The sequence below is a fragment of the Dermacentor silvarum genome, chromosome 3, assembly GCF_013339745.2.
Source record: "Dermacentor silvarum isolate Dsil-2018 chromosome 3, BIME_Dsil_1.4, whole genome shotgun sequence".
NCBI classification, from domain to species: domain Eukaryota; kingdom Metazoa; phylum Arthropoda; class Arachnida; order Ixodida; family Ixodidae; genus Dermacentor; species Dermacentor silvarum.
The window spans coordinates 144,093,978-144,166,066 of NC_051156.1; the positions used below are offsets into that span (position 1 = coordinate 144,093,978).

Sequence of the window (72,089 nt, forward strand, 5' to 3'; positions counted from 1 at the left end):
GGCTTTTATTTCACCATCATAAAACCTTTCAACAAAGCCTTCAGAAAATGTTCTCCTTTGACATTTGTTTCGTACCGGTGGTAGAACACATTCACGTGGTTAAGGAATATTCACCTTCTGCAAGCGTGGGGGCAAGTTCACGAGATATTTCGTTGCTTTTAAACGCGTAAATAAATGTTACTGGATGTGCTTTATTGTGCCGTGGTATAGCGGCGCTTGAACGACCCGATTTTGTAGGTTCGTGTGCATTTACTAAAGTTACATTTGTTATTAATAAAGTGAAGTGAAACATTGTACACTCCTAACATTTGTGTGTTTTCATACTATCCCTGAGAGAAAATCTGATGTATAGCTTTTCCTACTACAGCGTGTTTTCTTGTGTTGTCTGTGTTCATGAACTTTCATTGACGGTATGCTTTAGCCTTTGTCGTAGCATGCTTTAGACGGCATTCTATACATCATATGAGTCTTGCAACAAGGCGCACCTCCCCAGCTACAATATAGAAGCTTTCAAACAGTGCGCCGTTATCGGCTTCATGTCGGCTAATATAACAGCGATGGGTACCTTCGGCGAAACGATCTTTTCACTCTTGCAAATTGGCTGATTGTATCTGTACTCGTTGAAGTCGGAATTGAAAAACGCCTGCACCTGCGCGTTTTAACGAGAAATGCGGCGGCTTCTTGCAGTTATGCTGTTGGCCTCGACCATCGGCTGACACGAATGACACGAGCGATCTCTCAAGCAAGCGCGTTGCGTCGGATGTCGCTACAGGGGGACTTGCTCGCTGGCAATGCTTCACGCTCCCCGAAGTCGGTGCCTGTCGACCACGAACGAAACTTTGTCATCAACATGTAGTGGGTGCCATGACATTTTTCGTGGCCACGATACACCCCACGTCGTAGCCGTGGCACTACACTGAAAGCCAGTATGTAGAAATCACAGCGCCCAAGCCCCGGGCTCGCAGATCATTTATATACGCCTAGAAATTCGAAAAGGTCAAACCCAACCTTCTCTAAGCCATGTATAGGTAAAATAACTGTAGAAATATACTGATGGCTCTTTGCAGCTGCTAGACCACTCGTAAAGAAATGGGCGAAAACGAAGCCCGTTTGTCTGAGAAACAGGAAGGAGACATCCGTATTTTACTGTTTGGTAACATCGCGCCAAAATGTATAGCGAATCTGTGCTTGTCACTGTCACAAGGTATGCGCCGAAGACATGCCGATGACAGTACCAAAAACCGACCTGCATATATATAAATTAAATAGGACTTCGTGGATTCAGAGAAGAGTGAGAGAAATTGGAAGATTTGAGAAAAGAATCCGAATGCTACAACCACTGAAGTGCTATGCTGCCAAGCGGTCACAAACATAAATAACACTCATGGAACTTAATGAAAATTTATCACGTGCCCAACCAGCTTATTTCAGCATAAAGTGCAGAAGATTTCCATCGATTCTTCTTGCAGTTTCAAGTATTTTACATAGGAATTGCTCAAGATACGTCCGATGTATCTTTTAAAGAATACTACAGGCACTTCAGAAAGATCTGCTATTTTTACGGAAATACCTACCGCATACATTGTTTCTGTGTGCAAGTTTATGTCGGATACGGGGGACGTACGCACTCTATGTCGTTAAGGTACGTCAGAAACATCACGCAATTTCCTGATTAAGCCCCACAAAAACGGCCTATTCATTTGTGGAATTATATATGTGACTCGTATTTGACTAATTTTTGCAGACACTTCAGAAAAAGAACGATCAGACATGCAAAAACAGTTATCGATTTCAATCGAACGAATTCTAAACGGAATAGCGGAGACTACCGGTATGATAATCGAATGATTTATTCTTGGCATCTTTTAAGCGTTATTACGCCATAAGGCGTCATAAGGATTCATTTCAGGTTCACCTTCTCCTATGTTGGTCCGTCAAGGGAATAAAAAAAAAAAAAGACCTGCGTTTAGCATTTGCCGCTTCTATGACCGCTGCTCTGACGATCATCGGCGCCTTTGGGCTGCCTTTTCGACAGCACGTGCACCTTGCCACCTATCATTGTTTCTGGGTGGGGCTTCATTATTTTTCGGCACGCGTATCACCTTCGCTCCGGTTCGAAGGTCCGGTATACAGCGCAATGGCAAGGAGGGGAGTGCCTCCTCGCCTGTAGCATTTCGCTTTCTCGCTGTGCATGATATTAGGGCACGAGAGACGGTCTATATAAGGAGCGCCGAGACTTACAAGCGTCAGCAGTTGGCTCAACGGCAGCTCTGAAGTCAAAATGGTAAGCTGCTACGAAAGCTATTGATTCTCAGTAAACTATCATGAGCACCTCATACGCTAAATGACATTTAGCTTCGCCACAACTTTCGTGATGCGTATGGCACCAGAGTATAAAGAGCAAAATCCCGATTGTCTAACAGGTCAAGGCGAGAGGATGACTAGATAGGTTTATATTGGCACCTTCCACTGTTCTGGTGAAATGACGGTAAGATAAATATATGATTTTAGGTAGCTTTAGGTAGCCTATGTTCAAACTTCACATGGATCTGGACTGCACAGGCTATCCATTTCGTAGGGGTCAGTCAAAGCTAACGCTCAAAACAACAAGCCAAGGCTACTTTACAAACGGCGGGCTTCTTTACAAAATGCAATGTTTGTTTTCACTCATTATATAAATGTGGGCACAATAAGGTTCGAGTGCTCTCGCGTACGGAAATAAACAAACGTTCGCGATATGACAAAATTGGGACAAGCCCGCCTTTTATGGCACCAGCATTTGTTAATTTGGTGCTCACTGAGACCTGAAAGCCAACCTTAAGCCTATTTATATAACTCATAAGTTTTCGCGAGCAAGCGTCCAAACTGATTTTGCATAAAACCTTGCACTTTGCCCTATGCTACTTTATTTTAACGTAGATCCGCGCCTGCATCGTCCTCGCCCTGGCCACCAGCGCCTTCGCTGGCTTCGTCGGCACCACCGGCTACAGCGTCGGCCTGGCTGCCGCCCCAGCCGTCGCTACCGTTGCCCACGCTGCTCCATTGGCCACCTATGCCGCTGCTCCAGTCGTTGCCGCTGCTCCAGCTGTCACCAGGGTTGCCACCGCTTACGCCGCTGCCCCAGCTTTCGCCACTGTGGCCCACGCCCCAGTCGCCACCGCTGTTGCTGCTCCAGCTGTCGCCTCCTACGCTGTTGCGCCAGCTCTGACCCGTGTCGCCACCGTTACCCACGCAGCCCCAGTCGCAACCTACGCCGCTGCCCCAGCTGTCGCTACTGTGGCCCACGCCCCAGTCGCCACCGCTGTTGCCGCCCCAGTCGCGACCTACGCCGCTGCCCCAGCTGTCGCTACTGTGGCCCACGCCCCAGTCGCCACCGCTGTTGCCGCCCCAGTCGCGACCTACGCCGCTGCCCCAGCCGTCGCTGCTGTCCACGCTGCCCCAGCTGTTGCCACCACCACCGTCCACCACGCCCCAGCTGTCGCCACCGTTGCCCAGGCTGCCCCAGTTGTCGCTGCCTACCACGCTGCTCCAGCCTACGGCTACGGCATCGGCACCCTCGGTTACGGCGTTGGTCACTACGGCTACGGCCACGGACTCCTCGGCTATGGCCTGAACTACGGCTACGGTCTTGGCTCTCCCTTCGACTACACCACCCTCCTCCGCAGGAAGAAGTGTGAGTTCTGTAATCTCTTTGAACCGGTAAACTATTTCTTGTGCACAGTCACACTCGTATTTTTAAACTTCATATGTCCACTAGTAAAGGGTACAGTATAAAAATTGATAATCAGAGTAATAAGTTCTACACATTTGTCTCAAAAATTCAGATTCAGTGGTATAGCAATAAAAAAAACACCAAATTAGGAATAACTTTATTCTAGAAGGTTTGAAAGTATGTGTGAGTTTTGCAGTTTGCGACTGTTAACACTGCAGTCATTGCAGATCTCTCTTTCTTCAAGCAAGTTAATTGCGTTGTACTTTTGTATGATGATACTAACTTTTCATCACTGATTTCTTGGACTCTCGTTTTGGTGTTCGCGGGAACGACATAATGCACCATGCACATTTCCGTGACTTCATACAGCGTTTATTTCTTTCTCTTTCAGAAATCTCTGGCGTACCCGAAACTACTACGGTTGCTTTCACCGACAAAACTATGTCTACACATCACTTCCACAGCGTGGTTGGAAGATTCTTTTGGCTGAAATAAAATTAAATTATTGTCTTATTTTATTGACAGTGGTGTTTTAACTTACAATATGTTCGTCTTACAGAACGACATACTAAATGATCTCTCGGAGAACCCCCTGAAAAGCTAGACCCGCGAAGAGAATACTGTGGAAGACGTGAGCAGGGGGTGGCCTGTCTGTCTGAGGCATTTTATCGCGGTTTATACAACTCTTAACCAACAGTGTGTTTCCATCTCTCTGCCCCAATCTTGGCTTTGGATTTACACACAAAATGGCTTGTTTGCCACTAGCTTTCTTCGTTTTTTGGCGCTGTTTCCTTCATAGGCCTTGATTTACCTATTAAAGTTCCGATTCAGCATTTGGAGAAGCTGGATGCTCTTGGTTATGATAGGTCGCTCTAGGTGGTGTTATAGACTTGCTTGTGTGGTGATATGGCGTGCCACTTCAAGAGAAACAGTCGCGACTTTCTTGTATGACCTATGTGTGATATTTGTTTCGCTGGATGTCTGACATCCGCGACGTAGCCTACGTGCTTCTGAAATAGCACCCAAGTTTATTATGTCGCTTGGGTGTTTTCTCAACTAACGACAGCTTAAAAAAACGCTTTTGAATGTGTGGATTTTTCTTTCATAAGTTGCCGAGAGATGTGCGGTCAAGTTTATTTAGTCAGCTATACCATTTCAAAAGCCTAAGTTTAAACAAGTCTGGACACCGAATTTGGAAGCTAAATTACATATCGCATAAGGTATGCATGCTAACGAGGAACGCTTTCACGAGGGATGACTGACAGCCGGCGGTAAAGGTGCTTTATTTCAATTTTGATTTCCATAAATGAAACGTGGCTTCTTTCTGCGTACTCGTCGCGATAGCCATCATGAGATGGTCGTGGTGGAAAACTTTTATTGAGAAGGCCCGATGTAAAGAAAATTAAAAAGCAGCGTTGTGGGCGGCCTTCAGGCTGCCGGGTGTGGCGTCCAGGCCGTGCCTAGTCGCGACGTCCTCGGCCCAGGTCACCAGCCGGAGTTGGAGATCCGGCTCGGTGCTGGACAAAGCAGCCTCCCACTGCTGCGGACTGGTTAGGTGGTGCCAAGAGGCAGAGGGCAAGTGCGCCGGGCAGGAGAATAAGGTGTGAGCGTAATTGGCGCGGGAGCTGTCACATATGCGGCAGGCCGGCGAGTACGTCCCGGGGTGGAAGAGGGCAAGACGTGCAGGAGTAAGAAAGGTGTGGGCCTGAAGGTGTCGCCACAAGTGTTGGTGGTGTTGGGAAAGGGGTTTGTGCTGTAGGGGGAAGGTGAGACGAGATAGGCGGTAGTGCAAGGTGATATCGTGGTACGTGAGGAGCTCGTCGCGCGTATCCATTCCCGGTGGGCTTGGGCTTGCTCGGTCAGTCGAATCGCGAGCGATGGAATTGGCCGCCTCGTTACCAGTATGGGCCGCATGAGCGGGCACCCAGATGATTTGAGATCGTCATTGTTGAGAGAGAAATAGGTTGACGTTAAAGACGCTGATGGCTCACGCATTTCGAGTGCGGCTGCACGTACGTTTGGCGAAACACGGCCGTGGAGACGTAAATGCGCGTTTCCGTTTTCGACGAATGTGGACGCACGTGTGAAATTGAGCAAATGACTACTGAGTTTGTAGTTATCAGCGCTTTGGTGGCTCACGTGAACACCATGACGTTGCGTATACTCACGATTTACGTCACACAAAGGTTATCCACCCACACTGGCGAGATTTTGGAAGCGGAAGTATGCGATAAAATGGTTTTATATTGAAATAAAATTCGGCAGAGATACGTGTGTGAAGGCGAAAGCATAATACCATTTGTTGACCTCGGAACCTCATGAACCGCTCATTTCATACACTCATGACGTGGCGCCACCTCCTGCTCATTGGCTGCACCGTCACGCGGCCAATGACGCACGCACCAGACCGCACCTTTTGTCAGCCATAAGGCTGCGACGTGACGTACACAGTGACGCACGCACTAGGCACACTTTTATTCAGCCGTAACCGTGAAAACACCAGGGCGTCGGGGAAGCGTGCTCGTCTCGCACCCCGGAAGCCCGGGTTCTATTCCCACTCAGACCGAAATGTAGCAAATTTTCTTTTCAAAGCCATTAATTTGCTTGGTTTACGGGAACCTTTCTGAGCAATTCGACGTCAGTGCGATAATTTTACAGCGAAGCTGTTAAAGGCTCGGCTCCAGGAGATCATGTCCGCGTATAGAAAAGCAACGTGTCCTAGCAGGAGAGGAGAAGAAAGTAGTAGTAGTAGTAGTAGAGGTTCGAGGTGGGAAAAGATGCATATTTCTGCAGCCCTTATAGGGAGCACGGCTCAGCATCTGAGGGGAGGGGAATGGGGGGGGGAGAAAGAAGGAAATAGTGGGAGAAGGGTGGAAGGAAGACGGCAGTCGTCCTCGTCTCGGGCAGGGTGTGTGTGCTCAACCCTGTGGGAGTGCTATGAGAGGGTGCAGATGAAAAGGAGAACGGGGAAGGGGGTAGACGTAAGCCGCGCCGTCCAATACTCGTGTTGGAGGGGGATAGCGTGAGGCGCGCCAACCAATGGCGTTGTACGAAAAAAGTAGGTCGACGGAGGAGGGGGGTGTGAGAGGAGTTTTGGTTAGAGTTGGTTCTATACACGGAGCTTTGGTCAAGGACTCTTGTCTGGGAACGTCGTAGAAAAGCGTGAGGAATGCGCTAGGAACGCCGTCGCCCATGGACGCCGACACGTTCCAACCCCTGCGACGCGCTGGGAACGCCGTCGCTCGAGGTCGCTGACGCGTCCCATCTCCCGCAACGCGCTAGGAACGCTGTCAGCCGTGGAGGTGGCGGTGGTGAAAACTTATTTATTGGCCCTAAAATTGCTGCGGAGAGACTCCACGTTGTCGGAGGTTCTTGGCTTCCAGTGGGGGAGCCCTCAGTCCAGGGCTCCGCTTGCGTCTGCCGCTCTGCGGGCCCGGTCAATCAGACTCAGCTGATCGTCCTGGCTCTCGATGGCCAACAGCTCTTCCCATCGCTCCGATGCAGGGTGTTGTATGGGGGGTACGGCAGGGATAGCCTGACATGCCCACGTGATATGAAATAAGGTTGATTTAGCTGAGCAACATGGGCAGCGAGTAGGATATGCCGTGGGTTGTATTATGCTGAGGATGTGCAAATTGGGATACGTGCCTCCAACTGACCGATTCCTCTTTATTTACTGTTCGGTGTGGTGGGGAATAGGTTCTCCGATGTCCTCTATAGTGGTTTAGAATTGCCGAATAGTCGCACGAGACGGGAATGGGTTCCTCAGGGGAGCAGTTGGAGGGCGCTCGGCTCGTGTACCCTCGAGCAGCCCTATCCGGTGCCTATTTTCCCTCCAGCCCCATGTGACCCGGGGTCCATATTATCCGATGCTGAATTGGGTGGGTGTGTGTTCTGAGATGCTCGCTAGTGTCTGTCGCGCTCAGGATAATACCGAGGGCAGGCTGGCTGATGCGCCCTTGTAGGTAGTTGCGGCAAACCGCTTGGGAGTCCGTCATAACTATGAGCGATCGTCTCTGTCTGTAGCCGTGGGCAAGAGCGAGCGCAATGGCTGTTTCTTCGGCTTCGGTGATGTTGTGGCACCGTATGAAGGCACTGGTCAGTCCTTGGAGTGTGTTGTCCACAACTGTGGTTACTGCCTTGGTGTTCGTGCGGTCGTAGTTGGCGGCGTCAACATAGTATGTGGTGTTCGTCACCCATGGACACCGAGCCAGTTCATTCTGAGCCGGGCATTGCGTAGCCATCGTCTAAGTGGTAAAAATACCCCATCATGCTACTCGGAGCCGGTAAAAAACTTTACGTCGCACCTTTTCGAGGGTCTAGATAGATCAATGATTAAAACCGCGTTCGCCACATTGCAAAGTTTACAGGTTGTCCCAACTATCATGCACCATGTTTTAAAAATATGCCGTTGCCACGTCGCTGGACAGAACCAAGGTAATGTTGTTTGCCGTCGCTTGGAGATACTCAATTTTTGTAAATGCGAAGCATTTCTTGGCGAACATTTGCTACTTTGATAGTATCTATCTATCTATCTATCTATCTATCAGCCGCCTACGTCTTGGAGGTCTCACGGTCATTTCGTCAACTTGATAGGTACCAAAGTTTGCATAGTACGACAATAGTGTATGACGAACATAAATTATAGGTAATGACATGAATGTCATGACAGGTGTATCATGTAGGTCATGAAACAGCGGCCTAAAATGACAGTAACTCAGCAAACAACACGGAAATTAGTTCTAGCATGAACATGGGTACGAAGTGAAGCAAACACTAAAGGATGATGGTAAATGTCATAGTAATGAGCATGACTCAGCAAAAATAACAATGACTCAGCAAAAAATTAATGCTCAGAACCACTCAAATAAGTTCGAACGTGGCTACTAAGTCAAGGAAACACTAAAAGATGGTGGTAGGAGCCATAGTCATGAGCATGACCCACTAACAATGGAAATTACTCAGAAAAAAAAAAAGATTAACACTCAAAAACCACTGAAATGGGTTCGGGCGGGGGTACTAATTGAAGGAAACACTAAAGGATGGTGGTAGAAGCCATAGTCATCACCATGGCTCAACAAAAATGACAATAACTCCGCAAAAAAAAGATTAACACTCAAAAAACCGACGGAATGGGTTCAGATGGGGTACTAAGTGAAGGAAGAGGCTAAAAGTTGATGGTCCAAGTCATAGTCATGAGCATGACTAAGGCATTCGCCTTAAGGTCTCTTAGGCGTAGCTAAAGGGACTCCTGAGGACTCAATAACATGAATGCCATGACACGCGCGCCATGTAGGTCATGAAACAGTCGCCTATACGTGTTGGTGCTATCATTGTAGTTTCGTAAACTTGGTAGGCTGCTCACACACTGCTTCGCATAACATCGATTCCCACAGGGGGTGGGATCTGCCAGCTTTGTTTTTGCATTCTGCCTAAATAAATAATTAGTCTTATTTAAATATTCTACATCATAAATATTATAAATAGGCTAAAGTGTCAACGATAAAATTGTAGAGTAAGATGAAAAACTCCTGATACAGCTTTCTGTTGCTCAACACGTGCTACAAAAAAGAATTTTTCTGAACGTGAAAGAAGCCCACGAATACAAGCAACATGCCTCGATTATCCAGTCGCGAGGCAATACGCGTATTAACACGATAGCGTTCAGGGCCCCATGTCGCAGAAAATCAGGCGTTGGCGTCGCTGTCTGCGTCGGCGTAAGCATCGGCGTCTGGCGGGTATAATCATGCCAACCACATCATTCCGATCCAACTTGGCCGGGCGGGCCCTTCACGTGGCGCAAGGCGTTAGTGAACCAAAATAGATTTTCTCAAAGTAAATTACGTCAGAAAAATCGGAAAGTATGACTTAAACACAACCTATGGACCTGGATAGCGTCGGAGTGTAATTTAAATATGCGAGAAAAAAAGCCGGCAGATCCCACGCCTTGTGGGAATCGCTGTTATGCGAAGCAGTGTGTGGGCAGCCTACCAAGTTTACGAAACGACAATGATAGTACCAACACGTAGGCGGCTGTTTCATACCTACATGACACGCATGTCATGACATTCATTTAATTGAGTCCTCAGGAGTTCCTTTAGTTACGCCTAAGAGAGTTTAAGGCGAAAGCTTTAGTCATGCTCATGACTATGACTTGGACCATCAACTTTTAGCCTCTTCCTTCACTTAGTACCACATCCGAACCCATTCCATTGGTTTTTTGAGTGTTAAGAAGAAGAAATAAACTTTATTTAAAGTGCCGGCGCGTCGCTTTTAGTAGCCTCAGGTGTCGGCTCGAAGTCCTTGGACTCGGCCGCCATCTTCGGCTTGCCGGACGGCCCAGAGCTGATCTTCCAGCTCCGAACCCCAGCTCCCAGCGGCGGCGACGCCGACGGAGAAGGTCCCCGGCAGCCCCAGCAGCCGGGGTAACGGCGGGAATGAGCGATCTCGAGGCTTCCTTTAATTAAAACGCCTGCCGTTATGGGCGCGTCGCGAACGGCGGCGGTTTCCGTACCGTTGTTGCCGGCACATTCCCAGAGCATGTGTCGCAGCGTTGCTCTGAGTCCGCACGCTTTACAAGCATCAGTCGGATATAAGCTAGGGTAACAGTGGCCTAAGACTGCCGGACTTGGGTAACTGTGTGTTTGTAGTAAGCGTAAGTTTAGGCCTCTTTCCTGTTTAATTTAACGTGCGGTGGCGGGAATTTGCGTCTTTCGAGTCTGTAGTGTTGTGTGTGGTCTCTGAACGTGGTCAGGCGATCGCCCCACAGCCATTGTGATTGTTGTTGTTGCAGCGTGTCTGTCGTAGTGTCTCGATCCGGCAGATCCGACGCCCCGCACTCGGGGGCGGAGGCGGAGTCCACGTAGTCTGCCACGGCTCGGCGAGTTAGACCTCTAGCGGCGGCGTGGGCCGCCTCGTTGCCCGCGAGCGGGACGTCGGTGTGCGCCGGAGTCCAGAGGAGGAAGACCGTAGAATTTTGTGACGTCGAGTCCCCGTCCTCACAGATTTGGAGTATGCGGGCCGCTTCCCGCGAGACGCGGCCGCGCGCGAAGCTTCGGACTGCCGCCTGTGAGTCGCTGATCACGATCGCAGCGTTCGGCACCGTGGCGAGTGCTAAGGCTATCGCGGCTTCTTCCGTGTGTCCCATGGTCACTGTGGCACTCGCAAGGCATTTGCCCGTGCTGTCTACAACCGCGATCACGTGTGTGCTTCTTCCTTCGCCATATCGCGCGGCGTCTACGTACACCGCCTCGTTACTGTTACCAAATTTCTTTTGAAGGTCGCTAGCTCGTTTGTTGCGTCGCCCAACGTTATGCGTCGGATGCATATTCTTGGGAAGCGGCGGGACGATCAGGCGGTCGCGGACCGAGGCTGGAATCACCGTTTTTTCGCCATGCTGAGTGTGGTACGTGAGGCCGAGCGACTCGAGGATGCGTCGACCCGTCGTTGACTTGGATAATCGTTCGTATTTATCAACGTCGTGCGCCTCGATTAATTCGTCGAGTGAGTTGTGAAGTACGAGCTCTAGAAACTTGTTGGTGATCGCGTTCATTGGAACGCCTACCCCCCTCTTGAAAGCCTTTCGTATCATGCAATCAATTTTCTTTTTGTCCGACCCTATCCACTTCAGGTAGGGGGCGGTGTACGTTATGCGACTTATCGCGTACGCTTGCACGAGACGGATCGCGCAGTGTTCGCCATACCGTTGCGTCAATTCGTGATGAGATGCAAGAGTCGGATCGTGTCGTTTACCGAACGACGGAGTCTGCTCACCGTCTCTCCGTTATATCCGTTTGCCTGCAGGTGTAATCCCAGGATTCTAATTTTGTCTACGTGCGATATGGGAGTACCGTCTTCCGAGATAACGCGTATTTTTGAGTATTCCCGTTCCTCTTCACGCAGGGTTTAGCGACCTCTGCTCGTGGGTTTGTAGAATAACAGTTCAGACTTGGTCGCCGAGCACTCGAGTCCCGTTCCTCGCAAGTACTCGTGCACTGCATCTACTCCCGCCTGTAGCATTCGCTCGACGTGACCGTCACAGCCTCCCCCGGGAACCCAGAGGGTGATGTCATCCGCGTAGAGACTGTGATATAATTCTTCTATTTCAGTTAATTTCTCGGGTAGCCCTAGTAGAACTAAATTAAAGTGTTAATCTTTTTTATGAGTCATTACCATTTTTGTTGAGTCATGCTCATGACTATGGCTTCTACCGCCATCCTTTAGTGTTTCCTTGACTTGTTACCCACGTTCGAAGTCATTTGAGTGGTTTTTGAGCGTTAATTTTTTTTTGCTGAGTCATTGTCATTTTTGCTGAGTCATGCTCATGACTATGACTTCTACCATCATCCTTTAGTGTTTGCTTCACTTGGTACCCATGCTAGAACTAATTTCAGTGGTTTTTGAGTGTTAATCTTTTTTTGCTGAGTCACTGTCATTTTAGGCAGCTGTTTCATGACCTACATAATGCGCATCTCATGACATTCATGACATGACATGCATCATGACATTCATGTCAGGACCTATAATTTATGTTCGTCATACACTATTGTCATAATATGCAAATTTTTGTAGCTACCAAGTTAACGAAACGACCATGAGAGCACCAAGACGTAGGCAGCTGTTTCATCACCTACATGACACACATATCATGATATTCATGTCATAACTAGAGACCCGATTTTAGGCAAATGCCTTATTTGTTCCTTGCGCTCCTATCGCCCCACTTTGATATATGAGCATGAATTATAAGGCTAAGAAGGTCTTTTATAGTGTTTTTATAGTGCCTATAAATGCCTATTTTCAATATCGGCGCCTATATGAACACTAGTTACCCTCAAGTTTTGCTTTCGCGTGCAGTTAGAGACCGTTATTCATGTTACCGGGCAACATTGACGGTTCGGAACTCTATGGGTAGTCCTGTAGTTCAACCAACTCCTGGAAAACAACCGCTAGCAGCAGTGAAATGAAAGGCGCCGGCCAGCACACGCCGCCGCGCTGACATAGCGCGAGCGGTTGGCGAATGCGAAACCGCGGAGAGCCGTCAGGGGAAACGAGAGTGAAGAGCAAAAGAAGGAATCAAATTGTGATGCGCAAGCGGATTTTGTTTTGTTTGTAGTTTACTTTTTAATGTGTTCCCCGCCGTCAAGCATTCCTTCTCAGCGTGCAAGATCATTCTCAGTGGCAAGAGGCACAATTTTGAATCCAGAAATCTGGAGATGGTGGTAGTTTGCTATTGTTTCCACAATCTTCACAGTGATTCTTCTACTACGTTCCGCGTGCCCTCTAAACAGATTTCTTCAAATATGTGCACTTCAAATGGGCGGAAGTGTATTTGGCAGTGTTGTGAAGTTCTGCCTGTACAATTTGTATAATGTCATTGTATATGAGAAAATTGCGAAGAGTGGTACCTAACAGTCCTCAAGTAACAACATGTTAATTTCTTAATAAATGGTAGTCTCTCTTACATTTATTATTTATCTGTTTTGTTGTGTCTTAATTTAATTGCGTCAGGCAGACATAAAGTAGCGTTTTTTTTTTAATCAGTATTCCCAACTTTTAAGTATTCTTTTTCATGCCGGTTTCACTATATGCGACGCTCGAGTACAGTGGCCATTGAAATATGAGCAGTGTGCTTATTGAATGAAGCCAATTGATCGTCATTAGTCCAGCAGTTTTATAGGACAATTGCATGGCCATGTTCAACTGTTCGCGCCTTTGTGCAATCATAGAGAATAACATTTCTTGTTTTCCTATCGTAGATATAGGCCGCCCACGCCTTCGTTTGAAATTATTTGCATATATGTAAAAAAATATTGTGCCTATATTTACGACGTTGGAGGCCTAACACGTTGTCCTGCCTACCTATTTTGGCGCCTAAAATGCGCTTTTTTAATGCCCTAAAGATCCGGCCTCTAGTCATAACCTATCATTTATGTTCGTCATACACTCTTATCATGTCATGCCAGTTTTGGTAAATACCAAGTTAACGAAACGACCATGAGAGCTTCATGACGTATCGGATAGATAGATAGATAGATAGATAGATAGATACTGTCAAAGTAGCCAATGTTCGCCAAGAAATGCTTCGCATTTAAAAGCCTGATAAGCAGCCAGGGACACTTGAATGCTATCGAGTTCCACTCTTAAAGCCGAAGGTTTAGCGTCCTCTCATTCTGATGGTGTTTCGCTGTACTTTGGTTCAAGGCAACATTGAGGGGAATCTTGAAAACGGAGCCTTTATAAATTTGAGTCGGCCCTCATGTCACCGCAAATGCGGTGTCAGCGTCAACCGCGTCCAATAACTTCCCGAGACCCGAAGCCCGCTCAGGGGCATAATACCTTTTCAAGCCGGTGCTTATTACTGACTGGCATATTATGAAAGTGAAAACTCAATTTTTTCATTTAAATACCACGGTTAGACGCTGGAGGCAGAATCTACATGCAAATGAATAAAGCAGTCGTCTTAATATTGTTGTCATAAAAACTGTTTTTATTGGCCAAAATACATAGCTGAACCTCAAACACCACGTGGTATTGCGGCTTCTTGATGCAGCATCGTCGATTTTTTTTTGTCAACTCACAGTAATCTAGAGATACTTGATGGTTGCCTTTTGTCGTCTGTGACGACACAACGGTTTATGCCGAATTGGTGAAAATTTTCACAAAGGCTAACACTAGAAATGCTCTCAAACAATCTTCACACAGTTGCGCATGCTTCAAACTTTAAATTTGGGTTGGATAATCTACGTAATTGCAGCGGAGCTAATTCTGAAAAGGAATAAAACTAATGTACCCAATTGGGTAATATCGTACTGAAGAGATTAACGCTCTCCCGTTCCACTCTTAAAGGCGAAGCTTAAGTTTGCTCCAAGTTTTTGCGTGTATACGCGGGCTTCTTTTACGTTCGCAAAAGTACTTTTTGTAGCATGTATTGAGCAACAGAAAGCTGTATTGGGAGTTTCTCACGTTGCTCTACAAATTCCTTATTGACGCTTTTAATCTAATAATATTAACTGAAACGTAGATTAATAATTGGAGACTAATCATTTAACTAGGCGGAATTTAAAATAATTTTAAAAATAATCTGATTATCTCGAAGCGACGGCCAACAACATTAACTTGGTTCGGTCCATCAACGTGGAATTTGCATATTTTGAAAGTTTGGCCTGGTTACGTGAAACACCCTGTATGCCTGCTTGCGGATCTCGAAGGCTTTGTAGAGCGCGGTATGATAGCAAATGGTAGCGCCACTCTATGGAGAATTAAGCCGCTTGGTGTACCTTATGTGGTTAAGAATTTTGAAGACGATCGCTTAAACGAAGAACAAGATGGTCACAGCGATCGCTCTGATTAGAAATTGTATTAGTTTATAGTTCTCGCCCTAAGCAACCTCAACTACAAAAAAAAAAAAGAACCGAAAGCTGTAGTTTAAGAACAGTTGGCCAATCTATCGCGGCAGATGCAACACCGCTTTCGTACGCAGCACGAGAGATGGCGTGCTGATGCATACTGCTCTTGTGTGTCATTCTACAATGACGCTATTCGGGAGTCTAAAAGCACTGAAAAATTTTACATTTCTTATCACGATTTTTCAAAGAAATACAATGTCACATTCACGAGTATATTTTTCGGGAAATTAGGAAAATGTTAGGAAGGAAGGAAAATAAGAGGCGAAAGGCAGAGAGGTTAACCAGGTTAAGTGTCCGGTTGGCTACTCTGCACGGGGGGATGGGGTAAGGGCAGAAAAGATTAGAAAACAAGAGAAGATTAAAAAGAAGAAAAAAACAAAAAAGAAAAAAAAACACATCTGTCCGCACAATTCTATAGTTTTTCATGAAGTCCTGTTTCTTTCAAAAAGCGTACTAGCGCTTTTAAAGCAGTTCGTTCCGACGTCGGCTGGGACCAGGGACCAAGAATTCTGGCTTCCGTAAGGGGACGGCTGTCTATCTTGTCGAGCGTGGTTCTGAGGACTTTCCTTTGTGCACTAAAACGACGACAATCACACAGAAGATGTGCTATCGCCTCTTTGCACCCGCAAGTTTCACAATCTGGACTTGTGGCCATTCCCATCAGGTAGGAGTACGCGTTGGTGAATGCTACTCCAAGTCTTAGGCGACAAATGAGAGTTACCTCCCGTCGTGGTAAGCCATGTGGAAGGCGGAACTTCAGATCAGGATCCAGGGAACAGAGGCGCTGGTTTTTAAAGTCCGTTGAATTCCAGTGGGCTAACGTAAGCTCGTGAGCAAGCGTACGGAGCTTTCTTGCTGCGTCTGTTCTGGACATAGGGATAGCGACGCAATCGGTACTGGTATGTGAGGATCGAGCGGCTGCGACCGCTTGCTCGTTTCCAAAGATACCACAGTGACTTGGCAGCCATTGAAAGAAAATGTCATGTCCTTTGTCAACTGCCTGATGGTAAATTTCGCGTGTGTCCGCGACAAGTCGTTCGTGGGGTCCACGGCGTAGTGCAGAGAGCAGACTCTGGAGGGCGGCCTTGGAATCGCAGAAGATAGACCATTTCTGGGGCGGTTCCTGTTCGATAAATTTCATTGCTTCACACAGAGCTGTAAGTTCGACAGCCGTCGTCGATGTCAAGTGCGATGTCCGGAATTTTGTTACTGTAGATTTTGCTGGGACAAATACTGCAGCTGCTGAACTGGAGTGCATGACCGACCCATCTGTGTAAACATGTAAGCGGTCACTGTGGACCTCATGTAGTAGCAATAATGCTGCCTGCTTCAATGCTGCTGACGGCATTTGTGCCTTCTTATTCACGCCTGGAATGGTGAGGCATATTCGAGGTGAATGCAGGGACCACAGTGGTAACGAAGGCCATGCTGCAGGGACGTAATTCGATGGTAGCGATGCTCCGTGTATAGTCAGGAGACGGCTAAAACTCGTATGCGGCCTAGTCGTTGGCAGGCAAGCAAGATGGTGAAAGGGCGTCCTTGCGACATGTCGAATGTGCACTCTTAGAGCGTCGACTGCAAAGTATGTTGATACAGGGTGGTCACGTGCTATGGCGATTGTGGCCGCTGTGGATGCACACTTAGGGAGGCCGAGGCACGTCCGTAGAACTTGGGCTTGCATACTCTGGAGTGTTCTAAGGTTCGTTTTACTGGTGCTTCCCAGTACGGGCAGGCTGTATCTTAGGAAGCCCATAAATAATGAATGGTACAGCTGTAGCATCGATTGCACAGACGCACCCCAAGACTTTCCGCCGACAAATTTGAATACATGTGCTATTGCAGTCAACCTCTTTTTCATATATGAAATATGTGGCGTCCAAGACAAATCACGATCGATGATGACTCCAAGGAAACCGTATTTTGTTTCGTAAGCAATTACTCGTCCATTTATGCGTATAACATATGGAGTCATTGTTTTGCGCGTAAATGCGACTAATCGGCACTTTTCGGAGGATAATTCTAGGCCTTTCATACGCAGATAGGACGACGTTTGTGTGACCACCTTCTGCAGTCTCGCTCGTATCTGCGGACGAGTTACGCCGGCTGCCCAGATGCAGATATCATCTGCATAGATGGATATATGAATCGTCCTTGGCGATGATCCAACAAGGCCTAGCAGTGCTATGTTGAAGAGCGTGGGGCTTAACACTCCGCCTTGTGGCACGCCTCTGCTGGTGACATGGTGGGATGTCATTCCATCTTCTGTAAGTACGAAGAAGGATCTATCCTCCAAATAGCTGTGAATCCAGCGCAGTGCACGGCCACCAATGCCCACATCGATCAAAGCATCGAGGATTGCTTGGTGCGCTACATTATCATATGCGCCTTTCACATCAAGAAACATCGCCACCGTTAAACGTTTCATGCTCTTTTGGTGTTGAATAGATGTTACCAAATCAAGCACGTTATCGACCGATGACCGACCGCGCCGGAAGCCCGCCATTGCATTGGGATATACCTCATTGTGTTCCAAATACCATTCAAGGCGCATCAACACCATCCTTTCCATTAGTTTCCCAACGCAACTGGCAAGAGCGATGGGACGGTACGATGCCAAGTCTAATGGAGATTTAGAGCTCTTAAGTAAAGGTATTAGGCGGCTGACTTTCCACTCACAAGGAATCAATCCTTCGCGCCAGGATTCGTTGTATCTCTCCAAGAGTACACTGCGGGCTTTGTGGCCAAGGTTTCCAAGTGCCTTGTATGTGACACCGTCGGGCCCAGGCGATGATGACTTCCTACAAGTCGCCAGCGCAGCTTCGAGCTCCTCCATAGAGAACAAGAGATCCATGCGAGAGTCCTTGGATGCCGCAACGTCACGTGCTAATGGTACAGGTCGTGATGGCAAGCCAGCGATTCTTGCGCATAAATCCTCAGCAACGTCGATCTCACGTCGTCCTTGATGCAGGGCAAGAGACTTAAAAGGGTGGCGCTGTTGTGGAGACGATTGTAGGCCACGCAGAGTTCTCCATATGTGGGACAGAAGCTTTCGAGGATCCAAGGACTCGCAAAAGAATTTCCACTTCTGAGATTGTAGCGTATCGATGCGGCGCTGGATTTTCTTTTGGATCCGCCTCGCCTCCCTCAGATCATAAATGCATTTCGTGCGCCTGTATCTTCTTTCCGCGCGTCGGCGAATCGCTCGAAGCCTTTCCAATTCACCTTCATATTCATTATACTTTGGAGAAGGCCTAAAAGTGAACATAGCCTCTTGCAGTGCATTTCTAATCTGATTCTCTAGAGATGATGGGTGGCCTTCTTGACATTCGTCTTCCATAAGCAATCTGAACTTCGTCCAGTCTGTTCTATAGAGGGCAGTAGATAGAGACTTGGCCACTCCCTTGATCTTCAAATAGGTAGGAACTTGATCACTTCCATGGGTTTCTATGTCTGAGAACCACTTTATACTGCTTCGAAGACACTGAGAGACGAAAGTCAAGTCCAGACAGCTGCTGTAGGTTAGTCCCCGTAAATATATCGGGCTGCCGTCATTGAGACAGCAAAGCTCTTGGTCCGAGGCAAATGCGACTAGTTTTCTTCCCTTGGAGTCCATCTTCACACTCCCCCAGAGCGGGTGGTGTGCGTTAAAATGTTAGGGGTAATACGCAGGCAAGCATCGAAGCGCGCTGGTTAACTAGGCGCTCATTGAAAATTGCTAAACCTTCATTTTAGGCCTGTTTAGCCTGCATAGTTTGAAACGCAAACATTTTCCGCTGCTCTGGGAGCACCAAAGATGATGGCAGCAATTTTATACTCAGTGAGAACTAAGCGCATGCTATGGATCATCTAAGACAAAATTTGAAGGTCTGTAGGTTTATGAGATGCTTCGAAAAGAATTACGGAATACTCCTTTTTAACACGAAAGTGTTTTATGCCGGGGTCCACCAAGACTTCACTGACGTATTTCCGTCACGGAAATACGTCATAGAACATAATACAAAGAAAGAAACCAGAAGAAAAAGTTCCACAAACATGCAAAATTTGGAAATCGAACCCACGACCTCTCGGTCCGCGACGATAGATCGCCGAGCGTTTAACCCATTGCGCCACAAACGCATTTGCAGAGAGCTACACAGACGCGCCTTATATATCTAACACTCCTCCGTGTACCCGCGCTCTTGCTCGGGGCGGTGCCGCCGCCTACGAGCAGAAAAGAGAAGTACTGCATTATGACACTAACGCGCACCGACAGTGAACGCATCGGTGGTCTCAGCACTACGAGGCCTCGATGCCAGCATTCGAAGGGACGCTGGCATCAAGAAGCACTACCAACGCCACCTAGGTGGCGTTCACCGTACTCAGCACAGCGGAGCGTGGCCTCCGCAATTAGCTCTGAAAATGTTTCTGAAGTTGATCGCGGAGGCTGCAATTACGACGCGCTGTACGCGCTGATTTGACTCGGTGACGATTCAGTTACGTGCTTTGTCTTGCGCGTTGTATTAGTGTGTCAGTTACGTGCTTCGTCTTTCGCGTTGTGCTAGCGTGTGCAGCGTAGTGCAGCTTCCATATGCACGACGGTTGCTCATGGTCATCGACGTTGGTAGTCGTGATGGAGGAGACGTGCCACCAGGCGTCAGCGTGGGTGCATCAACGCCTAAGGGCGCTTTAGCCACAAAACACCAATAGACATTATATATCAATGTGCAATAAACATTACACTACTTCTGTGAAGACACGTTTCACTTTCGTGTTCTATACCGATTCCTATATAAGAGGGATCAACCACATTTTTTTTATGACTTGCACGAAGCATGTAGTGTGTGAGTCGGTTTTTTTTTTCGGTAAATTAAATGAACCACGTTGTTAAAGTAGGCAGCATGTTGTACTTGTCGGACGCGCGAAAATTTTTTAAAGCTAATTACAGCCTTTGTAAGAAATCACTTATTTAGGCATTCCAGACTGTCATTTGACTGTTATGCGTGATTTTTTGCAGTGTCCTTAAGGAAGAGTGCACGACACAGAATTCGCATTCGGTGCATATGAGACACATGTTACTTGTGTATTCTAAATTTAGGCTTTCCGTCAAAGTAAGGGGCCTTTCCTCAGTGCCCTAATTAAGGCAAATTGTTTATATTCGGTAATAGTAGGAGGCAGAACATACATAATAATATTGCGAAGTTCGACGTCTTCTGGTTAATTTGCCAAAAATTACGTACCTAAGCGATCCGACATCTCTAAGTGTGTTTTAGAAAGGGCACATATTTTAAGCGGAGGGGCTGGGAAATACATAAAAGTCACCTAAACGAAATTTGAGAAAATCTACGGTGCACAAAGTGCATTGTTCAATTACAGCCTGAAGGTTCCTGAAGTCAAAAGACTTGAGTGCTCGTCTGTAGACATGCTGCAGCTAGCTTAATGCACGTGAACGTACGATCAAGATTCATGTCTTCTCTTTCTCGCTTTTATTCACTCCCGATTACGCTCCCCAGGTCATCATTATCACCATCATCAGCCTATTTATATACCCCCTGCAGGACGAAGGCCTTTCCCGGCGATCTCCAATTACTCCTGTTTTGCGCTAGCTAATTCCAATTTCCACCTGCATATTTCCTAATTTCATCACCCCACCTAGTTTTCTGCCGTCCTTGACTGCACTTCCCTTCTCTTGGCACCCATTCTGTAACTCCATTTTTTTTTGTCTTAATGTCCATTAAAATATCGGCTATCCCCGTTTGCTGTCTAATAATAAGCGCTCTCTTCCTGTCTCTTAACGTTACACCTAAGATTTTTCATTCCATCGCTCTTTGTGCGGTCCATAAAGTTACACTAAAGGGAAGAATGATTTCTTCAGTATCAGTAGATTTCCCTTCCACAAGGTAAGCCAGAAAGAAACTAAAAACACAAAAGGCGAGCGGCGGCGCCATCTTGAAGTTCCCGCACCAGCTCACCATGACGTCACGAATTTTGACAGCGTCGTGTAAGTTTCTGTTAATTCTTTAGCGGTAATGATTGACTACATTGTGTTCTAAGGGAGCCCAAGACTGAATATCGCAAGTTTCGCGAACCTTTACTGAACCAACGTGGCCCAAATACGAAAAATTACTTTGGAAGTCGTGACGTCACACTGAAGAGCTGACGTTGGGGTGTCCACGCGAAATTCAGGAATTTAACTTTGACCTTCATTTTCTCTTCTAATGAGGGACCTATTGTAGTGTAATTAACGACAGCAGAGATTTCGAAGAACACTTTATCAGTCGAAGTTGATTTATTGTTTTGCTTTAGTGTCCTTTTGTTCTCTAGCTTCTTTGTTAACCTCTAAGTTTCGGCCCCATATGTTAGCACCGGTAGAATGCAATGATTGTACACTTTTCTTTTCAAAAACAGTGGTAAGCTCCTAGTCAGAATTTAGCAATGCCTGCCGTTTTTATTCTCCTGTAAATATCCTTCTCATGATCAGGGTCGGCTGTGACTATTTCACCTAGATAAACTTACTGCTTTACAGACTCTAGAGGCTGACTGGCGATTCTGAATTCTTGTTCTTTTGCAAGACTATTGAACATTATCTTTGTCTTCTGCACATTAATCTACAACCCCACTCTTACACTTTCTCGGTTCAGGGCCTCAATCATTTGTTGTAATTCGTCTCCAATGTTGCTGAATAGGAGAATGTCATCTGCGAACCGAAGGTTGCTGAGATATTCGCCATTGATCCTCATTCCTTCTGTAGTCCTTGATTACGCAATGCTTCGGTAGGAGGACGTGACGGCGGCTGACGAGCCGTGCCGTCGTTCCCTAGTCAGAAGAGCAGAGGCGGCGAGCCGAGCGGCGGTTGCGAGGGCCAGCGTGGCTGGCTTCTAGAACGACACCGCGCGTGCCGAGCTTGCGCTTCGAGCACGCGCTGCGCTTCTTTATTCTTCTTCTCTTGGCAGCGCCGACCATAGCGCTCCACGCTGCGGCATTGGTGGGCGCTACACGTCTATGACTGCTGGTATTTCTACTGAATGAAATGCCCTTTCATAATCTATGAACGCAATAAAGAGAGGTTGTTTGTACTCCGCAAATTTCTCGAATAGCTGATTGATGACAAGGATGTGATCCATCCCTTCCTAAAACCAGCCTGTTCTCTTGGTTAACTGAAGTCAAGTGTTGCCATGATTATATTTGTTAATGTCTTGGTAAATATTTTATACGACACTGAACGCAAGCTAATGGACCTATTGTTTTTCAATTCTCTAACGTCACCCTTCTTATGGATTAGTATAATGTTGGCATTCTTCCCGTTCTCTGGAACACTTCAAGTCATGAGGCATTGCGTATAACGTGCGCAAGCTTTTCAAGCATGATGTCTCCTCCATCGTTGATAAAATCGACGGTTATATAACATCCTTTCCTGCCGCTTTTCTCCGGGTCGTATCTTTCAAGGCCCTTCTAACTTCATCGCTAGTTATAGAAGGAGCCCCTGTATCCTGTTCATCACTAGTTGAAATGAAGGTTGCGTGACTGCTCTGGGTTCTGTACAGGTCAGTATACAATTTTTTCGCTGCTTTTATTATATAATCAAAAGTGCCGATGATATTACCCTCCCCACGTGTAGGGTAGCAAAGTGGATGAAGTCTGCTTATCCTCCAGCCTTTCCTTCCTCCCTTGACTCTCTTTCTCTCTACAGCCTTTATGAAATTATTCGTTTGCGAGGGCGGGAAAGCATTAGAGGCGGGCAATGTTTCTAACGGGCGAGCCATATGCGGACAGAGTTTTAAACTGTTCGGCCTAATTAAAGGATATTTCTTAGTACAACATTTCGAAAAAAAGCTTCACAGCACACATAACGCAACAGTTTGACGCAAAGCTACCGAAAGGTACGTCCAGACCACGGAATAAGCTAAATATTGATGCGTAACTACACTGAAGTTGTCTTTTTATGCTTAAGCTTTGTGTGATCACTAGCTCATCTCCACGCAGCCCGGTGTCATTAACAATCTTAACAAACTTGATCCGATCAGTAGAAACACTTATCAACCATTATCGGTCATTATCAACCTTATCGAACTCGATCCGACTCTTATCAACCCTTATCGGTCGTTGTCAACTTTATCGCAATCGATCCGATCCTTATCAACTCGTATCTCTCCTTATCAACATTTTCGGACGTAATCCAAGCCTTATCGGTTCTCATCAACCTTACCGGAATTGCTCCTACCATTATAAACCCTTATCGTTTTTTTGGCACCTTATCCATCTGCGGCTAGTCATTATAAACCGTGATGAGACCCAAATAATCCCTCATCATCCTTATCAACTCACTGACTGCTTATCTGTCAGTGTTGAACGACACGAAGCGCGTGAAGCCTTACAGAACTGTGGCATTTGGTCGGTGAAGGAACGCCCCAACGGAATGCGCATCTGGCGACCACCGAAGTGCACCGGGTATGTCGCGTGTTTGGCAATAAATTTTGCTCAAAGTCCCTATTTCTGATATCTACAATGCTCATAGTCGGCTCCATACGTTGTCCTACACATGGCTTTTATCCCCCGATCACCAAATCTATGCACCCGCCGTGGTTGCTTTGTGGCTATGGTGTTGGGCTGCTAAGCACGAGGTCCCGGGATCGAATCCCGGCAACGGCGTCCGCATTTCGATGGTGGCGAAATACGAAAACACCCATGCACTTAGATTTAGGTGCACGATAAAGAACCCCAGGTGGTCCAAATATCCGGAGTCCCCCACTGCGGCGTGCCTCATAATTAAATCGTGGTTTTGGCATGTAAAACCAGGTAATAATCTATACAGAGGCTTTATAGGAAGTATTTTCCTTCGACATTTGCTTGAACCGCGGTAAAACACAATCATATGGTTCAGATATAGTCACCTTGCAAGCGTTGGTGTTTAGCCCAGTGTGTAAGCCCGGCTTCTGAGCATGGGGTCGTAGTTACGAAACTCCCCACCGCCAAAGTTATTCCTTTCCTGTTTATCTTGTTTTATACACTAATTTCTTTATAAGGATTCGTATTACGTGACGGACGGATTGGTTTCATAGTTGGGTAGGCATAGAAATGCTTACGCATTTAAAAAGAGTACCGCAATGCATGATAAAGCGGTCCAACTTATGTCCCGGTGAGCAAGCTGCTTTTTGGCGCTAATCATGGATTGCGCGAAATGGGGCAACTAGTACAGAGCTGCGTCGCTTCCAGCGGCCCCAGCAAGGCGTGACGTGTATCGAGGCATAGTGGGCTTTTTGCTTGTGGACAAATTAGTTTTTTTTTTTTGTAGAAATATGCCTGCAATTCCGCGGTTGCTAGCGTGACGTCGTGCGGGGGTGCGTGTGCTGGTGAGTAGGGCTTGTTGCGTGCCGAAGTTCACGAGATATTTCTTTGCTTTTAAATGCATAAAACTTTGCTACGGTATGTGCTAGTGTCTTGATAGCGGCGCTTGAACGATTCAATTTTGTAGGCTCGTATGGTTTTACTGAAGTTACATTAGCTATCAATAAAGTCACATGAAGGGTTGTATACACTGCCTAACATTTTTTCGGCATTCATAATATCCCCGATAGAAAATCTGATGTATAGTCGATAGGGGAACAGCGCAAAAAAAATACGAGAAGACAGGAAGGGAGACACACACCAGCGCTGAATGACGATGGAATTCTTTATTCAGAAAGGAGCACATCTATACCCAAAGGAAAAAGAAAGAAAACAAGGGTAGATCACTGCGCATGGGCAAAAATATGCGCATGGGTATATATGTTTTCATTTATGAATGAAGAATTCAGTCCTCAGTCAGCGCTGGTGTGTCTCCCTTCTTGTCTTCTTGTCGTGTTTTTTTGCGCTGTTCCCCTAACGAGTATATACCGACTTTCCCAAGCCTTTAAGTTCTGATGTATAGCTTCGCTTAATTGAACCTGTTTTCTTCTCTTGTCTATGCTTATGAACTTCCATTGAGGGCATGTTTTGAACTGTGTCGTAGTATGCTTCAGCCGGCATGCTACGCATCATACTATTCTGGCAACTAAGCTTACATCCAAAGCTACCAAAAAAAATGCTTTCAGGTGTGTTTACGACACACTACACCACTTAATTCTGCGACTGGTGTCAACAGTATCCTTAAATTAGCAAGGGCACACCGATGGCTCTCAGGAACATTAGCACGCTTTCTTTTATGCCGGAACTCCGCTTATATCTACTGCAATTTTATTCGTGTGATGGTCGTGAATGTAGTAGCAGACTAGCACCCACGGGAGCGCAAAGCATTTCACATTATTTCCTACTTAAATTAGTTTGTGCCCACATGCACCATCACGAGCCAATACGCCGCTATTGCTCTCCTTGTACTGCGCGCTGTTATCGCCTTTATCTCGGCTAGTATAACAGCGATGGGTAACTTCGGCTACACGATATTTTCACTCTTGCAAATTGGCTGATCGTATCTGTACTTGTGGAAGTCGTGATTGAAAAACGCAACTATGATGCCTGCACCGGCTCGTTTTAGCGTGAAATGCGGCGGCCTCTTGCAGTTATGCTGCTGGCCTTGACCATCGTCAGACACGAACGACACCAGCGATCTCTGAAGCCAGCGCGTTGCTTTAGATGTCGCTATAGGGGGGGGGGGGGGGGGGGGGTGCTCGCTGGCAATGTTTCATGCTCCCGGAACTCTGTGCCTGCCAACCACGAACGACACTTTGTCATCAACATGTAGTGGGTGCCATGACATTTTCGTGGCCACGATACACCCCACGTCGTAGCCGTGGCACTACAATGAAAGCCAGTATGTAGAAATCACAGCGCCCAAGCCCCGGGCTCGCAGATCATTTATATACGCCTAGAAATTCGAAAAGGTCAAACCCAACCCTCTATAAGCCGTATAAAGGGAAACTAACTGTAAAAATAAACTGATGGCTCTTTGCAGCTGCTAGACCACTCGTAAAGAAATGGGCGAAAAAGAAGCCCGTTTCTCTGAGAAACAGGAAGGAGACATCCGTATTTTACTGTTTCGTAACATCGCGCCAAAATGTATTGCGAATCTGTGCTTGTCACTGTCACAAGGTATGCGCCGAAGGCGTACCGACGACAGTTAGTAACAAAAAGCGACCTGCATACACATAAAAATTAAATAGGGCTTCGTGGATTAAGAGAAGAGTGAGCCAAATTGGAAGATTTGAGAAAAGAATCCGAATGCTACAACCACTTAAAGCGTTATGCTGCCAAGCGGTCACAGACATGAATAACACTCATGGAACGTAATAAAAGTTCATCACATCCCCAACCAGTCTATTTCAGCATAAAGTGCAAATATGTTCCTTTGATTCTTGTTGCAGTTTCAAGTTTTTTACATAGCATTTGCTCAAGATACGTCCGATGTATTTTTTAAAGGATAATACAGGCACATTAGAAAGATCTTCTTTTTTACGGAAATACCTACCGCATACATCGTTTCTGTGTGCATGTTTATGTCGGATACGGGGGACGTACGCCCTCTATATTGTTAAGGTACGTCAGAAACATCAGGCTATTTCCTGATTAAGCTCAACGAAAAGGGCCTATTCATTTGTGGAATTATATGTGTGACTGGTATCTGATTAATTTTTGCAGACACGACACCACTTCAGAAAGAGAACGACCCGGCATACAAAAGCCGTTATCTATTTCAATCAAACGAATTCTAAACGGTATGGCGCAGACTACCGGTACGATATAAGAATGATTTATTGATCGCATAGGATTCATTTCTGGTTCACCTTCTCATATGTTGGTCCGTCAAGGGAATAAAAAAATAAAATGATTAGCGTTTAGCATTTGCCGCTTGCATGACCGCTGCTCTGACGATCATCGGCGCCTTTGGGCTGCCTTTTCGACGGAACGTGCACCTTGCCACCTATCATAGTTTCTGGGTGGGGCTTCATTATTTTTCGGCACGCGTATCACCTTCGCTCCGGTTCGAAGGTCCGGTATACATCGCAATGGCAAGGAGGGGAGTGCCTCCTCGCCTGTAGCGTATCGCTTTCTCGCTGTGCATGATATTAGGGCACGAGAGACAGCCTATATAAGGAGGGCCGAGACTTACAAGCATCAGCAGTTAGCTGAACAGAAACTCTGAAGTCAAAATGGTAAGCTTCTACGAAAGCTATTGATTTTCAGAAACCTATCATGAGCATCTCATACACTAAATGGCATTTAGCTTCTCCACAACTTTGATGATGCGTATGGCACCAGAGTATAAAGAACAAAATCCCGATTGTCTAACAGGTTAAGGCGAGAGGATGACTAGATTGGTTTAAATTGGCGCCTTCTACAGTTCTGGTAAAATGACGGTAAGATAAATATATGACTTTAGGTAGCTTATATTCAAACGTCACATGGATCTGGATAACATGCACAGGCTATCCATTTCGTAGGGGCAAGTGAACGCTCAAAACAACAAGCCAAGGCTACTTTACAAATGGCTGGCTTCTTTACAAAATGCAATGTTTGTGTTCACTCATTAAATAAATGTGGGCACACTAAGTTTCGAGTGCTCTCGCCTACGGCAATAATAAAAAACGTTCGCGATATGGCAAAATTAGGAGAAGTCCACCATTTATGGCAACAGCATTTGTTAATTTGGTGCTCGCAGAGACCTGAAAGCAAAACTTAAGCTTATTTCTATACCTCTAAGTTTTCGCGAGCAAGTGTCCAAACTGATTTTGCATAAAACCTTGCACCTTGCCCTATGCTACTTTATTTTAACGTAGATCCGCGCCTGCATCATCCTCGCCGTGGCCACCAGCGCCTTCGCTGGCTTCGTCGGCACCGCCGGCTACAGTGTCGGCCTGGCTGCCGTCCCAGCCGTCGCCACAGTTGCCCACTCTGCTCCAGTTGCCACATATGCCGCTGCTCCAGTTGCCACCTATGCCGCTGCTCCAGTCGTTGCCGCTGCCCCAGCTTTCGCCACTGTGGCCCACGCCCCAGTCGCCACCGCTGTTGCTGCCCCAGCCGTTGCCTCCTACGCTGTTGCTCCAGCTGTGACCCGTGTCGCGACCGTTGCCCACGCTGCCCCAGTCACCACCTACGCCACTGCCCCAGCCGTCGCTACTGTGGCCCATGCCCCAGTCGCCACCTACGCCGCTGCCCCAGCCGTCGCTGCTGTCCACGCTGCCCCAGCTGTTGCCACCACCACCGTCCACCACACCCCAGCTGTCGCCACCGTAGCCCACGCTGCCCCAGTTGTCGCTGCCTACCACGCCGCTCCAGCCTACGGCTATGGCATCGGCACCCTCGGTTACGGCGTTGGCCACTACGGCTACGGCCATGGTCTCCTCGGCTACGGCCTGAACTATGGCTACGGTCTTGGCTCTCCCTTCGACTACACCACCCTCCTCCGCAAGAAGAAGTGTGAGTTGTGTAATATCTTTGAACCGGTAACTATTTCGTATGTATTAAACTTCATCCGTCCACTTGTCTCAAAAATGCAGACTAAGTGCTATACCAATAAATTAAAACACCAAATTTGGAATGAGCTTATTCTAGAAGGTTTGAGAGTATGTGTGAGTTTTGCATGCAGTTTGCGTTCGCGGGAACGACATAATGCACGATGGACATTTCCATGGCTTTATAGCGCGTTTATTTCTTTCTCTTTCAGAAATCTCTGGCGTACCGGAAACTTCTACGGTTGCTTTCACCGACAAAACTATGTGTACACATCGCTTCCACGGTGTGCTTGGAAGATTGTATTCACTGAAATAAAACTAAATTATTTTCTTATTTTATTGACAATGGTGTTTTAACTTACAATAGGTTCTTCGTAGACAACGACAAACTACATGATTTCTCGGAGAACGGCCTGAGAAGCTAGACTGCTCAGTGCTCACAGCTTTAATAAAAAAATAGCTATCCATGACTAACATCCAAAAAGGAAGAATAAAAATGCTGTATGAAAATGTACGTATTTGAATTGAACTCTTCTGGGGGCAAAGCAACGTAAAAAATACTTTGTCCTGCGGAGCACACTCCTTATAAATGTCGCAGTATTTGGGTGAACACAAGGAGTTCCAAGTGAAATTTGTTTATGTAAACATAATACATAGCTAATTAGAGGGAAAACATTTCAAATGTGTGTTTTATTTTGCCGTAATTGCGTCATCATCACAAACACATAAGATATCCTTCGTATATCAGTTCCGAATTATTTGTTCTGATGACTCCGGGACCATCGTACCTAGAAGGAAAAAGAAATTTCACTGAATGTTACACAATTCCAAAAACTGTTTCACTTTGGCCATGTTAGGGCAACGTTTTGTTCAATAGTTCGAGGCCAATAAAGCGGTGATCTTACATGAAACAGATCTCAATGCTAACCTTCAACTTCTGAGGCTGTGGGATAACGATCCGAGGTCCTTTATTTGACTGCCCTCATTGTGGTTTGGATAGAAAACAAACTCGACTGCGCTTAGTTGCACCTTGTTGGGGGAGCGAACCATTGTCCAGACTGTGCTCTACACACTTGTGTTGCCCTGGTACTTGACATGCGGGCTGTCAGTCTAGTGCAGGGCGTCCGATTGATGGGCGCACAAAATTTACCTTTTTATTTTAAATCTCAGCTGTCCTCTTCCCTTTCATTCCCTTTATACCCTTTCCCAACACATGTAGAGTAGGTCGCTTGTATTAACACTGGCTAACATGCGGTCCTCCAAGAGCAGGTATCGGCTTTATAAAACTAGGTGCGGATGATTTACTGCAGAAAGTAGAACATTCTACATAACACACTTCACATGTGCATAAGTCATATGAGATTGTAAACAACATGCGAATGTGTTCGACCTTTGACGTTACAGCATTGTATTTGAAATTTCACTGGCATTATTTCCACCACGGTCCATCCCTACTTAATCTGAACACAATGAGCCCATAACTAGTGTAAGCAAAATCATCCAGCCATGACAATCAATCATACCACATAATCAAGCCATGACAATTGACGAACACACGTAATGCTCTGAGCAAGCAACTAAAGCGACCAAAATACTTTCAGTTGGGTTATTCACGTTATGCACAAACACATTTCGCATATACTCGGCCTCTTCGAAATCAAATAAATGTACTTGTGCTTACGGTTCATTTCACAGTCATATTTCTTCACACTTGCAGGTAATAACTAATTGGCCCACACTGTCAACTTGCAATGTCCCTTACACTTACTGGCATTCAGCTGCACTTGCAGTCATTTACACTCGCCTAAACTAACTCAGTGACTTCCCGTTCCTGTGAAATCAGCATAAATGATTGAGAGGGCTCTGGAATGTGTGTCTACCTGCAGTGGTATTACAGCGCGTGTAAGTGCTTCAATGTCATCCGCATGCGAACAATGTCGAAACACTTGTCTGTTTCTGAGCCCCACCCTACTTTTGTACTGGCAAAATATGAGCTTTTTCTTCGTGTGCATCAACACAGGCATATGATCTTTGCGCACTGCAATGAACAGCCATTCTGGGACTGATTTTTGCTTACCGGCTCTGTGGTCTACTTTATATTTGCATGGGAGAGTCGGGGTTCTGCTATCTTTGTTTGGCATTATTAGTGTCGACCTCTCCTGCTTTAATTCTGTATAGAAAAAAAATTCATTTTGGCAACAATAAAAAAGAAATTGCAGAACATTGATAATTCAAGAAATATAAGCTCATAAGAAGGATCCCATAAGAGGTTTATTGACGGTGTCCTTTAAAGACAGTACGAGTTCAAGGAACAGAGAGGCCGCGTGGGGCTCCGGCTCGATAGACCCAAGAGACCACCAGCGCGAGCAGATCGAGCCATGCGTTGGCGATGCTGCTGGACGGAGGTGCGTCTTCTTCACAGGTCCAACTAATGCCTATTTTAGGGCTAGTGGGTACGTCACAGTCGAAAATCAACAATACATAGCAATCGCTACACAAAAGCAAAATGTCCAACCTATGCGGCTTTTACCTATGCAGCGCTGCTTTGTGACAACACCAGAAAACGACGCGCGTACTGAAAACCATACATTTTTTGGTCTGCAAAAAAACTTGAACTGCTACGCTCGCCGTGATATATCGCGCCGTTGAAATTTAGCCAGTGGCATAGAACTTCGCCCCTTCTAGAAGTAACGAGTGTACAGCTCATCTCCAAGAAATATTGTGGCAAATGCTGCTTCTAGCGCAAACCAACACTTCGGAGCTGCGGCGTCGTCGGAGTTAAATGATTATTTTCGCATGAAGCAAGCTTCGAGCTAAATTTGGCTTTAACTTAAAGTGAAACACCTTGACCGGATAGCCAAAAGCCTACGCAAATCCACACACTACACAGGGGAAAATGCGTAACGTACGAGAAAATTGTTCAATATAAAACCATCGTTTGACAAAATTAAACTACGAAATGCAATGAATTCATATCGCAAAGTTCACGAAGAAGATAAAAAAAAAGTCATTCGCCATTCCACTGCTGTGAAGGTTGATTACCAGCGAAGTAGTTTCGCACACGACCTAGAGGTGACACAGAATTTAGCTCAAAGGTGTGAGCAAATTTTATTTCTTGTGAGAGGCGAGGGCGGTAATCCCGAAAAAAGACACACGCACACAAACTGTTATTTCGATCGGCGGCCTTGATCGGCGGCATACATTCGCGTGGAAGCCTACCGCCACCTCGGGGAGCCGGAGGCAACTAGGCATGCGCGACGAGAGCGCCACGCCGGGAGAGGGGAAGGAAACTAGGTACGCAAGTGCTTGGAACGACTACAAAGAGAAGGCGGTGCGAGCATTACACATGGCTGACGAGGGTCGAACAGCGGCAAATTTTTCGGAAACCCTGATTATCTACCTGAGAGTCTACTTGTTTTAAAAATGGTGCATATTGATAACTAATCGACTGCAAATGCATATCCAAGTGTTGAGACCTATAAGCTTATGCATAGAATGAAGCGATTTTGCATCACATTTGGGAGCTGATATTCCGCACACGCAGATCTGTTGACGGGCGCGAAAAATGGATAGAAACCAATCCATAGACAGCTTTGCTGTAAAAACAGAATATTTCATGGTTAGAACGCTACATGCGATTACTTGCGGCGCTATAAAACGCGAGCCCTATTGAAAATTCGCGCCTGACATTTCAATGAAAGATCAGCTGGCTACGCAAGAAAAAAGAAACTCCAGCAATAATGCAAATTGGAGGAAACCGAAACGGAACTACACCTAACGTTATAGCTCGTTGACACGCCAAAACTTTGAAGGCGCGTTTCCGCATTAGTACTACGCGTTCAGATGTTTAAGTCACCGAAATTCGTTATCTGCTGGCGCATAACAATGCAATGGTAGCAATTGAGCTTTTAGTAAGCTTAGCGCATGGGAAGCAAAAATCGACCTACCCAATCGACACAGTTTCGCAGCACTACAGCACGCACTCCTGGGCCCGTCGATCGAGCGCACATGGCGGCCCGCCGACGCTGATCGCCCGTGAGGCCGTCGCACTCCCGCGAGTTGTCGAAATTGCACTGGCTCCTTGCAATTTCTTCCGGTAACATCGGTGGAATTGTACATCACTTACATCACTGAAAGCGTTCATCCACGCGGCCAAATGACTTCACGACACGAATGCAGCCGCATAACGTCGCCGGTACAAAGATATGACGATAATTGCCGTCGAAAACAATCGCCTCGTCCGCCGGCTTACGCCGTGCTTTCGTTCCTTCCCGGCAAGCAAAGGCTGCTGAGCACGAGGTGGCGGGATCGAATCCCGGCCACGGCGGCCACATTTCGATGGGGGCGAAATGCAAAAACACCCGTGTCCTTAGATTTAGGTGCACGTTAAAGAACCCCAGGTGTTCCAAATTTCTGTAGTCCTCCATTACGGCGTGCCTCATAATCAGATCGTGGTTTTGGCACGTAAAACCCCATAGTTTTTTTTTTTTTTTGGTCTTTCCTCTTCCTCCGCGATCCAAGCAACGCACAGAGGCGACGACTTCTCTCTCTTCGTTCTCTCCTTTTGCCGTTCGCTTTTCTTTCTCCCTCACAGCATCTGCCTCACCACTCCTTAAAGATTTTGCTTTGTAACACTCTCTGAATGCTTTGGCACGCATTGTGGGTGCTAAATTTGTAGGGATGCATATAAATGTTGCGGCCGCTCGCGGCCGCATATAGCGGGTCTAGCCTGCCTCCGCAAATGTTGTCACGCGTTGTTTCGCTTGAAAGTACGTTTATATGCAGTACCTTGCGCTGGAACAAAATGGCACCGCATATGTGCAGGACGTTATACGAGACTTGATTAAGAGTGTATAGGAATTCATCCTATACTAACTCGTCTAATCTTCAACATGGACAGTTTCAGTTATGTCGGTGCTCTTTTTCTATTGCGTGCATTATTTTTCCATCTATTGGAAAATGTTACATCGTTGCTCGTGTAGCTACGAGAACGTCTCAATTCACAGCAAATCTGGTGTCTCACTATCTTTTGCGTTTGCCACTCGGTGAAAGGGAAGTTCTGTGCAGACGTCAGAAGTGGCATTTTTTGGTTAACCGTGCTTGCTGCAGTCTAATTCGAAGTGAAGGAGCTTGCATACCCGCAACTCTCGCGCTCCGCGTATACAGGGTGTTTCAGCGAACACATTCAAAAATTCTTAAAGGTTGCCTGTGGCAGATAGCCCAATTCTAGTTCATGAGCTGGTCTACTCGAAGAGGCGGACATTACTTGCAGGAGAAATTGAAATGCATAATGGAATGATTAACAAAATTCACTAATTAAGTTTTTAACTAATTACCTGATGGCCCATATTGCAATTTACAAATTGTAGCCGTGGAGTTCGCAAGGCGGATCCACTTGAAATTAATTCTCAGGTTGACACCAGTTTCGAGATATTAATTCCCGAACTTTGCAGAGAAATGCATTGGCGTTCCAGTTAGTTTCTTAACAAAACGTCGCTTACTGCATTGAAGCACAAACTTAACTGGAACGTCAGTGCATTTTCCCGCAAAGTTCGGGAATTAATATCTCGAAACTGGTGTCAACCTGAGAATTAATTTCAAGTGGATCCGCCTTGCGAACTCCACGGCTCCACGTTTCAGTGGACGAAGACAACAGATGACAGCCCAACCGAGTCTTCTAAAATATTTTTGCGGCGATTTAGCAGTAAATGCAAGACAAATGCTTCATCATAACGTCGCACGTCTTTGAGGTCCTGGATCGATGATTTACGCCTTCACTACATTGAAAAGCACTCACATATACTCACATATATGCAGGGTGTCCCAACTATCACGCAGTATTATTTAAAAAAAAGATGAACGGCGCTATCCGAAGCAAACCTAGTGCGTATTGTTTCCAGTGCAGTGGAGTAGCCGCCAGTAATTTTTTCGTTACTGAGATTTATTTAGCTAATTGTAATTAATTATCTAACTCGAGAAGTACTGCCCTAATTATCAAAGTGTCAATGAGAAAATTGTAGAGCAACATGAAAAAATCCCGATACAGCTTTCTGTTGCTCAGTAGGTGCTACATAAAAGTGTTTTTCCGATCGTGAAAGAAGCCCGCGAATACACGCAAGGTGCCTCGAGCGACCAGTCGCGCGGCAATTCTGCGTGTATTCGCGGGCTCCTTTCACACTCGGAAAAACACTTTTACGCAACACGTACTGAGCAACAGAAAGCTGTATCGGGAGTTTTTTATGCTGCTCTACAATTTTCTCATTGACACTTTGATAATTAGGACAGTGCTTCTCGAGTTAGATAATTCATTACAACTAGCTAAAAAAAAACAACGAAAGTTATACCCATCTGTGTTTTCGGGATAGCAATAAAACTATAATACCGGACAGTAAGTTGACATCTGTTTTTAATGCGTTTTTTCCTCCTTTGTTTCCAGAACAGGATAACGATATTAATTACCGGATCATGGAGCCCATAGGTGTCACAATCGTAGGTGTCGCAAACCTGATAGACAACCTTTAGCATTCTTCATCTGTTGGCGCTGATGCTAATAATTCTAAAGAATAAAAAAAACACCGCATCCAGTAAAAAGTTATTACACATTTTAAAGCAACCATTATCAAATGGTACGCTTCCCACAGAGTCGAAAAGTGCGGTAATAATACAACTTTTACATCTCGTGACACAGAGATATTAAGTTTCAAAGTGTCCGACGAAATGCATGGGCCTTCCAGTTAACGTGTTTGAGGAAAACGCTGTTTTATGCATTGAAGCACAAAGTTAACTGGAACGCATATGCATTTCGTCGGGCACTTGGAAATGAATATGTCGAAACTGGTTCAGTCCTGAGAATTCGTTCCAAGTGGATACGCCTTGCGAACTTAGCGGCTATAATTCATAAATTGAAAGATGTGCCGTAAAATAATTGATATAAAAGTTAATTAGCGTAATTCGGTAAATTATTCAATTAGGCGTTTTCATTTCTCGTCGAAGAAATGGCCGTCTCATCGAGTACTTAAGACCAAGGATTATAATTGTGATATACTGCCAAAGGCAATTTTTTCAACATTTGGTGCAGCTAAAATGAAGCACCCTGTATATTAATGATTTGCCGAACAGTATACCATCCTATGTGTGCATTTTCACCGATGACTGTATTATTTATATTTATATTACATGTTCTGATGACCGCCTAACCCTTCAAGATAACTTCCAGTCTGGTAATTCTCGGTGTAGCAACTGGCTGATGCAGCTAAATGTCTCAAAGTGCAAATTCATCTCTTTCAGCTGTAAACTTGCGAACTCCACGTTTCCATGCACTTTGAATAACAATAAAGCTTCCAACGTTTCGGTGCTTCAGTACATAGGTATACCTAAAACGTTGTATTTCCTGGTCATATCCCTTCACGTCCATATGCGCCAACACTTCGAGGTCATTCGGATACTTACGCTTCAACTTGCATAATTCACCAAATCTAGCCCGCAAATTAGCTTGCGAAAACTTTTTTTTCCAAGCTTGAATTCGCTTCATCCATCCGGTTTCCACATCAAATATACGTAAAAGATATGTTGAAATCAATTCAAAACAGGGCTCCTCGATTCATTTCCCGTTGCTAGGACTACAACTCACGCGTTAAACAAAATAAATTGGACCTGTCAGTCCACTACTATGGACTCGTCGCGACATTGCTCTCAACATTATTTCACAAGTATGTTCACAACAGGAAGCTAACATCTACATTTGTGCCTAGACATCGTCGTTTACACGTCACAAGACTGGACAATCATTTGAATTTCATGCACATGTACGGTGGGACGCAGTTGGTGGTTTGGCACGTAATGCCCCATAATTGAATTGAACGGTGGGACGCAGTCATTCAATGTATCAACTCTGCCACGTGCAGTGCAAATGGGGAACGACCTTCCAGACGCAATCCCCTACGAAACCGACCACGATAACTTCGGAAGACTTCTGCGCGTTTATTTTTTGAGACGACGTATGTAACATTCATATTTAATTTATGTTCCCATTAGTGCTTTTATATTATCATGTGCCATTACTGCCTTGTAGTAGCTGTATTCAATTCCACCTATTCTTGCTCGGTTTATGACTTTTGTACACCCTGGTTAACCTTTTTTAAACATGATCAAAACGAGAACAAGGTAGAAGCAGGAGCCAAGGTTTCGACAAGTGGACTTGACTTTTTCAAGGTGACATATGCTCTCCCTCGGCACAATATATACTTGTCGAAACGTTGCCTCCTGCTTTTAGCTTGTTCTCGTATTTCTCATCGTCTTGATTTTCCATCTCCCGCCTTCCCCGTGTCCCCCTTTTTTAAGGTCACACAGTTATTTCCCATAATTCGTTTCACTCGCTTGTCTCAACTTTCTAGATCACGGTGTGCATTTCTTTTCCATTTTGCGTATGTTAACCGCATTATTATGGTTAATTTTTTGTGTTTGCATACCCCTATGACTGTGGGTTTGAAGAATAGAGGGTTTGCTAGGCAGCAAGTGCACGTGGCAGCCAAATATTGATAGCTTCCGAGCTGCGCGTAAATACTGAGAACGGAGCATCAGGAAAATATTTGAAAACTTTATTATACGCAAAAATGAAGATATATGAGTCAAAATCCTTCTCTTAATAACTCCTAAAAAAAGATTGTTCCTATCCTGGAAGTTCTACCATGCGTTGCCAACTAACTGCTGCCGCGGCAGCCTCATTTAAATGGGGCGAAATGCGATAACACCTGTGTACCGTGCATTCGGTGTATGTTAAAGAACGCGAAGAGGTCAAAAATTCGGTGCGCTTCATAATCACATCTTGGTTTTGGGGCGTAACACCCCAGAATTTATTTTATTGCGATAGCAATTATATGGACACTTTCACCGGATTTCTGCCGTCGCCGTTGCGGTCGCCGTGAGGTTCCGTATAGATAAAATCTTCGCCGCGCACCGTATGCCCGAGCGGAAGCGTGCGGGGACGCACGCTGTCACGGAGAGCGAACGCACTCAATCTTCCACGCGCAAGCAAGGAAGCGGGAAGCGAGCGCCAGGGGGAGCGGGGGGGGGGCGCATTTCACTCTGCCAACAACCGCGCTCGTCGCTCGCTCGCACCGTCTCTTATCTCCACACGGCTCTGACCTTTATGCGCCATGCATTCGCCGCTCAGTTTCCGTTGAAGCGATAGACCGCACGTACCTTCGCCCGCGGCGACGTATATGCGCTTACTGCCAGCGTTTTGACAGTCGTTGTCTGCAGTCATTCAGTGTGATCTATTCGTGTTTGTTTGTGCGTGCTCACACCACCGTTAGTAATAGTCGGGCCACATTTTCCAACGCACGCTACACATGCAATGCTGCCCGGGTCGGCAGTGCAGCGCTACAAGTGTGTCCCTTCGCACGCGCTGCCCACGGGAAGCGCTTCTCATCAACACCACCGTTTCACACGCGCCTTCTCGTGGTCATCGAGTCTCTCTTCATGTCGGTCTACTTACGCCGCAGCACACCTGCTTACTTAATCAGCTCATGTTTACTACAATTCATATTGCTACCAAAGCCGCTCACCTTACTTCGTATGACATGGCTGTGTTGCTATCGCATTCATTGCTTCGCCCTTAGGGCGAAACTGTGACATTTTTTAGCCTACCTGTTTTCTCACCACTTCCCACCGAAAATTCTGAACTAGTTGCCTGCAAAGTTTTATTGCGATAGCAATTATATGGACACTTCAAGCGGATTTCTGCCGTCGGCGTCACCGTCGCCGTGAGGTTCCGTATAAAGTCCAAGGGCGATAAAATCGTCGCCGCACGCCAGATGTGCGAGTGAAAGCGCGCGTGGGACGCGCTATCACGGTGAGCGAACTCACGGCGGAGAGCAAATGTGCGAAAGGCCGTGGGGGTATGAAAGGGAGGGAGGGGGGGGGGGTGACGCTGTGCTGCGGCACCAAATGCGTATCTTGCAACCAGGCGCAAAGGGAACTGGCGACTCAGTCTCGCAAGTGAAAGGAGGAAAGCGGAAAGGCAGCGCGGGAGGGAGGGGGGGGCAGCTTATACTCTGCCAACAACTGTGCTTGTACTCTGCCCGGATGCGGCGGTCGCCCGCACCCTATCTTGAAAGCGATCTCCGCACGGCTATGACCTTTGTATGCGCTGTGCATTGGCCGCTCAGTTTACGTTGAAGCGATAGACCGCACGTACATTCGCTCGCTGCAGTGGCCGCGCTTGCTGCCAGTGTTTTGACAGTGGTTGTCTGCGGTCATCGAGTGTGATCGATTCACGTTTGCTTGTGCGCGCTGACACCTCGCTTGTTAATTCAGTTAGTAAGCGAACGTGTCCAAGTTTATGCAGCCGATAAAGCTACTATCCCTACTCCAAACAGCTCTCTACTAATTTGCTCTTGCAATTCATGCTTCGCCTTTCGGGCGAAACTTTGTCCATGCACCATAATACCACTGGGGCACTGCTAAATTGCGTTACCTAGGGCCGAACCTCCGATATCTTGCACGTTGAACCGTTGGCACGATGTCGCTGGCTACAATATTTTCCGGATGTAATGCCTTCGAGCTCTACGTTCTTTTGTCATTCCCGGTATTAATATCAGCACATTGGTTTAGGGCAATCATTATTTTTTGAACGGTGTTCTTTCGTTGCTGCTAGACCCTAGCATAATCTAATGGAAACATTCTCACCTTTACAATGTTTCTGGCTGCACTGTTTGCTTGAAAACCTGCAGTTCAGCAGGAGCACACAAACTACAGGAGATTGTCACGTTGTAGTGACGGGGAAGAACACAGTAGCCAAAAATTGTTTATCACTAACCTAACGCTTTATTGTGTGAACTTATGCCCCTAAAATATGGCTTTCATACATTATGAAGAAGCATTTGATTCAGTAGAGATACAGCAGTCAGAGTGGCATTGCGTAATCAAGGAGTACAGGCGGCATACGTGAATATCTTGGGAAATATCTACAAGGATTGCACAGCAACTTTGGCTCTCCACAAAGAAAGTAGAAAGATACCTATCAAGAAAGAGTCAGGCAAGAAGACACAATCTCTCCACTGCTATTCACTGCATGCTTAGAAGAAGTATTCAAGCTCTTAGACTGGGAAGGCTTAGGAGTGAGGATCAACGGCGAATATCTCAGAAACCTTCGGTTTGCAGATGACATTGTTCTATTCCGCAACAATGGGGACGAATTATAACAAATGATTGAGGACCTTAACCGAGAAAGTGTAAGAGTTGGGTTGCAGATAATTATGCTGAAGACAAACATAATGTTCAATAGCCTGGCAAGAAAACAAGAATTCAGGATCGCCAATCAGCCTCTAGAGTCTGTAAAGGAGTACGTTTATTTAGGTCAAATACTCACAGGGGACCCTGATGTTGAGAACGAAATTTGCAGAAGAATAAAAGTGGGTTGGAGTGCATACCGCATGCTTCGCCAAATCATGACTGGGAGCCTACCACTGTCGTTAAAAAGAAAAGTGTACAATCATTGCATTCTATCGGTGCTAACATATGGGGCAGAAACTTGGAGGTTAGCAAATAAGCTCGAGAACAAGTTAAGGACCGCACAAAGAGCGATGGAACGAAAAATGTTAAGCCTAACGTTAAAAGATAGGAAGAGAGCGGCGTGGGTCAGAGAGCCAACTGGGATAGCTGATATTCTAGTAGATATTAAGTGGATGAAATGGAGCGGGACAGGCCATGTAATGCGTAGTATAGATAACCGGTGGACTATTACAGTTACAGAATAGATACCAAAGAAGGGAAGCGCAGTCGAGTACGGCAGAAAACTAGGTGGAGTGATGAAGTTAGGAAATTTGTAGGCGCAAGTTGGAATCAGCCAGCGCAAGACCGGGGTAATTGGAGATCACAGGGAGAGGCCTTCGTCCTGCAGTGGACATAACTTTGGCTGATGATGATGCTCCTAAAATAAAGTTTATTTCTGGGGTTTTCCGTGCCAAAACAAAGGTTTGATTGTAAGTCATGCCGCAGTGGGAGAGTGTGCAATAATTTTGAACACAGGGGAATTTTAACATGCCCCAATGCTGTGGGCATGGGAGTTTTGGCATTTCGCACCCCATCGAAATGCAACCGCCACGGCTGGGACCTGATCCCGCGATCTAGTGCTTTGCATGCAGCGCAACATCACAACCGATAAGCCACCGTGGTGGGTGCCTAAAATCAAGTGACACTCGCAACACAACGATAGCGGCAAACAAAGTCGGCGATCGCCGAAAATCCGATCTGCGGGTAAAGCGCTCCGGCTTTTATACATGACTCGTCGAAGATTCCAGCGTAATCGCGGGTGCTTGATAAAACTAGCCAAGGCTGTTCAACTAGAGCGAGTAAAGAAATGGAAGTATGCCTGGGTTTCGGACGACAGAGTACTTACGCAGAAAACAAAGAAATCAAGGGTGTCCTGTCTTTCCTGCACGGGGCACGAAAGTTTTTTTTTTTTTTCATAATGAAATAAAATAAACGCATCAACCATATTAGTAAGCGCTTTATTGTGCGGCTGTGAGGTGCGGAATAGTGTTGCGACCACGAAACTAACAAAAGATGCTCCCATGAACTGCGATCACTGGCCGGAAATCAGGTTGAACTACCTGGTGGTAATTAAAATTACAGAAACATATCCTCTTGTTTCAATTTGGTGTGCTCCTGCATACTCTGTGTGAAAGCTATCCTAGGACTCGACCTCGAGCGATCATTCGGCAACCTGTCGCACGAATACATTCTCAATACCATCTCCACCCTCAACCTGGGCCCTAGATCACACGCATATGTCAGCTCATTCCAAGCCGACAGGGCACCAACGCTTAAGGTTAGCGGACTAACGTCGCAGCTGCTAACGCTAGGCAACAAGGGGACAATACAGGGGTCCGTTATCTCTCCTACACTCTTCAACCTAGCTCTAATAGGCTTAGGCAGGAAGCTCAGCGTCATCGAAGGCATCAGGTAAACAATATATGCTGACGATGTCACTATATGGTGTAACGGAGGCAGCGACGGCCACATTGAATCGACATTACAATGTACTCTTTATACGATCGAGGATTTCCTAGAGCCCACGGGACTTAAATGCTCCCCTACGAAGTCAGAGCTTCTCCTTTACACACCAATTGGACCTGGACCTAAACCAAAGGGCTGGGTCTACGCCAAAGACCAGGACATCAAACTTCACACTAAAAGCGGAGGAATGATTACCATAGTATAGAGTTAATCAAAATTCTTGGCATGAAAATTGAGGCCAATGGCACCAATACCAAGGTGATGAAGAAGCTTATCATCAAGATAGACAACGCCATGAGGCTAATCAAAAGAGTCGCCAATAGATAACAAGGTCTCAAAGAGGACAATTTACTCAGGCTCTTACATGCATTCGCCTTATGCGACTTCACATATGTGGCGGCGATGCACAAATGGAAACCCTGTGAGAAAGCAAAGCTAAATATCCAACTTAGAGAGATCACCAAGCAGGCACTGGGTGTCCCGAGTAGCACGAGCACGGAACGCCTAATGCAGCTTGGCACACATAACACACTCGAGGAGATCGCAGAGGCACAGGAAAGAGCTCAGTTGGCTAGACTGGCGGGTACCAGGTCGGGTCGTGCCCTGCTCCAGGAGTTGGGCTTCGACGAACCTAAAATCAACTCACTAAACACAGACATACCGTTAGACACGCGTAAACGCTTCGAAGTCAAACCGCTACCTCGCAATATGAATCTGGAACATAACACAGAAAGGCGACTATACCAGGGCGCTAGTCTTCTCCGCAAAATTCATAAAGAAAAGCAGAGCGCTTGTTTTGTCGATGCAAGACATACAGACAGAAAAGCTTTCACGGTAGCTCTCGTGGACAACACGGGCAAGACCTTCAACTCAGCCACGGTTACCACAAACAGCCAAGAGATTGCCGAGCAGACAGCAATCGCCCTGGCGTTAACGGATACCCGGAGGCCATACATATACAGTGATTCTCGTAGTGCAGTCAGAGCCTTTCAGAAAGGTGTAATCTCGCAGCAAGCCTTACATATCATACAAAAGAGCAAAATCCACTTCCATTCAATCTGCTGGTTCCCTGCACACCTGTGAAACATCGAGAAGGCCCCCCTGAATCTCAACCAGATGGCCCATAAGAGTGTGCGAGAACTAACCCTCCGCAGCGCCGCCCTCACGGGTCCTGACCATTTCCGAGAGAACAGGGACGCCCCACTCACATATAACGAGCTCACTAAACACTTCTACTTCAGCCGAAGGGAATTTGCCACACCACATCCCACACTCAAGAGACCACAAGCACTCGCTTTGAGACTACTTCAAACCAATACATACCCCACACCCAAACGCCTACACTACTACATGGCGGAACGATTCCCCTATACACAGTGCGCGAACTGTAATGAAACACTTGACCTCAAACATACGCTCTGGCCATGCGACCGAACTACCAATGCCGATTGCACTCAAGACCTGGCCAGGTTCCAGGCTGCCATTCGCAGTCCGGATCTGGTTGAACAACTTTGGGCAGTCCAGCAAGCCCACGACCGGCCGCGAAGCTCCGTGTTCCGGTCCCGACGTGGGATTAGCCCTTCAATGGGTCACCCCATAGCCTTGCAGAACCAAATAAAGTTTTCCATCCATCTATCCATCCATCCATCCATCCATCCATCCATCCATCCATCCATCCATCTGTGTGCATACTTGTTCGCTGGCGTGGCTGGGTCTGTGGCCGGTGTCATCGGGGACCCTGTAGATGTCCTTCGTGCCGACCTTGCGAACAACATGCTGGGGCAGCGTGCAACTGAAGCAGCTTTTGTCATTTCCATGGAAACCAGCCAGCACAGTAAGTATGGCATTTGTTATCTCAGAAGACACCCTGTTTTTTTACCTTAGATTTATTTACATTGGGTTAGCTAAAAAAACACATTCAACATCCACGTTGGGCCATGGCAGCACCAGTACTGATAACACGAAAATAGCCAACAGCTTTTTTGATGTATTTAACCAAAGCCTTATCACAAGGCTAAATCCCCTAAAGCGTGTCTGAGAAAATGACGAATACTGAAACTACTAGAGCTATAGTTCAGTGGAAGCAACGAGACAAAGAGGAAGAAATGCGAAGCACACTGTTTGTGGATGATTGAATTGAATTTATTTGAATCGTGGATGATGTGTATCTGCGGATGATGTGGATGATCTTATTTCCCTCTTACTTCAAAAGGGGCGTGGATAACGTGCACGTTTGCGACACGTGAAGTGCGAATCGTTGTCAAAAAGTCATAGTTCTTGTACCTCCAGAAAGGAAGCCAACACTACAGAAAAACCGCCAAAATCCTGCCACCCACAAGCGAGCAAATTTTCCTGCTGGGCAGCGCAAATGTTTGCTACATTCAGCGAGGAAACCACTAAATTAGCAGTCCCGCTCAAGATAAATCCTACATATCCTCTAAAGATTGCTAGAGGTTCCGGTATTTTTCACGGAAATACCTACTGTGTGCATCAATAATGTGTGTCCGCATGTTTATGTCGAATACAGCGGACGTACGTGCTCTATGTCGTTGAGGTACTTAGGAAGGATCAGGTTATTTCCACGGCACGCACAGCAGTAAGGGCCTATTCATTTGGGGAAAGATATCTGCGGCTCACATATGGTTAAATTTTGCAGTATAGTACATTGCAAGTTTACCGCTATGCGCGATCGAAATACCGGATGCACCAGGTACGATCCGTGAGAATGAAACCAGCCTTGACATTGCTTAGGGTGAACCAGTGCTCAGTCACAGCATTTGCTGTCCAAAGACGATTGTCGTGCGGCGGATTTCCACCATTAACTGGCTACTATACCTCTCTTGTTTGGGAGTATATTATCTCTCGGCGAAATGCAGAAATTCGTGCACTTTTCCTGGAGAGAACTCACAAATTAAGGGTTTACGAGAGTGATAAGAAGAATAGGGCCCGTATTATGTAAGGATTCTTGTCCCGTTCTGGTCATTTTCTAAAATACGCCCTGGTATGTTACCAATGTCAGCTGTATCAGAGACACGGTGTTGCGTAAGAAAATGAGGAAAGGCAAAATAAAATTTTAATGAATCCGCTTAATACGAGTCCGGTAGGGTACATTCCCAAGCTTACGTCTGATCTAACTCCTTGAGTTTTTGAAGAACATATTGAAGTGTTTCAGGAAGCCATAACGGGGAATAAGCAAGCAATAAAGACAGTTACGCTACATTAATTGAACCGTCATTGTCATGCTTGGGGTGTCGTGCCACAGACGTTAGTTATCAGTCCGTAATTTTCAGAAAGCAAACAGTTTAAGTAGGAACAAAATGTATTCGTAATTGAAGTCAGCTTGTATCAAAAAAGTTCTAAATATCCGAGAAGTCCACGAAGTCTGCAGCACCACGTTATAAAAAAAATTGTTACCACCATTTAGACATGACACCACTTCAAAAGGAGATCGATCCATCCATTATAACAAAGAAATTATCTATTTCAATCGACCGATCTCTGAAGAAAAATGGAGGATGCTAATCGGACGCCACCGGAATGATTTATTGTTCGCATCGATTACGCGTTATTATGCCATAAGGCGCTTGGCGACAACGGGCATTCATTTCAGGTTCACGTTCCCCTATGCTCGCCCGTCAAAGGAAAGAAAAAAAGAAAATGACTGCATTTTAGCATTTTCCACTCGTATGACCGGTATTCTGACGATCATCGGAGGCTCTGGACTGCCTTTCCGACAGCACACCTCGCGACCTATCATTGTTTCAGGGTGGGGCTTCATTATTTTCCGGCACGCGTATCTCTTTGGCTCCGGTTCGAAGGTCCGGTATACAGCGCACTGGTGAGGTGGCGCTTGCCTCCTCTCCAGTAGCATTTCTGTTTCTCGCTGTTCATAAAATTAGGGCACGAGAGACGGCCTATATAAGGAGTTCCGATACTTACAAGCATCAGCAGTTGGCTCAACAGCAGCTCTGAAGTTAAAATGGTAAGCTTTTAAGAAAGCTATTGATTCTTAGTAATCAATCATCAGCATCTCTTATACTAAATTGCACTTGGCTTTGCAATAACTTTGTGGATTCGTATTGTACCAGAGTATGAAGCACAAACTCATGATTGGTTAACACGTAAAGGCGGGAGCCTCACTACACTGGTTTAGAAGGGCGCCTTGCACATTTCTGGTAAAATGACGGTACTTTACATATATGATTGTGAGGTAGTCTATGTGAGAGAGACAAATGGATACGGATAAAATGCGCAGGCTATCCATTTCATCGAGGCAAGGGAAAGTTAACGCTGAAAGCAATAAGCCAAGGGGACTTTACAAGCCGAGTCCTTGTTAACAAAATTAAATGCTTGTATTTTCTCATATTATAAATTTGGGCAGAGTAAGAAACACGTACGCTGGCATACGACAACAAGAAAGAAAGGTTCGCGATGTAGCGAAATTAGGACAATCCGGATATTCATGCCAACAGCTTTTCTTAATTTGGTGCTCACTGTCCTTTCAACGCCGCAATCAAGCGTTTTTCTACACCTTAAAAGTTTTTGTGAGCAAACATCCAAATTGACTTAGTATAGAATCTTGCACCTTGATCTAATTTTTTATTTTCATGTAGATCCGCGCCTGCATCGTCCTCGCCCTGGCCACCAGCGCCTTCGCTGGTTTCGTCGGCACTGCCGGATACAGCGTCGGCCTGGCTGCCGCCCCAGCCGTCGCCACCGTTGCCCACGCTGCCCCAGTTGCCACCTATGCCGCTGCTCCAGTTGTTGCCGCTGCCCCAGCTGTCGCCACTGTGGCCCACGCCCCAGTCGCTACCTATGCCGCTGCTCCAGTCGTTGCCGCTGCTCCAGCTGTGACCAGGGTTGCCACCACTTACGCCGCTGCCCCAGCTTTCGCCACTGTCGCCCACGCCCCAGTCGCCACCGCTGTTGCTGCCCCAGCCGTTGCCTCCTACGCCGTTGCTCCAGCTGTGACCCGTGTCGCCACCGTTGCCCACGCTGCCCCAGTCGCCACCTACGCCGCTGCCCCAGCTGTCGCTACTGTGGCCCACGCCCCAGTCGCCACCGCTGTTGCCGCCCCAGTCGCCACCTATGCCGCTGCCCCAGCCGTCGCTGCTGTCCACGCTGCCCCAGCTGTTGCCACCACCACCGTCCACCACGCCCCAGCTGTCGCCACCGTTGCCCACGCTGCCCCAGTTGTCGCTGCCTACCACGCCGCTCCAGCCTACGGCTACGGCATCGGCACCCTCGGTTACGGCGTTGGCCACTACGGCTACGGCCACGGACTCCTCGGCTATGGCCTGAACTACGGCTACGGCCTTGGCTCGCCCTTCGACTACACCACCCTCCTCCGCAGGAAGAAGTGTGAGTTCCGGAAACACTTCCAGCCGGTCAAATATTTTGCTGCACATTCGCACTCTTATTTTTCAAACTTCCCCCATCCATGCACTACTATACGTGTATACTAGAGCAAAAAGAAAAAAAAAGAAAAAAGAGAAAAAATAACATTATTCACCCAAATAAGTTTGTATGTTTAATTGGGCATCCAGGATAAGAGCTAGATCAAAAATCGTAAGAGTGTCCAAATTCAGAATAACTTTATTTCCGGAATGTTTAACATATGTCCGAATTTTTTAGGTATCGATAGTTAAAACAACAGTCAGTGCAGCTCTTTTCCAGGAAGTTAGCTGAGTTCTACTGTTGCTAGGTGATTCAATGTTATTGCAGCCACTGTTTTGCTTTCTCGTTTTGTTGTTTGTGCGAACAACAAAATGCACAACGGACATCGCCTTGTCTTCATAGAATGCTTATTTCTTTTTCTTTCAGAAATCTCTGGCGTACCCGTAACATCGACAGTTGCTTTCACCGACCAAAATACGTTTACCTATCGCTTCTACAGCGTAGTTCGAAGAAACTATTGGCTGAAATAAAATTAAACTATTTTCCCATTTCATTGGCAATGGTGTTTTACCTTACAATATCTTGAACTTACTAAACAAGAAAGATATTTGAACTCTCGGAGAACGGTCTCGGAAGTTAGACCCATGAAGGAAATTGTGCGACAGATTGGACAAACGTTTGGCAAATGACAAAAAAAGGCTCACGGCGAGGCCCCGGTTCATGTAATATTTAAGCAGCAGGGCGTTCCCATCTGCCCCCTTGCAGTATTGACTACGGATTTACACACAGTGTCATTTTTTGCCACTCACTTGCTACGTTTTCCGCGTTGTTCTCTTAAATGGGGTTGCTTTACCAACTTGATTGTAACCAAAGCTCAGATAAGCTAGAGGTTATGGGTTATGAAAGGTCATTCTAGGTGGTGTTTGTATACTTGCATGATATATGATATGCCGTCCCCACTTCAAGAGAAAGTCTCCCCCTTCTTATCTTACCTACGTGTGATTTTTGTTTCGCTGCTGGACATGCTCCACGTAGCCTCCTTGCTTTTGTATTAGCATCTAATTTGAAGTGTTAGTTGGATGTATTGAAGCGTCAGTTGGCTAGCTGTATTGTCAAGAAAGGACAGCTTACGAAAAATAAAAGGGAACGAACTTGAATGTGTGGGATTTTTTTAGTCAGTAACCGAGATGAGCCTGAAGGCTAATTTATTCAGCTAGAACAATCGCAGAGCTTAACTTTAGGTTGTATTTGTTTTATTGTGTGCGTTCATTCAAATTGTGATAAAACTCACATTTACGAGCACAAGGAACAAACGGGCCGAGCGGAGTCAACAGCATTGGACACATATAGAAGAGCAACCCTTGCATTCTGTAGTTGCCGATGTAACTTTTGGTGCATAGGCATAATTTCACACACGTAGCAGGCAGTAATCGCCGCTAATACTTCTTCCAACGTACTACCGACCAAAGATGTTTACGGAACCACGGGATCTCAGGAAACGCTAAATATCCGAGCAGCCTTCAAAAGCAACCAGTAAAACCGTACATCACAATGTTGTCCGCATATACCAGCAGAGGCTGGAAATGGGAATAGCAGGCTGCGTTTTGAGGCTGCGGAGATATTTAGCTTTCTGTCAGATCCCTTGGTCCGTAAACTTTTTTGGTCGAAAGTACATACTTGGCGCACATGCTTTCTCGAGTGCGCGGCTAACGTTCGCGCGTCGAATGCACTCACCGTATTATAGCTCTCGTTTTTGGGATAAACAAGAATCCAGATATCAAACATCCTAAAGCGGGCCTTAATTACGCTATCACACCCATGGTGATAGAAAGTGCTTGATTATTTTCAGAAAACTGCCTTCAAAGAATTGCTCTATACGAAAAAGAGCATTCATCGTCATTATAGTGTGGCTGCATCTCTTTCTTTTCATTTCAATGAAGAAAAAGAAAGAGAACGTTGCTTTCTGGAGTCTGATAAGGAAGGCACTGCGTGTCTAGGTAAAATTTCATTTTTGTTACTGTGATATCACACACTTTGTCTGTCGGAGGCATACGATATCTGTCGTTGGTAACTATTAAATGGCTTTAGAATAGAGCTGCCTTTAATTAGATAACTTTTTTTGTAGGTAAAGGGAGAGAGAAAGTAATAATTTCCGCCAATTAGACAGTTGCAGTATATCATAAAGGGACGCGGTTTGTTTACTCTTAAAAACAACTTTTGTGGCAACGAAATTATCGAGGTATAAGCGTTTTCCTTTCTTTCTTTTTTTTTTCGAGTGAGCGTGCGCTTTTGGAAGTTGAGAACTTCTAGCTCTTTTGCTGTACTTCCAGATCATCCATATTTTGTGGCTTGGTGCGATTCTAGTCGGCCAATAAGAACGATTTGGCCGGAGACGTTTAAGCCTCCTAGGTAATTGTTGTATAATTACTGTATTGATTTGCTGGTGGCCCCGTAATTGAACCTAGTAACGGGAGATTTTTCAGAAAAGTATAAAGTGGCCTTTTTTTAGCTGAAAAACGTTTTGTGCCGGCATTCAACTGCCAGACGGACAGCACTTTATTTCTTGCGTGGACATTCACGGTCATGCGGTTTCCTAACGATTTTTTTAGTTAGCCTCGTTGCGTACATATAAAAAATCAAATAATACACATGTTCCTCTTGGCATTTTTCATATCCAAGTATCTACTGTTGAGTCAATGAACTCAGAACCTAATTCCTAGTGTCTTACAATGGACTGAGTGTTTCCAAAAGGCTGGTGATTATTCATTATCAATATGTTACAAGCCGCTATCAGCAGAAGCATGAAAGTGAAATTATTGGACATACAGGCCCTCCTGTTGTGGCCATATTTTTGGAACGATTAATAATACAAATTTTAAAAATGTCACGCACGCAGGAATTGAAACCGGCAATAAAGGCGAACTACGAGTTCATACTGTATGTAGAAATTAGCAAGCATAAAGTGTGAAGCCGAAAAAGTTCTTTATATTGCTACGAGAGAGACATTCTGCCAGGGGCAGACGACAAAGAAGACGGTTCTGTCTGGTGCTGGTGGCTGTCCACCATCTTGGCTACTGTGTCTGTGTAGTGTAAATACAGTGTAAATAGTCCCGCCTCGTGTCGTTTTACGTAACATCTTTGTGGTGGAAGTGCTGGGTAGTTCCCTGTTTGCATCACGGAGCTCCGCAACGGCCGCTTCATCACGCTTCCGACCATGTCAGTCGGTGCAGGCACAACGTCTTCACCCGCTGCCCCTCCCGTGGCTCCCACCTACATCGTTCTGCCTCCTGCTCGTGATCCAGGCGTCTTTTCCGGCCAGGATGGGGTTGACGTCGACAAATGGCTCAACCTTTACTAACGGATCAGCGCCAGCTACAGGTGGGGCCCGACCCTTATGCTCGCCAACGTGCTTTTTTACCTCGATGGCACACCACGGGTGTGGTTCGAGACGCACGAGGCGGACATTACGAGCTCGGACTCTTTCAAAGAGAAGATACGTGACCTTTTCGGTGACAGCACTGGCCGGCAGCATGCTGCGCGGAATGAACCTGCGACTCGTGCACAGACATCCTCCGAGTCATACGTCTCTTACATCCAGGACGTTATCGCTCTTTGCCGCCAGGTTGACGAGCACATGCCTGAGTCCGAGAGGGTTTCTCATGTGCTCAAAGGTATCGCCGACGATGCCTTTAACCTGCTCGTGTATACCAACGTTGATACCGTCGACACAATCATCAAATAGTGTCGGCGGTTTGAACATGCCAAGAGCCGCCGTATAACCCAGAGATTCACCCGGCTGCCCAATACGGCTGCAAGTTCATCGTGTGATGCCGTTCGCCTGCAGCCCACCTGTGACCACGTTACACGTATTGTTCGTCGCGAGATTGATGCTGCCTGTCCTGCACCTATTACACCACCCGTGTTTACATCCCACGCCAGTGACCCAACGCAGCCATCAGTATCCCTCATTGAAGCTGTAGTAAGGCAGGAGTTTGCCAATCTCGGCCTTCCATCGGCGTGCCCATTGACTCGTCCTGACGCTCAGCCTTATTCCTCTGGACCTGCTCGACGATCCTACACTTCTCCTGTCTCCTTCCGCAATCCTGCGGAATGGAGAACGCCCGACGATCAGCCCATCTGCTTCTACTGTCATCAGGCCGGGCACATTGCTCGTTATTGCCGTCGCCGTTGGACCTACGTATCTCGCCAGACCTCCATGCACTCTACTCCTTTTAGACGTCCAGCCGCCGGTTCCCCCTACTTACTACTCGTCGTCCTCCCGCGAGCCTCTTCCCTCTGACGCCACTGCTCCTGTTGGCCGCTTCTCCCGCTCCCCGTCACCGCAACGCCGCCAATCCCGCTCTCCGCAGCCTCGCCGCTTTTCCTCGCCGTCCTTCTCTGCACGCTCGCCGCCGGAAAACTAGACAGTGCAGCTTATGGAGGTGAAGCTGCAATGCCGTCGTCCCCTGCAAATCCTCTGCTGACTCTCCCCACTCACCTTAGCCTTCTAGAAGTCAAAGTCGACAATGTTCCTGTGACCGCCCTCATCGACACTGGTGCACACTTGTCTATTATGAGCGCCCCTTTACGCCGCCGCCTGCAGAAGATTATGACGCCGTCTACGACACAGACAATACGTGTTGCCGATGGTGGTGCTGTTCAAGTGATCGGAATGTGCACCGCCCGTGTTAGCATTGCCGGTCGTCACACTGTCGTACTTTTTGCCGTCCTTGCTCACTGCCCCCATGACCTTATCCTTGGCCTTGACTTTCTTTCGGCACACTCGGCCTTAATTGATTGTTCTTCTGAAACACTCTGTCTCGATCTTCCTCTTGTATCAGATGCCTGCGAAACGCCCGTCAGCCGGTTAAGCCCCACCGCTGTTGTTCGCCTACCGCCTCGAGCCATCACGTACGTGTGTTTGTCATCGACCCCACCCGTTCCGGACGGCGACTATATCGTCACTCCGATTACTGACGTACGCCTGACGCGCAATGTTACTTTGCCACATACCATTGCGACATTAGCTGATAACTGTGTGTTCCTCCCGCTACTAAACTTTGGTCTGACCCCCGAAGTGTTGCCCCACAAGATGTCGCTTGCCCACCTCACCGCTATAACAGACCATGATGTCAAGGTTGTTGCCATAACTGCTCCTGAAGAAGCTCAAGTTTCCCGGTCACCAATTTCTGACGACAGCATTTTTCGCAAAATGATTGGATCAGACCTTTCGCCTGACCAGGCCGACGCTCTCTGCCGGGTTTTGGCCTCATACAGCGACATTTTCGATATTCGTGATCGGCCCCTGGGTCAGACTAAGATTTTCACCCACAGAATCAACACTGGTGACTCTTTGCCCGTTCACCGTCGACCTTACCGTGTGTCCGCATGAGAGTGCGATGTTATTCAAAAAGAAGTGGCGAAAATGCTTGCGAAGGACATCATCGAACCATCATCTAGTCCTTGGGCCTCCCCCGTCGTATTAGTAAGGAAGAAAGACGGCTCCTGGCGTTTCTGCATTGATTATCGGCATCTCAACAAAATCACCAAGAAGGACGTGTACCCTCTTATAAGTATCGACGACGCCCTCGACTGCCTCCATGGTGCCACCTTCTCTTCATCCCTGGACCTTCGATCTGGCTACTGGCAAATCGCTGTAGACGACCTGGATCGCGAGAAGACCGCCTTCGTGACCCCTGACGGCCTTTACCAATTCAAGGTCATGCCTTTCGGTCTCTGCAACGCACCAGCCACCTTTGAGAGAATGATGGACACACTTCTTCAAGGATTTAAATGGTTGACGTGTTTATGTTACCTGGACGACGTGATAACTTTCTCTCCCACTTTCGCAACACACCTTGAGGGGCTTTCGACCATTCTAGCAATTTTCCGACGATCTGGCCTCCAGCTCAATTCCTCGAAGTGCCACTTCGCTCTTCGTCAAATTACTGTGCTGGGCAACCTCGTTGACGCTTCCGGTGTCTGACCAGACCCAGCGAAGGTACGCGCCGTCACGAATTTCCCCGTTCCACGGTCTGTCCATGACGTTCGTAGTTTCGTGGGGCTGTGCTCCTACTTTCGCCGTTTTGTGAAAAACTTTGCGGCGCTCGCACGTCCACTCACTGACCTTCTCAAGCAAGACGTCCCGTTTTGTTGGGGTGCCTCTACAAGCTAACGCCTTCTCTGAGCTCGTCGCCGCCCTAACGACTCCACCTATACTTGCCCATTTTGACCCAGCTGCTCCCGCAGAAGTGCGCACAGACGCTAGTGGTCACGGCATCGGTGCAGTTTTAGCCCAAAATCAACGCGGCATTGATCGCGTTATTGCGTACGCAAGTCGTCTCCTTTCGAAATCTGAACGCAATTACTCGATTACGGAACGGGAATGTCTTGCCCTTGTCTGGGCGGTTTCGAAATTCAGTCCTTACTTGTATGGCCGCCCTTTTCGTGTTGTCAGAGATCATCACGCTCTCTGTTGGCTTTCCTCACTGAAGGACCCTACTGGACGACTTGGTCGTTGGGCGCTGCGCCTTCAGGAGTACTCTTACTCAGTTATCTACAAGTCTGGCCGCCTCCATCTGGACGCGGACTGCTTGTCCCGCTACCCTGTTGACCAACCAGACGGATGGGAAATCGAACCTAGCCCCGGCGTTATGTCCATGTCCCAGTTTCTCCAGATTGGTGACGAGCAACGCCGTGATGCTTCTTTGCGATCGCTCATTGACCGGCTGGAATCGGCCCCTAAGACGCCTCACTGCGCATGTTCGTCCTCGTGAATGGCACACTTTACCGTCGTAACGTCCAGTCCGATGGCCTTGAGCTGCTTCTCGTTGTGCCTAAACATCTGCGCTCAACGGTCCTGCATGAGTTTCACGACGAACCAACTGCTGGTCACCTTGGAGTATCCCGCACGTACGACCGTATCCGGCGCCGCTTCTTTTGGCACGGTCTCGCCCGGTCTGTTCGACGTTATGTGACCTCCTGCGATAAATGCCAACGTCGGAAACGTCCTGCTGCACCCCCTGCTGGTCTACTTCAACCACTCTCCATCCCGACCGAAGCATTCTTCCGTGTTGGCTTAGACCTTCTCGGTCCTTTTCCCGAGTCCAGATCCGGCAACAAGTGGGTCGCCGTTGCTATCGATTATGCGACCAGGTATGCAATCTCTCGAGCGCTCCCCACCAGCACTGTTACTGACGTTGCCGATTTTTTGCTCCACGATGTTATTCTACACCATGGCGCCCCTAGCCAATTGCTCACAGATCGAGGCCGTGCATTTTTATCCCGAGTAATCGACGATCTTTTGCGCTCCTCCTCAAAGCAGCACAAGTTGACCACCGCCTACCATCCTCCAACAAATGGCCTCACTGAGCTCCTAAATCGCACCCTCACGGACATGCTCTCAATGTATGTTTCCTCCGACCACCGTGACTGGGACCTGGCGCTGCCTTACGTGACCTTCGCCTATAGCTCATCGCGTCACGATACCGACGGTTATTCACCCTTTTATATGCTCTTTGGCCTTGAACCGTCGTTACCAATGGACACCCTACTTCCGGCTGCTGCCGCGCCGCCTAGCGAGTATGCACGTAATGCCATCGCTCATGCCGATCATGCGCCTCAGATCGCCCGCTCTAGGCTGTCGGCCTCGCAAGCGACCCAAAAGCGCCTCTATGACAGCCGGCATCACGACGTTCGCTTCTCACCCGGTGCCTTAGTTCTTCTGTGGTGTCCATTCCGTCGTGTGGGCCTATCCGAGAAGTTGTTATCTCGGTACACGGGTCCTTACCGAATCGTCCGCCACGTCACGGACGTCACCTGTGAGATTGTTCCCGTCTCTCCGACTTTGCCGCCTGCGATCGCTCCCAGTGACATAGTTCACGTCAGCAGACTGAAAGCATACCACCCTCCTTCTGACGACAATGTTTGAAGTGCGCCGAGACGGCGCTTCTACCGCCGGGGGTAATGCTACGAGAGACACATTATGCCAGGGGCAGACGACAAAGAAGACGGTTCTGTCTGGTGCTGGTGGCTGTCCACCATCTTGGCTACGGTGTATGTGTAGTGTAAATACAGTGTAAATAGTCCCGCCTAGTGTCGTTTTACGTAACAATATAAAGCGTTGCTCATATATAGGGTCGCTATTTTGATCCATATGATAAGGAGATTTACTGACGGCAAGCGGCAGGCGAAAAACCAGTTCAGTCGCCAGAGAGCAACGGTCTCGGCGCCCAGAGCTCGTGATCTGCGCTCGCGCCCTACATCTATGAGAGGGCCCCACTACTGCTTGCTCCCTGTTCATCTTCTTCACTACAATAACCCCGGCGGCGAAGGGGAGCCATCCTGGCGACTCAAGGGGACGCAAGGATGAGAGGGTCGTGATGCGGCTTGAGGCGGCTGACGTGGACCGTGTCGCGACCGAGACGGCACTTGTCCGAGGAGGGGTTGACCGGCTCAATGGCATAAGTGACGGGAGACCTGCGCTCGATGACGCGGTATGGCCCGTGGTACTTGGCAGCAAACTTGGGGTGAGGCCAGGAGAGTTGAAAGGTATGCGGAGCCAGACGAGGGATCCAACGGCAAAACTCAGCACATGCTCATCGGTGTCGCGGCGATCTTTCTGGAGAGCTTGGCTGTCGGACGTGAACGAGCGGGCCAGCTGACGACACTCCTCGGCATGCTGGGCGACGTCAGAAATTGCACTGAATTCGGAGGCGTCCGGGTGGTAGGGTAAAATTGTGTCAAGCGTGGAGGATGGTTCACGGCCATATAAAAGAAAGAATGGTGAAAAGCCCGTCGTAGACTGTGTCGCGGTGTTATACGCATAAGTCACGAAGGGGAGAATCGACGTCCCAATTGGAATGATCAGAATCAATGTACATCGACAGCATGTCACCGAGCGTGCGGTTGAAACGTTCCGTGAGCCCATTCGTTTGAGGATGGTAGGCAGTTGATGTGCGATGAAGAATACGACAAGAGCGGAGCAGCTCTTGTATCACGTTGGACAAAAACACACGGGCCTCTGTCGCTCAGCAGTTCCCGTGGGGCTCCATGACGGAGTATGAAATGGCGCAATATGAAGGAAGCGACGTCACGAGCACCAGCCGCAGGGAGTGGAGCGGTTTCTGCGTATCGCGTCAGATGGTCCACTGCGACAATTATCCAGCGATTGCCAGCAACAGAGCACGGAAGCGGTCCATAAAGGTCCATTCCAATGCGTTCAAAAGGGCGGGCAGGACATGGTAATGGCTGCAGCTGACCGGGTGTATGGTTAAACGTCTTTCGTTGTTGACATGCGGAACAAGACCGTATATATTTACGGACAAATGTGTACATCCCACGCCAGTAGTATATCATTGGCGGAGCCGTTGATACGTTTTCAGCCCGCCAGCATGGGTATGTTGCGGATCAGCATGGAAGTATGCACACACATCGGCTCGCAAGTGCTTGGGTATGACCAGCAGCCATTTACGTCCGTCCTCCAGGTAGTTGCGGCGGTACAAAAGTGAATCGCGTATCGCGAAATGCTTGGCTTGTCGACGAAGGGCACGGGGTTGGCTAGCGGGTGAAGAGGCGCAGAGAAATTTCAAGAGGGACGCGATCCATGGGTCCTTGCGCTGTTCTGAAGGCATGTCGGTGATGGTCAGAGCGTCCAGGGAAAAGTCTACCGCTGAAGGAGGCCCTGCTTCGGATTTGACGGGTGAACGAGAGAGCGCATCCGCGTCAGAATGCTTGCGCCCGGATCGGTAAACGACGCGAATGTCGAATTCTTGAATATGAAGAGCCCATCGACCGAGACGACCAGAGGGATCTTTGAGGGAAGCCAGCCAGCAGAGGGCATGATGGTCGGTTACAACGTCGAAAGGCCTGCCGTACAAATAGGGGCGGAATTTTCCTAACGCCCATACAATCGCGAGGCACTCTTTTTCGGTGACCGAATAATTCGCTTCCGCCTTGGTGAGGGCGCGGCTTGCATAGGCCACAACATACTCAGGGAAGCCGGGCTTGCGTTGCGCGAGAACTGCACCAAGACCGATACCACTGGCGTCAGTATGTATTTCGGTTAGGCGCAGCAGGGTCATAATGGCGTAGCACGGGGGGCGGAAGTAAGTAGGCGGCGCAGTGTCGCAAATGCGTCGTCGCAGGCCGGTGTCCAGTGGGAAAGGTCGCTGGGGCCGGCGAGGAGCTTCGTAAGCGGTGCGATGATGGAGGCGAAATTTCGGACGAAGCGACGAAAATAGGAGGCCAAGCCGACAAAGCTTCGAAGTTCTTTGAGGGTAGAAGGCTTCGGAAACTCGGCAACAGCACGTAGTTTTTCTGGGTCAGGGAGAATGCCATCTTTGGAGACGACGTGGCCGAGGATGGTTAGCCGGCGAGCCCCAAAGTGACATTTCTTCAGGTTGAGTTGAAGGCGTGAGTTTGTAAGGCAGCGGAGAATTGTGCGTAAACGAGAGAGATGTGTAGCGAAATCGGGAGAGAACACGACGACGTCATCCAGATAGCACAGACATATCTTCCATTTCAGACCACGTAAAATGCCGTCCATCATCCGTTCGAATGTGGCGGGGGCATTACAAAGTCCGAAAGGCATCACGGTAAATTCATACAGGTCATCCAGTGTGACGAACGCCGTCTTCGGACGATCACACGCCGCCATAGGGACCTGCCAATATCCCAATCGCAAGTCGAGGGAAGAAAAAAATTCGGCACCTTGAAGGCAATCGAGGGCGTCGTCTATTCGAGGAAGAGGATAGACGTCTTTGCGAGTAATCTTGTTGAGGCGTCGGTAGTCCACACAGAACCTAATAGAGCCATCTTTCTTTTTGACCAGTACAACAGGAGAGGACCAGGGGCTGCAAGAAGGCGTAATGACTCCGCGCTCAAGCATGCCATCAACCTGCTCCGTAATGACACGACGTTCCGCAGGTGACACACGGTAGGGGCGCTGTCGCAAAGGAGCATGAGGCCCAGTGTCAATCGTGTGAACAACGGCATTAGTTCGGCCTAGTGACGCTTGCGGTAAGTCAAACGAAGTGCGGAACTCGTGTAGAAGGGCAAGAAGCTGCGTCCGTGCAGCCGGATCGAGGTCGCTGTCGATGGAACGGTGAAAAGATTCCGATCCGAGAGCACGGCGTCGGACGCAAGGTGAGGGGTCAGGGCGTTCAGCGGATGCTGAGTCTCAGGCACAGAGGGGTCAAGGGGTACGATAACAGCAGCGTCTACAGGCTGAACGTGGCCAAGCGTTTCATTTCAGTACAAAGTCAGAGGGCCTGAATTGGGGTTGCAAACAAGTAGTCCGGTATTGTCCTGATGAAGCGCGAGGATGGCAAAAGGCAGTGACGTATTGTGGCGGCGACAAAACAAGTCAGATGGCGTGAACAGAACGGTGGCGTCGGAAAGGGCGGCACAAGAAACGGGAACAATGACGGCACTCTGAGGTGGCAGGTCAATATCGGCGGTGACGACAAGCTTTCTATCCCCAGGACCGGCCACATGGGTGGAAGGCGTCTCGGGAAACACAGCGAACTCTACCTGAGCACGAGCGCAGTCGATAACAGCGTGGTTACGGGACAAAAAATCCCACCCGAGGATCAGGTCATGGGAACACGAGGCCAGCACAAGGAACTCAACGCTGTAGATCACGTCTTGTATGAGCACCCTGGCCGTACATGCTGCAACGGGTTGAATATATTGTGCGCTCGCAGTACGGAGAGAAAATCCTGAAGGTGGCGCCGTCACTTTACGGATAGAACGGCAAAACGTATGGCTCATTACAGAAATAGCGGCGCCGGTGTCCACAAGCGCAAGAGTTCGTACACCGTCAACAAACACTTCAATAACATTGGCGGGGGACAAGCGAGGACTTAGACAGGTTGACGACGGCGCAGCTCGTGCCTCAGAAGCTGCGGTAGTCAGTTTTCCGCCTCACCAGTATTGTACCGACGACGCATAGGCGAAAGAGAACGGCGGCGCGGTGAGGGGGACCGACGAGCAGCAAAAGGTTGGGCATCGGAAGTGGACTGGTGATCACGGGCGCATGTTTCAGGCTCTCGTTCTGGCTGTGTGCGATAGGGAGGTCGGGAGGAGTAGTCTGGATATCTCGGCGTACTCCTGGTCGCCGCGAAGCGTCGGCGACAGAATCGCGCAACATGACCCGGAATTCCGCAAGCATAGCAGATCGGGCGGTTGTCTGCAGTGCGCCAAGGATTTGCGTACTGTGGCTGCGCGCCGAAAAGCGCCGTCGCTGGTGGTCGAATTGGTGGTTGAGGGGTTAGTACTGGTTGAGGACGTGGCTTCATGGCGGCATCCGCATACGTCAGAGGCGCGGCAACAGGAGCCGGAGGAGCAGCAGACGGCACCACAAATGATAGCGGCGCGGTTACATCAGTCGGCTGAAAGGCAGACGGCAAAGCCTCGGTGACCTGCTCCTGAATCACCTGTCGGATGGTTGGAGTCAGCCTAGGCGTAGGCACTTGCGTGGTCGGAAAAAATGAAAGCTGTCGAGCAACTTCCTCACGCACAAGCTCCTTAATCTGTGACAGGAGCGCCGTATGGTCGTCGCCGATGGTCAACGCAGCGAGGGAATCGTCTGTTGACGTCTGCCGCCGAGCTAGGACGCGCTGCTTACGTAGTTCGTCGAAGCTCTGGCACAAGGTCACGAGTTCAGACACGGTGCGTGGGTCCTTGGCCAGCAACATCTGAAAGGCGTCGTCGTCTATGCCTTTCATGATGTGCTTTATCCTGTCTTCCTCAATCATAGAAGGATTCACGCGCTTGCACAAGTCAATGACGTCTTCAATATAGCTCGTGAAGTTCTCGCCCTGCTGCTGCGCACGTCCGCGTAGACGCTGTTCAGCGCGAAGCTTGCGCACTGCGGGGCGACCGAACACTTCTGCGAAGCTCGTCTTGAAAGCCGTCCAATTGGCGAAGTCTGACTCATGGTTACGAAACCAGAGGTTGCGACGTGTGTTAGGTAGAACAGGACGCTGCGTAGTTTTGTAGCGTCGTCCCACTTGTTGTGCGCGCTCACCCTTTCAAACGACGTTAGCCAATCCTCTACGTCATAGTCATCGGTGCCGCTAAAGAAAGCGGGATCGCGCTGACGCAGCGCACTTGACACGATGACCGATGGAGCTTGGGCCGCGTCTTGCTGGGTGGCGTCATCAGGCATTGTCGGAGCAGTGGTGGGCAACGTCCGGCTTCGGAGTTCCAGGTTTGAAGGGTCTCCTTATCACCACTTTGATAAGGAGATTTACTGACGGCAAGCGGCAGGCGAAAAACCAGTTCAGTCGCCAAAGAGCAAAGGTCTCGGCGCCCAGAGCTCGTGATCTGCGCTCGCGCCCTACATCTATGAGAGCGCCCCACTACTGCTTGCTCCCTGTACTTCTTCTTCACTACACATATATAGAATTTTTATAAGGAACGCCACAGACAGTATCCCGAGAGTCTCCTAAGAAAGAAAGCGTGATGTGCCTACCTTTGTCGCTTTGCGCTTGAATAAATAATGCTTTTAAGTATTTGCCCATAGATAGCGTAATTACCCACGCAACAGAACATACGCACATACACACACAGTGTTACACACAACCTCATTGAGCTGACTGTCGGCAAGTATGCTGTACTAACTCACCCAATCGTCAATATAAACAGTTGCAATTAATTCGGCGCTCTCTCCGTGCAAGTGCATGTTCTTTTGTGTTGAGTTCATTATTCCGCTATCTATTGAGGGGCAAAAGTTACCTCGATACTTGTATAGCTACGAGAGCGTCTGATTCCACGGCAGCTAACTCACGCGCGTTGCGTTTTCCCTCTGTGAAAAGGAACTTCCGTGCAGACGTAAAAAGAGGAATTTTCTGAATAACCATGCTTGTCTGTGCAATTCTGAGTGCAGGAAGTTGTGCACGCACCGCCTCAATGCAGTGGGCCGACATGTGCCTCCTCCTTTTAGGGGCGAAGCACCTTAGGGCCGAGCCTTGTCCCTCGTCGTCCGTTGTCCGTCCGTAGCTCGGGTTTGCATGGAGACCGCTAGGGGCGCTGCGGTGCACAAGGGCTATATAAGCGCTGTGTATACTGTAACATGTACAGTATATATGTGTACATATATACATATAATACATAGTACCTCACTTCCCTCTTATATTAAACTCCTGGTCAAAGGAGATTTGTATAACAAGTCACTCTATAGTCGGGGCTCTTTCGCCAACAACTTCCCTAGTTCAAACAAGTTCGTATATGGATCCTGTAACACAGCGTGGTGCCACACTTGCTCTGATGGCGAAGGAAAACGAGGGTGATTGATATATAGAGAATATATTCCCCGCTAAGCTGCCCATATACGTAGCTTGATAAGAGTTCTGTCTTACACAAAGCTTGGAGTAAACAAGGAACATTTTTGGATAAAGTTCGCGGTTGGACTGCTTCAGATCTTGGTCTTGGATTTGTTCCGTTTGGTGTGCGTGCGTAGCAATTGTTTCTTCCAGACTCATTACATAAAGATTGCACCAACTGAATGTCCGATTGTGTTAATAAAGCAGAGGTCTACTCACGCAACGCGTGCAGTTGTGTATTGATGGGCGCTGTTTAGGGCATTATATTGTATTATAAGTAATTATATTGTGCACAAATAGTTAATAATTTATGTTTATTATCTCTCCTTATTGCTGAATAAGGTGTCAAATCAAAAGTTTATGAAGTACTTCTAGAAATTACCGTTATTATTGCTCAGAGCATTCTCTATACTGGTTGTTTTAATTTATCCTTAACAGGATTTTTAAACCTCAAGAGTGGCATGTTGCGCAATTTTGCTTCTGAGCTACATTACTCTCACAGACAGACATTATAAGCATGAGAAACCAAACTGAATATTTGAATCACTAAAAAATTCTTAATTAACGTTTCAACGAAACACGTGAAGGCCCATAGTATAATTAATTTAGGAACTGGAACTAATTCTTAGGATGAAACGAGTTTCGAGATTTGCGTTCCCAAAGCCTGCAACGAAATGCGATTGTGTTTATGTAATTTTTTTTAGTTTTATTAATAATAAGGCGCTTTTAAACCAAATAACTAGAAAAACAGTGCATTTGTACCCCAATGCTAGTTTCAAAAATTGTGTGAAGTTGTTCTGCGTTGTGAGATCATTGGTTTCAATTCTTGTATTGCAATATGTGCGATATAGTAATTAGTTAAACAGTGGAATATTGCACTTTTGGTATAGGTAATCAGTTATACATATTAATTTCCACTATAATCAATGTTCGCCTCATTATCTAATCCAGCTCAATAAGTAGATTCGTGATATATGCCATGAGCAATTTCAAAAAATTTTGATAACGTTAAAATGAAACAGTCGGCATACGTGTTGTGTGGTAAACGACAAAAAATTTTTTCGAAGAAATAAAAAAATAATTAAACGCGTCGCTTCTGGGCGCCAGCAGGCCGTCTCAGCGGTGGCCTAGTGGGTGCACTAATATGCTGTTAAGTGTTCATACGTGAAGGGAAGTGTTCAAAACGAGAGAAGTGTTCCGGTATGAATTTCCAGTTGCCATGCCAAAAGCCGTAACTATTATCCAAGTTGATCTGGCCCCCGACACAATCGCAAGAAGTTTCTACTACATTCGTGGCTTGTTTAATGCTCTCCCTGTGTGAGCAAAAGACGGCAATATAATCTATACGCACATTTGGGGCGCATTTTGTTACCTCAATAAATGATTTGTCCCATTCAGATAGTCGTCATTGCCACGGTCGCAACAGCTCCGCTGGTGCCATTAGACGATATTCAACGATTTGAACACCGATTTCCTCACGTGAGGTTCCTTAAGCGCACTAGAGAGGGCTCACTTACTGCAGCTCGGCTGTGAAAGGCGGTGAGACAAGTCATATCATTTACAGTTGAATAGGAGGGGTGCTGATTGTTTCAGTACTTTCAGATCACACAATAAACTTGAGTACGACCTCTGCAGCTCGAGTGACGACTCATTCCATTCTGTGTGGAGACTTTCTATTGGGCTTGCCCTGAAGGCGCCGGTAGGCAGGCAGATACCTTGATGGCGCACAAGATCTGGTATTTTGAGGGCGCTGGGTCTAGGAACTGATGAACTACAGCGCCGTAGTCTAAACGCGAGCATATAAGACTTTTGTGCAGGGCCAAGAGACACTTCCTGTCAGTACCCCATGTTGCTTGCGACAGTATTTTAGGGATATTCATTGTTCTTAGGCATTTACTATTCATATACTTCATGTGGGGAATAAGGCTAAGCTTTGAGTCTAGTATGATACCTAAGAATTTGTGCTCTGCATTTACAGGTCCGCGCTCTCTGTGGAGTTGAATTTTGGGCTCTGGGACGAGGCATGTCTTTCTTGTAAACAGGACACGGGAGCTCGTTTGGAGATTTAGCTTAAATCCGTTCCCATTAGCCCATTTTGACACTTTGTTCTGACTTGCTGAACTTGTCGCTCACAGACAGACATGACGAATTCTATCTGCACATCATCAACATTTGCAGAAAAAAAAAACTCCGTGGAATATAGAAACGTCAGTAAATAATTTTCACAATAAAGAAGGTGCAAATAAGTACGCCACCCTGCGGTACTCTAGTTTTCCTGTACAAACTGCCTAGACAAAGGGCTTCCAATTCTAACACGGATTGTCCGGCTAGGAAGGTAGCTTTCAATTAAGTAAAACATGTTTCCATGGATTCCCATTTCGGTGAGGTCTCTCAATATTCCGTAACGTCAGGTAGTATCGTATGCCTTTGCCATGTCGAGTATAATACCGACAGAAACAATTGTTTGTGAATGAAGGCATCGCGAATGTTTGCCTCAATGAGCACGAGATGGTCAGTCGTCGGCCGGCCTTCCCTAAAACCACACTGGACGGGTCAAGCGCTTTGTTATATTCCAGAAAATGCAGAAGACGACGATTAGCCATTTTTTTCCGTGGAGTTTGCCGATACGCCTTCTGAGGACAACAACTTATTAGTAATTAGGTTTTTTTTTACCCTGTTTGAGAATCGGAATGACAATGGCTTCGTTCCATGCAGATGGAACGTACCCGGCAGCTCATATAGCATTGACAAGTGCGAGTACCGTCCATTTGAGTGTCACTGTGGAGGTCGACAGTCATGTCATACATGATTCTGCCAGCACCCGGTGCAGAGTTCTTGGATACGTTCAAGGAAGCTCATAGCTCAGTGACGTTAAAAGGAAGGTTATAAGGGTGATTTTGTGTGCATTTACGGCCGAGTGTCTTACGTTCGGGTATTTCTTTGTGCTTAAGAAATGATTTCGAATACTTGATCGAGCTGTAAACTATCCCGAAGTGTTCACCAAGAGCGTTGGCCTTGTCTTCTAAGGTGGTTCCTTGTCCATTGACTAGCAGTAATGGATGTGTTTCCGGCACCTTTAGCCTTCTTAAGGCATTCCATATTTTGACACCTGTGTGTAGGATGTTATGCCATAGAGAAATCTCGCCCGGCAAGTCCTCTTTGCCGGTCGCCGCGTCGCCTTCTCTGTGATCTTACGAGTTTAAATTCTGTACGATTTTCTGCAGTCGGGAAACGACGCAGTGCGCCCCAGACTTTGTTTTGTTTCTGTCGCGCCAGTCGGCAGTCCTCATTCCACCAGGCCTGGGAACCGTGTTTTACATGACAGAGCTATTGTTCGCGTGATTAATTTTTCAGCTCGGTGGAGAATAAAAGAGGTAAAATACTCTACGGCGTCATACTTGATGAAATCATTGATAAAATGTCGCATTAAGTATGTTGAACATTTAAGTAGTTTCCAATGAGCCAATGTATTTTTCCAACGGTGGCTTTGGGGTGGCCCGTCATGTTGCTGTAATAAGTTAAGCGTTACAGGAAAGTGGTGATTCCAAAATATATTCTTGATGACATTTCATTCTATGCAAGAAAGGAGCGTCGCAGTGCCAGTCGCTAAATCTATGGAAGTATAGAGACCAAGGTTAAGTCCACTACAACAATGTGCGAGTCAGCGAACGAAAGACCTGAGAACCCCGCGGACCGTTTGGAAGATAGGAAGAAACTATTTTTTATTATTCTTCCATTTTTTCTAACCTCGCCGCTCGTAGCACGAGGCACGAGACAGACGCGCGGAGCGCGCCATAGACAATGCTAGAGAAGAATATGAATTGTGCTGTATATTGTAGTATGCAGGCTCTTTTTTATTAAAGCGGCACGCACCAGAGGTTACTAGAAAGTTTTCTATAAGGCGAGCCCTGGCATCACACCGGGAGTATTTCCACAAAGTGCTCCGAGTGTTACAATCAGCAGCGATAATGTATGGTTCCGGGAGCTGGTCAACAGGCGCGGATCCAGGGGGGATGTCCGGATGTCCTGACCCCCCCCCCCCCCCCTCAGATTTCTGCATCGCCCCCTCGCTGACAGGGGGATGACCCTGTCGCAAAAAAAAAAAATATGGCCACGAGCATTCTTCAAAAGTATTTTTCGCGAGTACCAGTGGTATCAGCCATGTAGAAGTAAAGCTAGCTCGCTCACAAGCTTAGTTGTATTCCGTAGGAGTGTGGTGTCGCGAAGTTGCCGTAGTTATTTTTTCTCATGAACACCTTGAACCTCTTGGCGCCTGCCGTGCCTTACTCGTCCCGTCAGTGGCGTCGAATGAACGAGGGGACGTCCCTCTTGTCAAACACGCCGAGGCCCGCTCGAGCGCCTTCGCGCCTGATTATCTTAGTCTCCCCTTGAGGTGTCAACGGTTGCCTCATTGGCTGTCATCGGTTCCGCGACCAACCTGCTTAATGAAAGAGATCTCTTGCTGAAGTGTTCATATATAAATAATAACAACTAACAGCTAAACTAAGAACTGCGCATAGGCAACTTTTTTTTACTGTAGCACTCATTGTGATCACAGTACACGTTGACAATATCCAGTACGAGCACAGTACCGTTCGTACGCTACAAGTTTTTCATTGTAACTTCGCAGTTTTATTATCGTACATTAAGAATAGGGGGCTCAAGCCCACCGGATCCGTTTATCTGACTGGGCGTTCTCGCGGAGCGGGGCGAAGCCTCGAGCAACGCCTGCCTCGAGCCGCGACTGCGAAGTGGGGGAGCGTGACGTCAGCGGCCAACGCCAGCGCGCGGGCCTAGGATGGCGTCGCGTGGTTAGAGAAACGGGAGCAGATGCCCCCGTTGTGTAAAAGGATGACGTCGCGTGGGAAACAAAACATGAAGACGCTGGCTCGCGCTCTCGCCTACTACGCCACATCGTTATTCTTGTAGGTGGCGTCGTGAGTCTTCATACGCAGTGATTCGCATATTGTAAACAACCCGCGTATTGGTTGCTGCGTTGGAGCGGACCGTTACGCCCGTATTCAAGAACGTTCCTCTAGTCAACACACCACCACGACTCAAGAGAGAAGATGACACCGCCATCCCTCCACAGAAGTGGTCACTGAGCTTCATGATCATTCACGGGAATTCATGAGAATTGTCGCGTCTTTATTCTCGATTATTCTGCGCAATAAGACAATTGAAATTTGGAGTCTGATATCTCGGAGCACGGACACGCTAGAATAATTCTTCCGACTGATACTGAGTAGAAACTCGACTGTCTCTAAGTTTTCAATACAAACATACCCACTTACTGTAGTCAACAAAAAATAATTGTTCAATTTTAGTTAATTGGGCTGCTCACAGCGATAATTATCATCTCACTTTGTGCCCCCTTAGCCACATAACTTATTTGCACAGGTGGTCTTCGCATGCCTCCCAGTGCCTAACTTTAAGAAAACCATAAAGCTTAGTTTTTAACACCCTGTATTATCAGGCGCAGCCGCCAAGCACATGGCTGTATTGGGTAACGTCCTTTTCCTATAAGCTCGGAGAAACCGATACCTGGCTTCGCTACAGGTCTTCTTCCTCTTTCTGGGGTTTTACGTGCCAAAACCAGTTCTGATTATCAGGCACGCCGTAGTGGAAGGCTCCGGATTAATTTTGACCACCTGGGGTTCTTTAACCTGCACCACAACGCAAGAACACGGGCGTTTTTGCATTTCGCCTCCATCGAAATGCAGCCGCCGCGGCCGGTATTTGATCCCGCGATCTCGCGCTCAACGCCTGAGCTGACTGAGCCACCACGGAGGGCTACAGGTGTTGCTTTAGCCGTATAAAACGCGGGTTTATCGTGAGGAAAAACGGTAAATTTCGGTAAATAAGAAAGGCTACTATCATCATCATCATTGACAGAAGCTGACCCCCCCCCCCCCCCCCTCAGAAAAAACCTGGATCCGCCCCTGCTGGTCAATCAGGATGAAAAATTATCTTTTGCTGAGTTGGTGATGAGGCGGTATGTATAAGTGGAACAGGTAGGTATGAACTTCTCGAAAAGAATTGCTCGCACAGACGGAGCCTTGAAGGGCGTATGGAGAGAGAGATTCTTGCATGAAACCGACTCATGTACCATTATTGCGACACCTACGGACGAGGCAACAGCGTCGTCACGGTCTTTCCGGAAGATGTCATATCGGTAGAGTAGCAGTCTGGGTCAGTTGGTACATACTGAATAGTAAAAACCAGTCAAAAGACGAGTGTGCCACGTCTCTTCTCTGTCCTTCGTCTTTCTGGTTTTTACTATTCAGTATGTCATATCGTCTGAGGAAGTTTGTTTCATGTGTAGGTTTTATATGTGTTTCCTGAACACACAACAACTTTGGACTATATTTATAGAGGAATTCTGTGATATCACCGAGATTATGGAACAGTCGGTTCATATGCCGCTGTAGGATTTGTGTGTCAATTGTGATAGTGTTTTACGCTACGTGTCCAAGTCTGCAAAATTAGCTCACGGATCTCTTTATCAGCACCGTGATCCGCTTTTATATATCTTGGAGCGATCGATGGAATTGAACCGCTCCTAAGGCGCTGGTTGCACCTTCACGCTCGGTGTTTCATCCATCACCTCTTACGAGGCGCTAGAGTCGCGATCTTGCGAGCGATGTGCTTGCTCCGAAAGCCTCGCCTCGAAAGACGGGACCTTGGAGCCCACCAGCCCGGAGGTTGATGTGCCCTTCTTGGATGGCGCAGCAGCGCTGGCTGCTCCCACCGAGGTGGCGGATTGCGTCACCGCCGGCTCACTAAGCACGAGCCCGATTGCCGCCGGGAGCCGTTGTGGCGCCGACGCGCCACTTTGGAAAAACTGGTCTTGGGCAGGTAGGACTCTTGCCTTTGTGCCTCTTTAAACTAAAAACTTTGTTTCACTTTGATTGAAACAATTTCCTTTTCTTTATTCCAGGATTGGCAGGACTGCGAGTATGCAGCGCACCCCATCGCAGTTCAGACAGGGGAGAGAGTTGTCACAAGATTCAGAGCAATGTTCATGAGCACTGCATTTCGCACAAGTTTGGCGGCGTCGGCAGTTGTGTGAGCTGAGGCCGAATCGCTGGCAATTGAAGCATCTGAGAGGATTTCGCACGTATGGCCTAGCAAGAAGCTTGATGTACCCGGCCTCGATGGACTCGGGCAGAACACTTGAACCGAAAGTAAGTACCAGGGGCGCAATCGGAGATCTTTGTTCGAAGCGAGTTCTGTTCAGTTTCTGCGACGTCACAATGTGGCAGTATGCAACTTTTATTGCAATAGCAATTATATGGACACTCCAAGCGGATTTCTGTCGTTGACGTCGCCGTCGCCGTGAAGGTTCGCATAATGTCCAACGGCGATAGAATTGTCGGCGCGCGCCGTATGCTGTACGTGCGAGTGAAAGCGCGCGAGGGACGCGCGCTTTCACGGGGAGTGAGCGCACGACGGAGAGCAAACGCGACTTATTCCGTAGCGCGAAACGCCGTGAGGGAAACGGGAGGGAGGTAGGGGAGGCGAAGTTTAGCTGTGGAACCAAATGTGTATATTGCGACGAGGTGTCAAGGGGAAGTGGCGATTCAATCACCCACGCGAAAGGAGGAAAGCGGGAAAGCAGCGCGGGAGGGAGGGGTTGCGGGTTCTGCTCTGTGAGAAACTGGGTACTTTGCGCGGAACCGGGCGGTCGCACGCACTGTATCTTGAAAGCGATCTGCAACACAGCTCCTAGCTTTGTATGCGCTGTGCTTTCGACTGCTTAGTTTCCGTTGAAGCGATAGACCGCAGGAATTGCGGTCGCTGCTGCAGGCGTGCTTGCTCAAGCCAGCGTTTTGACAGCGTTTGTGTTCGGATTGAGTGTGATCTATTCATGTTTGCTTGTGCGCACTTAGTAGACAGTTTTAGCAGAACATTGCTTACGCTTCGCTCCGCTAACATTTCACGCACACCGCTGGCTGCATCAACTGCGTTGATGTCGCTTGTTTGACAAGAACGTCTTTCAGAGACGCCTGGTCACGCGTGTTCAGCGTGGCTGTAAAATGACAAAGCAACCAGTAGAGGCACCCTCACGCTCCGCTCACAGGCTTCGCAGTGGAGCGTGGGCAGCGTTCTTCGTTCTGCTGCCGATGTGAGCGTTGTGAGCACGCAGCATTAGCGTTCCCGCTAGCGTACGGCCGAGTGGCTGTGCCGAAATCGGTAGGATACGATGGTCTGAGCGGAGTGGACCATGACCGCTCTGCTAAAACTGTCTATTGACACCATGCTTTATATCAGTTAGTAAGTGAATGTGTCCAAAATTACACAGCCGATAAAACTGTTATCCTTACTCCGTATAGCTCGCTACTAATTTGCTATCGCAATTGATGCTTCGCCTTTCGGGCGAAACTGCGTCATTTTTTTTTTTTTTTTTGAGAACGGGAGGCAGAAAGCAGCCAATCGGCAAGCGGTGAACCATTCCGTAGCAGGAGCCGCCGTTTGGAGCCAAAAAATTCGTTCCAAAGCCGGTCTCGTAGCGAGCAAATTATCGCTCGAGCTTCACTTCTCTCGTCGCGTTCTGCTCCTAGCAGACGACATGCGCGTGATCAAAATGATTGACAGGAGTGTGCCGTCATTTTTGCGTTACCAAAAATGACAAACTCAACGTCCGGGGAGTTCACCACTTGCCGATTGGCTGCTCTCTCCCTCCCGTTGTCACAAATTTTACTTACTGGCACTTTGTGACGTTGCAGCAACTGAACAGAACGAAGAGCGCAAAACGAACAAAGATCTCCGATCTCGTCCCAGTTGCTTGGTCGGGTTTTCTTTACGGTAACGCCTCATCATAATTCGTTTGACGTCGATGACATTCTGCTCACTGAAGCCCTGCAAAAAGAGTTCAGCCTCAGTCAGCTTCGGCAAATCATCATCTGACACAAATCAAATGAAACAAGATTGGGCAGCATTTCATATTGTTTCTGATCATGGAGTTCCAGGAAATCACCGCTTGCCAACTTCGATGCCTTATAACCTGGTCCAAGAGCATCAGTTAGAGATCAACAACAAAAAAATCAGATTGTACGTACTTTTTTTCTTGTTTTGGGGATTGAGCGTCGTGTAAAAGTAGGAAGTTTTGCCTTTGACGTCGAAAGAACTGGAACACATCTGTGGTAGTCCCTCTGTTTTTAAGGCAATGAGGGAGTCTTGCGAAGGAACTAGATACAAGGATATATGGAGTTTTCACCAGCAACGCCAGCCACCCACCACGGTGCCCAACAAGGGGACGCCGGAGGACTTGTAACAAACATATCTGGCGGACTCCAATTGTAGGTTATTGCTATAACAAAATATGTGTAACCAAGGTTGGTTGCACCACACAGGGTTAACCCTTGCCACCTGGAAACTCGGAAGTGAGACAAAGTGAATAGAAGACAGGAAACATAAAAAGTGGCAGAGAAAGAAAAGGGTCCGGAAGAAGGACACGAAAAATCGACTGCCCATTTCTCCCGGGTGAGCCAGTCCGGGGGTTGCCATCTACGTGAAACTGAGGCGAGTGCCTCCGTCGAGGAGATATCAAGGTCTAAACACCCGAAATCGGCTCAGCCCCCCAGATCCCTTTGTCCCCAGACACGGCTAAGCCGCTCACGGTTACACGCGGTAGGATCCAACTGCCATGTGCGCGGGTCCGTGGTGTCATGACACACCAAACGCCTGCTCACGTAGACGCCCCTGCCGGGCTGGATCACTGGGTGGCGCTCTTCATTGAACCTCTTCGAAGCCGCCTTAGATCACTCGATATGTTCCACTGGGTATGTGCCACTTATCATAATAATCACTATGACATATAAAACGTATCACCAATTACGCACCCATCATGAGGTACATTGCTTATCGCATTAACGTTGCCAAATATCCCCAAAGGATAGATGCGCCGCCAATTTCGACGTGAAACGTCTCTTGAAATCATTCAGAGGGGGTCATTGCCTAAAAACGCATGTAATGAAAACGTGTTATAGCATTATTACTTATATATTTGCAAACGCTCTACCCACACGTTATGTACAGGAAAGGAGCCCTTGTTTGATTATTCGTGTGTCGCGCGAACAGATGGCACCATTGTTAGAAATTGAAATAAATTCTGTAGTTTTACGTGCATTAACCATGACATGATTATGAGGCATGCCGTAATGGGGGACTCAGGATTATGTTGACCACCTTGGTTTTTTTTAACGTGCACTCAATGTACGGTACACGGAAGTTTTTGCATTTCGCCGCCATCGAAATGCTGCCGCCGCACCAGGAATTTTATCCAGGTAAGCGAAGGTTGCAGCAACTCACTTAATGGCGAGCAACATAGATCGTGACTTTCTACGCACGCAGAGAGGCCTATTTATATCTAATCTGTAGTAGTAGTAGTAGTAATAGTAGTAGTAGTAGTAGTAGTAGCAGTAGTAGTAGAAGATTGGTAGAAACCCTTAGTGCCTGGGCTCCATTGGCCTTGCTGAAGTAGTTTCCTCTGCACCCCGATTTCCTCTGCACCTCTGCACCCCGAAGTCGACTTGCTGAAGGAGTTTCGTTTGCACCCCAGGTCCGAGCTGGTGAGCGGTACCTCCCACTGCCCCGCTAATGTTTGTGGTAGTCTGAATAGCTAACTCTATCATCATTCTTTCACATGTCCACGAAATGTGGGATAGGGTTGGTCCGCCTCCACATCACGGGCATCTATAGTCGGGTACAACTTAACAAGGCAGGAGGCCCTGGCCAGATGACCGAAGCGCGACAGCCGATTGCCTCAGCGACTACAGAAATTGTCCCGCAGACGCGACTCGGCGCAGCTCAAAGCGCGGGC

General features: G+C 47.5%; 3 protein-coding genes across 3 annotated transcripts in view; 2 read left to right on the forward strand and 1 right to left on the reverse strand.

Annotated features, from left to right (window-relative positions):
• The window catches only part of LOC119444035 (cuticle protein 16.5-like), an 11,640-nt gene extending 7,326 nt beyond the window's left edge, over window positions 1–4,314 (forward strand). The window contains exons 2-3 of the mRNA XM_049664758.1: window positions 2,920–3,673; window positions 4,104–4,314. Of these exons, the coding sequence (XP_049520715.1) occupies window positions 2,920–3,673; window positions 4,104–4,105 (756 nt within the window). The 3' untranslated portion in view covers window positions 4,106–4,314. The remainder of the gene's footprint in view (window positions 1–2,919; window positions 3,674–4,103) is intronic.
• Window positions 4,315–27,836: 23,522 nt separating this feature from the next.
• LOC119444832 (uncharacterized transmembrane protein DDB_G0289901-like) lies at window positions 27,837–28,403 on the reverse strand. Its single transcript, XM_037709174.1, has one exon. The coding sequence runs from the start codon at window positions 28,401–28,403 to the stop codon at window positions 27,837–27,839; it is 567 nt and encodes a 188-aa protein (XP_037565102.1).
• Window positions 28,404–45,503: 17,100 nt separating this feature from the next.
• On the forward strand, window positions 45,504–47,483 carry LOC119444833 (cuticle protein 16.5-like). The gene is made up of 3 exons (XM_037709175.2): window positions 45,504–45,522; window positions 46,154–46,901; window positions 47,364–47,483. Coding segments are annotated over exons 1-3 (753 nt in total). The 5' UTR covers window positions 45,504–45,519; the 3' UTR covers window positions 47,366–47,483.
• The last annotated feature ends 24,606 nt before the right edge of the window (window positions 47,484–72,089 follow it).

Bases quoted from the DNA above. Each gene is read 5' to 3' on its own strand.
- LOC119444832 (XM_037709174.1), bottom strand. From the start codon at position 28,403: ATGGCCGTAGCCGTAGTGGCCAACGCCGTAACCGAGGGTGCCGATGCC.